The sequence below is a fragment of the Salmo salar genome, chromosome ssa05 (assembly GCF_905237065.1).
Source record: "Salmo salar chromosome ssa05, Ssal_v3.1, whole genome shotgun sequence".
NCBI classification, from domain to species: Eukaryota; Metazoa; Chordata; class Actinopteri; order Salmoniformes; family Salmonidae; genus Salmo; species Salmo salar.
The window spans coordinates 33200140-33256053 of NC_059446.1; the positions used below are offsets into that span (position 1 = coordinate 33200140).

General features: G+C 44.0%; 1 protein-coding gene across 1 annotated transcript; it reads left to right on the forward strand.

The window, feature by feature from the left end:
• The first annotated feature begins 18931 nt into the window (after window positions 1–18931).
• On the forward strand, window positions 18932–50648 carry LOC106604679 (neuronal acetylcholine receptor subunit beta-2). Its single transcript, XM_014199578.2, has 5 exons — window positions 18932–19683; window positions 40398–40543; window positions 40762–40916; window positions 47946–48954; window positions 49167–50648. The coding sequence occupies exons 1-5, from the start codon at window positions 19632–19634 to the stop codon at window positions 49320–49322; spliced, it is 1518 nt and encodes a 505-aa protein (XP_014055053.1). The 5' UTR covers window positions 18932–19631; the 3' UTR covers window positions 49323–50648.
• The last annotated feature ends 5266 nt before the right edge of the window (window positions 50649–55914 follow it).

Here is a 55914-nt window from a genome sequence, read left to right on the forward strand (position 1 = left end):
GTCCAATGACGTTGAAAACATAGGACATTCTGTTATGGTCCCCTGGTGTTTTTTGTCTAGTTCTCAGCTTGTTCCGGGGACGTCCTTAAAGATGTTTCAGACTTTTTTGTTGTTGTTGATATTTTTGTTTTACTCACCAACCCTTATTACTGTTGCTGAGCCCATCGAGGACCTGATTAATGAACCACCGATCCATTTGTCGCTCTTTGTCTGTTGGCAATGCCAGGGACTCCCACACACACTAACAGTGCTTTTAACATACAATATTTTCAACTTACATATTTGACACACTTAGACATACATCATTACATTGTTCATGTTAATGTGTACAGTAATTATTATTCAACATGTCTTCACCTGGAATTTAAACTCACGGCATTCCGATCTTCCTGCTACGCCACCGTGTCTGTGTCAGTTATCGGTCAATCTCACTATTTTCAAAATGGATTGGGTTTACTTACGCTGTATATACAAAAGTATGCGGACACCCATTCAAATGAGTGGATTCGGCTATTTCAGCCACACACGTTGCTGACAGGTGTTTAAAATCGAGCACACAGCCATGCAATCTCCATAGACAAACATTGGCAGTAGAATGGCCTTACTGAAGAGCTCAGTGACTTTCACCGTCATAGGATGCCACCTTCAACAAGTCAGTTTGTCAAAATGTCTGCCCTGCTAGAGCTACCTCAGTCAACTGTAAGTGTTGTAATTGTGAAGTAGAAATGTCTAGTAGCAACAACGCGAAGTGGTAGGCCACACAAGCTCACAGAATGGGACCGCTGAGTGTTGAAGCGTGTAACTCGTAAAAATCATCGGTCCTCGGTTGCAACACTTACTACCGAGTTCTGAACTGCCTCTGGAAGCAACATCAGCACAAGAACTGTTTGTCGGGAGCTTAATGAAAAGGGTTTGCATGGCTGAGCAGTCGCACACAAGCCTAAGATCACCATGCGCAATGCCAAGCGTCGGCTGGAGTGGTGTAAAGTTCGCCGCCAATGGACTCTGGAGCAGTGGAAAACGCGTTCTCTGGAGTGATTAATCACGCTTCACCATCTGGCAGTCAGACGAATGAATCTGGGTTTGGCAGATGCCAGGAGAACGCTACCTTCCCCAATGCATAGTGCCAACTGTAAAGTTTGGTGGAGGAGGAATAATGGTCTGGTACTGTTTTTCATGGTTTATGTTAGGCCCCTTAGTTCCAGTTTAGGGAAATCTTAACGCTACAGCATATAATGACATTCTAGACAATTCTGATCTTCCAACTTTGTGGCAACAGTTTGGGCACTTTCCTGTTTCAGCATGACAATGCCCCATGCACAAAGCAAGGTCCATATGGAAATGGTTTGTCGAGATCGGTTTGGAAGAACTTGACTGGCCTGCACAGAGCCCTGACCTCAACCCTATCGAACACCTTTGGGATGAATTGGAACGCCGACTACGAGTCAGGCCTAATCGCCCAACATCAGTGCCCGACCTCACTAATGCTCTTGTGGCTGAATAGAAGCAAGTCCCCGCAGCAATGTTCCAACATATTGTGGAAAGCCTTCCCAGAAGAGAAGAGGCTGTTATAACAGCAAAGGGGACACCAACTCAATATTAATGCCCATGATTTTAGAATGAGATGTTCGACGAGCAGGTGTCCACATACTTTTGGTCATGCAGTGTATTTCAGCTATTTTAGGGTTTTCTGTATAGTTGTCTAATGTTGATGGGCAATATTTCTCTGTTTTAATGTTACTCCTTGATCACTGTGATAAATAAAATAGTTTTTCTTGAGGGTACTTTTATCAGACATGAGATTTAATTCAAAGTGCAAAGTGTAGCAATACAGGTGAATTCAGTCATGGTTGCATAGCAGGAAGATTGTAATGCCGTGAATAAGAGGTTGTGAGTTCACATCAAATTGTATTTGTCATATTCACAGAATACAACGGGTGTAGACTTTGCCAAGAAATGCTTGCTTACGAGCCCTTCCCAACGATGCAGAGTTAAAAATAAGAAATTATGACAAATACAACACAAAAGTAACAAAGAGGAATAAAATACACAAGAATGAAGCTATATACAACCAGAACCAGATCAATGTGCAGAAGGACAAGGTATGTACATAAAGGCAAGGTAAAGTGACTAGGCATCAGAATAGATAATAATAAGAGTAAAATGAAAAACAGCATATGATGATTGTGAAAGTATGTGTGTGTATATGTGGCGTCGGTATGAAAGACTTCGGAGGCGCGCACACACCCACCGCTTCCGAGTAGATTACTCGCTAATGTCCAGTCCCTAGACTACAAAATTGACAAATCAGGGAAAGGGTTGCTTTCCAGAGAGACATCAGGGATTGTAACATACTCTGTTTCACGTAAACATGGCTCTCTTGGGATTTGCTGTCGGAGTCGGTACAGCTACCTGGATTCTCAGTGCATTGCACCGACAGGAATAAACATCTCTCCGGGAAGAAGAAGGGCAGGGGTGTATGTTTCATGATTAACTCATGGTGTAATTGTAACAACATACAGGAACTCAAGTCCTTTTGTTCACCTGACCTAGAATTCCTCACAATCAAATGCCGACCTTATTATCTCCCAAGAGAATTATCTTCGGTTGTTGTCACAGCCGTGTATTTCCCCCCTCAAGCCGATACCACGACGGCCCTCAAGGAACTTCACTGGATTTTATGCAAACTGGAAACCATATATCCTGAGGCTGCATTTATTGTAGCTGGAGATTTTAAAAAAGCAAATTTGAGAAGAAGGCTACCTAAATTCTATCAGCATATTGATTGTAGCACTCGTGCTGGTAAAACACTGGACCATTGTTACTCTAACTTCCGTGATGCATACAAGGCCCTCCCCCACCCTCCTTTCGGCAAATATGACCACGACTCCATTTTGCTCCTACCTTCCTATAGGCAGAAACTCAAACAGGAATGAGGGGACTAAGCACACACCCCTGAGGGGTCCCTGTGTTGAGGTTCAGCACGGCAGAGGTGTTGTTGCCTACCCTCACCGCCTGGGGCTAGCCCATCAGGAAGTCCAGGATCCAGTTGCATACGGAGGTTTTCAGTCCCAGGGTCTTGAGCTTTGTAATGAGATTGGAGGGGACTATGGTATTGAATGCTGAGCAGTAGTATGAACAGAATTCTCACATAGTTATGTCCCCTCTTGTCCAGGTGGGAGAGAGCAGTATGAAGTGCAATTGAGATTGTGTCATCTGTGGATCTATTGTGGCGGTATGCGAATTGGAGTGGGTCCAGGGTGTCTGGGATGATGGTGTTGATGTGTGTCATGACCAGCCTTTCAAAGCACTTCATAATTACAGAAGTGAGTGCTATGGGACAATAGTCATTTAGGCAGGCTACCTTGGAGTTACTGGCAACAGGGATAATGGTGGTCAGTTTGAAATATGTTGGGATTATAGACTGGGACAAGGAGAGATTGTCCGTGAAGACACTTGCCAGCTGGTCTGCACATGCTCTGAGAACACGCCCTGGTATTCGCGGCATTGCCAGTGTTAACCTGTTTAAAAGTTTTACTCGCTTCGGCCACAGAGAGCGAGATCACACAGTCATCCGGAACAACAGGGGCTTTCATGCAAGATTATGTGTTTTCCTCGATGTGAGCGTGCATCACTGGGCATCTCACGGCTGGGTCTCTTGTATGCGTCCACGTCCATGTGCTGTTCCTGGTAAGCCGCCTTTAGCCCAGCACAGATGCTGCCTGTAATCCATGGTTTTTGGTTTGGATACATTCATATGGCCACTGTGTGGACGACGTCGTCTATGGACTTATTGATGAAGCCGGTGACTGATGTGGTAAACTCCTCAATGTTATTGGTTGAATCCCGGAACATATGTACTAGCAAAACAGTCTTGTAGCCTCGCGCCTTCTTCATCGGACCACTTCCGTTTTGAGCTCGTCACTGGTTTTCCCTGTTTGAGATTTTGTTTGTAAACAGGAAGCAGGAGGATACAGTCATGGTAAGATTACCCAAATGGATAGCGAGGGAGGGCCTTGTATGCATTTCTGTGGGTAGAATAAACGTAGTCTCGAATTGTAGTGTCCCTTGTGGAGCAGGAGACGTGTTGGTAGAAGACGTAGAACGGGTTTAAGTCTCCCTGCGTTAAAGTCTCCACCCACAAGAAACGCTGCCTCTGGGTGTGCGGTTTCTTGTTTGTTTATGGCTCCATACAGTTCGTTGTGTGCCAAAGTGGTATTGGCTTGTGGTGGGATGTAGACAGCCGTGATAATTAAGGATGAGAACTCTTGGTAGATAAAAAGGTCTGCAGCTTACCATGAGGTATTATATATCAGGTGAGCAAAAGCTAGAGATTTCCTTCACACTGCAAGCAGCATACCAGTTGTTGTTTATGAAGAGGCATACCCCTCCCCCTTTGGACTTGTCTGAGGCAAATCCCAGGTGAGGACATGTTGAATAATAATTACTGTATAAATAAACATACACAATGTAGTGATGTGTGTCAAAATGTTCTCAAATATATAACTTGAAAACACTGTATGTTGATCGCGCTGTTTGTGTGTGTGTCCTTAAACTTGCCAACAGGCAAAGAGCTTTGAATGGATGTGTCGCGTATACTCCCTCTCCGGCGCTCTAGGTCATCAGGCTGCTCATTATTACGCACACCTGTCACCATCATTACGCGCACCAGCGCCTCATCAGACTCACCTGGACTTCATCATCTTCCTGATTACCTTCCCTATATCTGTCACTCCCTTTGGTTCCTTCCCCAGGCATTATTGTTTCTGTTTCTTGTCTGTACACTGCTCGTGTTTCTTGTTTTGTCCATGTTCATTTAGTTATTAAATACACTTCCTGAACTTACTTCCTGACTCTTAGCATTTACGTTACAGGATGAGTGGCTCACCAATCAGGACCTTGAAGTACTTGTCAATAGTAACAAGAGGTGATGTGCAATGAAACACATTACATCAGGCGACGTCCTAAAACATAGGGACATCCCAGGAAATAGCCGGTAACTAGACAAAAACCTCCCGGGGACCATGGCAGAATGTCCTATGTTTTAAACGTCCTTGGAACAGGAATATTATTAAAACATTCCAATGAAATGTGTCCAGAACATTCAAATCTTATATTCTGAGAACATGGCAACCATGTTCTGTATAAGTTCTGTTTGACATTAAGGCAATGTTCTCTTAACTCTAACCCCAAAACATGCTAAATAGGTTCTCAGGAGGTTTTTGCTAATGTACATAGAATCTTCCCCAACTAACGGAAAACTGGACCCTCGGACATCAGGGGAACATTACGGGTATCATTACAAAAATGTTCTCTCTCCCTAGCTATAACTGTTAGCCGGGTATGCCTTTATGCTCATGTTCACTAATTTGAGTGAAGAACAAATTGGCTTTATCTTTATATCCAACACCTCTCACCCTCTTTCTGGGTATTTGGAATGTTCTGCCAGTGAGGAGCAGAAGGGTATACCGTAGACAGGGGATGAAGCAAAATCAGTATGTGTGTAAGTGTGTGTGTTGGGTTAAAATGATGATTCACTGGTGTAATCGATTGTAAATGAAGAGGAAGCAGAGAAGGAAGAGGATGAAGAGGAGAGCCTATCCTTATAACGGGGCTCATCAGCACTGAGCAGATATTCATTGCATAACGACAACATCAAAATAAAGGGGATACCACTTATTGAAGTTAAATAACTTTCCACAATGTTGGGTTCCCTCATGTTTTTCCAGACCAACAATATCAATTTATAAAGCTCATCAACTTGACCTGGGGAATGGAGGCAGATTCAGAAATATTATAGTCTAGAATCCCGAATTGCATAAGGTACATACTGGAAGGATAAACTCAAAGTCTATGGAATAGCCAGTAAGCTGGCTGAGTGAGTTTATAGGAGATTTAATTGAGAAACAGAATGAATAAATAATATTGGGAGAGAGCAAGACTGCTTCACAGTGAGGATACTTCATGTAATGTTTCTGTCTCTCTCTCTACTTTTAAACCTTTATCTGTATAACTTTCCCACCATCTCTACTCTCTCCTCCTGAGAATCCCTCGTTTTTCTACCCATCTCACCCCCTCCTCTTTCATCGTTTTATCCCCTTTTCTTTTTCTTCTATTTTTTCTCTGTCTCATTGCTATTGTTTTTTGTGGCTTCGCAAGCGTCCCACCGCTGGTACACCCTATCAACAGCAGGTGAAATATCAAGAGCGCCAAAATTGAAAACAATTAAATGTCATAATTCAAATTTCTCAAACATACAACTATCTTAGACCCTTTGAAAGTTAACCTCTCTGGGCTAGGCGGGACGAAATCGTCCCACCTACGCAACAGCCAGTTGAATCCCGTGGCGCGATTTTCAAATACCTTAGAAATGCTATTACTTCAATTTCTCAAACATATGACTATTTTACAGCATTTTAAAGACAAGACTCTCGTTAATCTAACCACACTGTCCGATTTCAAAAAGGCTTTACAACGAAAGCAAAACATTAGATTATGTCAGCAGAGTACCCAGCCAGAAATAATCAGACACCCATTTTTCAAGCTAGCATATAATGTCACAAAAACCCAGAAGACAGCTAAATGCAGCACTAACCTTTGATGATCTTCATCAGATGACACACCTAGGACATTATGTTATACAATGCATGCATGTTTTGTTCAATCAAGTTCATATTTATATCAAAAACCAGCTTTTTACATTAGCATGTGACGTTCAGAACTAGCATACCCCCCGCAAACCTCCGGTGAATTTACTAAATTACTCACGATAAACGTTCACTAAAAACATAACAATTATTTAAAGAATTATAGATACAGAACTCCTTTGTGCAATCGAGGTGTCCGATTTTAAAATAGCTTTTCGGTGAAAGCACATTTTGCAATATTCTCAGTAGATAGCCCAGCCATCACGGCTAGCCATTTAGACACCCACCAAGTTTAGCCCTGACCAAACTCCGATTTACTATTACAAAAGTTTGATTACCTTTGTTGTCTTCGTCAGAATGCACTCCCAGGACTGCTACTTCAATAACAAATGTTGGTTTGGTCCAAAATAATCCATCGTTATATCCAAATAGCGGCGTTTTGTTCGTGCGTTCCAGACACTATCCGAAGTGTAAATAAGGGTCACGAGCATGGCGCAATTCGTGACAAAAAATTCTAAATATTCCATTACCGTACTTCGAAGCATGTCAACCGCTGTTTAAAATCCATTTTTATGCAATTTTTCGCGTAAAAAAGCGATAATATTCCCGACCGGGAATCTGTGTTTAGGTAAACAGAGGAAAGAAAACAAAGCATTCGGTCGACGCGGGCACGCGCCTGAGTCTCACAGTACTGTAACCAGCCACTACCCAAACGCGCTACTTTTTTTCAGCCAGAGCCTGCAAAGCCACGATTCAGCTTTTTGCCACCTTCTGAGATCCCATGGGAGCCGTAGGAAGTGTCACGTAACAGCAGAGATCCTTTGTTTTGGATAGAGATGGCAAAGAAGGCCAAGAAACGGTCAGACAGGGTACTTCCTGTACAGAATCTTCTCAGGTTTTGACCTGCCATTTGAGTTCTGTTATACTCACAGACACCATTCAAACAGTTTTAGAAACTTTGGAGTGTTTTCTATCCAAAGCCAATAATTATATGCATATTCTAGTTACTGGGCAGGAGTAGTAACCAGATTAAATCGGGTACGTTTTTTATCCAGCCGTGTCAATACTGCCCCCTAGCCCTAACAGGATAAACATCTCCTTAATCTAACCATGTTGTCCGATTTCAAAAAGGCTTTACGGCGAAAGCATAAAGTTAGATTATGTTAGGACAGTACATTGAAAATAGCTGTGTGTAATGTTTTGTCAATGCAAAGACAGGCGTCACCAAAAGCAGAAAACCAGCTAAAATTATGCACTAACCTTTGACAATCTTCATCAGATGACACTCCTAGGACATTATGTTAGACAATACATGCATTTTTTGTTCTATCAAGTTCATATTTATATCCAAAAACAGCATTTTACAATGGTGTTGATGTTGAGAAAATATTTTCCCTCCAATACCGCCAGTCAATCAGCACAACAAATTAAATAAATACTATTCGAAACCATTGGTAAAATATTATATTGTCATTCAAAGAATTATAGATTAACATCTCGTGAACGCAACTGCATTGCCAGATTTAAAAATAACTTTACTGGGAAATCACACTTTGCAATAAACGAGGTCCTGTGCTCAGAAAAATAGGCTTGGTGATACAGACTAGGCGCCATGTTGGAGAGATCTAAAATCAAAAATACTATGTAAATATTCCCTTACCTTTGATTATCTTCATCAGAAGGCACTTCCAGGAATCCCAGGTCCATAAAAAATGTAGTTTTGTTCGAAAAAGCTCATCATCTATGTCCAAAAAGCTCCGTGTTGTTAGCGCGTCCTGTAGGCTACTCAAAAACATGAACGTCGCCTGCCGGACTTGTCTTCACCAAAGAGGGATTTTTTTAAATTTACGTTCGTTCAAACATGTCAAACGTTGTATAGCATAAATCATTAGGGCCTTTTTCAATCAGAACTTCAATAATATTCAAGGCGGACGATTGCATTCTCTTTTAAAACGTATTGGAACGAGAGTACCCAAACATGCACTCGCGCGCCAGAGTCGTATAGGCCATCCGCTTATGACCAACTTTCCAAGTCTCTTGTTCGGTCAGTTTTCACAGTAGAAGACTCAAACCACTTTGTAAAGACTGGTGACATCTAGTGGATGGCGTAGGAAGTGCTCAATGATGAATAAGTCCCTGTGTGTTTCAATGGCATAGGCTTAAAAGTAATTCAACACATCAGATACCAACTTCCTGTTAGAAATTGTCTCAGGGTTTTGACTGCCATATGAGTTCTGTTATACTTACAGACACCATTCACAGTTTTAGAAAATTCAGAGTGTTTTCTATCCAAATCTGTTAATAATATGCATATCCTAGCTTCTGAGTTGGTGTAGGAGGCAGTTAAAAATGGGCACATATTTTTTTCAAAATTCTCAATACTGCCCCTCTAGCCCCAACAGGTTATAGGTACACGTCAACTAGGTACACGTCAACTATGACATACAAAATGAGAAGAAAAGAAATCCAGAAAATCACATTGTAGGATTTTTAATGAATTTATTTGCAAATTATGGTGGAAAATAAGTATTTGGTCACCTACAAACAAGCAAGATTTCTGGCTCTCACAGACCTGTAACTTCTTCTTTAAGAGGCTCCTCGGTCCTCCACTCGTTACCTATACGTTCCGCTAGCGGAACACCTGCTCCAATATCCAATGATAGGGCGTGGCGCGAATTACAAATTCCTCAAAAATACAAAAACTTCAATTTTTCAAACATATGACTATTTCACAGCATTTTAAAGATAAGACTCTCCTTTATCTAACCACACTGTCCGATTTCAAAAAGGCTTTACAACGAAAGCAAAACATTAGATTATGTCAGCAGAGTACCAAGCCAGAAATAATCAGACACCCATTTTTCAAGCTAGCATATAATGTCACAAAAACCCAGAAGACAGCTAAATGCAGCACTAACCTTTGATGATCTTCATCAGATGACAACCCTAGGACATTATGTTATACAATACATGCATGTTTTGTTCAATCAAGTTCATATTTATATCAAAAACCAGCTTTTTACATTAGCATGTGACGTTCAGAACTAGACCGCAAACTTCCGGCGAATTCACTAAGAATTTACTAAATTACTCACGATAAACGTTCACAAAAAGCATAACAATTATTTTAAGAATTATAGATACAGAACTCCTCTATGCACTCGATATGTCCGATTTTAAAATAGCTTTTTGGTGAAAGCACATTTTGCAATATTCTAAGTACATAGCCCAGGCATCACGGGCTAGCTATTTAGACACCCGGCAAGTTTAGCACTCACCAATATCAGGTTTACTATTATAAAAGTTTGATTACCTTTGTTGTCTTCGTCAGAATGCACTCCCAGGACTGCTACTTCAATAACAAATGTTGGTTTGGTCCAAAATAATCCATCGTTATATCCGAATAGCGGCGTTTTGTTCGTGCGTCCCAGACACTATCTGAAATGGTAAATCAGGGTCGCGCGCATGGCGCAATTCGTGACCAAAAAAATCTAAATATTCCATTACCGTACTTCGAAGCATGTCAACCGCTGTTTAAAATCCATTTTTATGCCATTTTTCTCGTAAAAAAACGATAATATTCCGACCGGGAATCTCCTTTTAGCTAAACAGAGGAAAGTAAACAAAGCTTTCGGTCGACGCGGGCACGAGCCTGAGTCTCACAGTACTGTAACCAGCCACTACCCAAACGCGCTACTTTTTTTCAGCCAGAGCCTGCAAAGCCACGATTCAGCTTTTTACCGCCTTCTGAGACCCTATGGCAGCCGTAGGAAGTGTCACGGGACAGCTAAGATCCTCACTCTTCAATAAACAGAGACAAGAAGAACGACACCTTGTCAGACAGGCCACTTCCTGCCTGAAACCTTGTCAGGTTTTTGCCTGCCAAATGAGTTCTGTTATACTCACAGACACCATTCAAACAGTTTTAGAAACTTTAGGGTGTTTTCTATCCATATGTAATAAGTATATGCATATTCTAGTTACTGGGTAGGAGTGGTAACCAGATTAAATCGGGTACGTTTTTTATCCAGCCGTGAAAATACTGCCCCCTAGCCATAACAGGTTAATGGCACCTGTTTGAACTTGTTATCAGTATAAAAGACACCTGTCCACAACCTCAAACAGTCACACTCCAAACTCCACTATGGCCAAGACCAAAGAGCTGTCAAAGGACACCAGAAACACAATTGTAGACCTGCACCAGGCTGGGAAGACTGAATCTGCAATAGGTAAGCAGGTTGGTTTGAAGAAATCAACTGTGGGAGCAATTATTAGGAAATGGAAGATACAAGACCACTGATAATCTCCCAAGATCTCACCCCGTGGGGTCAAAATGATCACAAGAACGGTGAGCAAAAATCCCAGAACCACACGGGGGGACCTAGTGAATGACCTGCAGAGAGCTGGGACCAAAGTAACAAAGCCTACCATCAGTAACACACTACGCCGCCAGGGACTCAAATCCTGCAGTGCCAGACGTGTCCCCCTGCTTAAGCCAGTACATGTCCAGGCCCATCTGAAGTTTGCTAGAGAGCATTTGGATGATCCAGAAGAGGATTGGGAGAATGTCATATGGTCAGATGAAACCAAAATATAACTTTTTGGTAAAAACTGAACTCGTCGTGTTTGGAGGACAAAGAATGCTGAGTTGCATCCAAAGAACACCATACCTACTGTGAAGCATGGGGGTGGAAACATCATGCTTTGGGGCTGTTTTTCTGCAAAGGGACCAGGACGACTGATCCGTGTAAAGGAAATAATGAATGGGGCCATGTATCGTGAGATTTTGAGTGAAAACCTCCTTCCATCAGCAAGGGCATTGAAGATGAAACATGGCTGGGTCTTTCAGCATGACAATGATCCCAAACACACCGCCCGGGCAACGAAGGAGTGGCTTCGTAAGAAACATTTCAAGGTCCTGGAGTGGCCTAGCCAGTCTCCAGATCTCAACCCCATAGAAAATCTTTGGAGGGAGTTGAAAGTCTGTGTTGCCCAGCGACAGCCCCAAAACATCACTGCTCTAGAGGAGATCTGCATGGAGGAATGGGCCAAAATACCAGCAACAGTGTGTGAAAACCCTGTAAAGACTTACAGAAAACGTTTGACCTGTGTCATTGCCAACAAAGGGTATATAACAAAGTATTGAGATAAACTTTTGTTATTGACCAAACACTTATTTTCCACCATAATTTGCAAATAAATGTATTAAAAATCCTACAATGTGATTTTCTGGATTTTTTTTCTCATTTTGTCTGTCATAGTTGAAGTGTACCTATGATGAAAATTACAGGCCTCTCTCATCTTTTTAAGTGGGAGAACTTGCACAATTGGTGGCTGACTAAATACTTTTTTGCCCCACTGTATAGACATAGTATTATCAGACTGGTCCAGTGGGACCAATAATAGTCAAGGTTTAAAAAACTTCAAACCTTGAGCTTTCCTTCTCAATTCAAGTCCAGCAGGGCCATCTGAGACTCTGAGCCAGATAGCCATCATTTTAACTTTAAGGGCAAATACTTGTATGAACTTATCAATTCTCTTTCACGTTTAAATGAAACTGCTTTAGCCTCCCTCCCAAGTGCTTCAATGTTGAAAGGACCAACTTTTTTGTTAGTCATTTCAAATGGTCTTAATTTTAAAAAGAGGCTTCCAGGGTCTCCCAGCAGAGGGATAGAGGAAAGGACACCACCAGAACACAAGCCTGGTGGAACAAGGACAAAGAACACACTGATTATTTTGGCCCTAATCCTATGTTTGTGTGTGTGTGTTTCTGTCTGTGTGTTTCTGTGTCTATGTGTCTGTCCGTGTGCATGTGTCTGTGTAGATAAGAGAAGGAGGCAGTTGTTGAGAGTAGAGAGGGAGGTGTTCTTGGTAGATGCAGTATGAAGAGTGACTGTGAAGGTAGGAGCAGAGAGGGAGATGTTCTTGGTAGATGCAGTAGGGTGTATGAAGAGTGACTGTGAAGGTAGGACCAGAAGAGATGTTCTTGGTAGATGCAATAGGGAGTATGAAGAGTGACTGTGAAGGTAGGAGCAGAGAGGGAGATGTTCTTGGTAGATGCAGTAGGGTGTATGAAGAGTGACTGTGAAGGTAGGAGCAGAGAGGGAGATGTTCTTGGTAGATGCAGTAGGGTGTATGAAGAGTGACTGTGAAGGTAGGAGCAGAGAGGGAGATGTTCTTGGTAGATGCAGTTGGGTGTATGAAGAGTGACTGTGAAGGTAGGAGCAGAGAGGGAGATGTTCTTGGTAGATGCAGTAGGGTGTATGAAGAGTGACTGTGAAGGTAGGAGCAGAGAGGGAGATGTTCTTGGTAGATGCAGTTGGGTGTATGAAGAGTGACTGTGAAGGTAGGAGCAGAGTCACAGGATGCAGCCTTGTTTGTCTTTTTGTCCCGTCGGCTTTGATTCGCTCTAATTGGTCAGTTTGATCCCAGCCACAGTAAACAGGCATCTGTGGACGCCAGTGGCCTGTACTGTTCATAGTCTGTTAGAGAGATAAAAACAGAAACAACAGCAAGGATGGTGGAAACATGTAAAAGACGAATGTGAGGAAAGAAAAAGCAGAAGTCTCAGAGGAGACCTCAAAAATCATGACCATCTGTGTACTCGTTTGAGAGACTCTGTAAGGACGGGTCACAGTGTGTGTGTGTGTGTGTGTGTGTGTGTGTGTGTGTGTGTGTGTGTGTGTGTGTGTGTGTGTGTGTGTGTGTGTGGGACGAAGTGTTGGCGCTGGGCCATGGTGCAGTCTGAGTCAGGTGTGTACTGTCTGGCTGGGGACACAGTACAGTACGATTCATGATGACATTATCCTGCTCCGGACACGCAGTCCTCCCTATAGGAGTCATCAACAGACACGCAGTCCTCCCTATAGGAGTCATCAACAGACACACAGTCATCCCTATAGGAGTCATCAACAGACACACAGTTCTCCCTATAGGAGTCATCAACAGACACACAGTCCTCCCTATAGGAGTCATCAACAGACACACAGTTCTCCCTATAGGAGTCATCAACAGACACACAGTCCTCCCTATAGGAGTCATCAACAGACACACAGTCATCCCTATAGGAGTCATCAACAGACACAGTCCTCCCTATAGGAGTCATCAACAGACACAGTCCTCCCTATAGGAGTCATCAACATACACACAGTCCTCCCTATAGGAGTCATCAACATACACACAGTCCTCCCTATAGGAGTCATCAACATACACACCGTCCTCCCTATAGGAGTCATCAACAGACACGCAGTCCTCCCTATAGGAGTCATCAACAGACACACAGTCCTCCCTATAGGAGTCATCAACATACACACAGTCCTCCCTATAGGAGTCATCAACATACACACCGTCCTCCCTATAGGAGTCATCAACAGACACACAGTCTTCCATATAGGAGTGAACACACAGTCCTCCCTATAGGAGTCATCAACAGACACAGTCCTCCCTATAGGAGTCATCAACATACACACCGTCCTCCCTATATCAACAGACACACAGTCCTCCCTATAGGAGTCATCAACAGACACACAGTCCTCCCTATAGGAGTCATCAACAGACACACAGTCCTCCATATAGGAGTGAACAACAGACACACAGTCCTCCCTATAGGAGTCATCAACAGACACACAGTCATCCCTATAGGAGTCATCAACAGACACACAGTCCTCCATATAGGAGTGAACAACAGACACACAGTCCTCCCTATTTGAGTCATTGATAGACACAGTCCTCCCTATGGGAGTCAACAATTGTGTTATGACTTTACTTTCATTAATCTGATGACTGTTATTTATCAAATCAACTAACTATGTTTAATTGTTACCCGATTAAATGAATCATGTAACAATTAACTCATTAGGAATTTGGGGCACCATGAAAAGGTTGTTTAAAAAGTTACCATCTCCCGAATTAAACTCTATAAGGTATATATCTATTACGTTGATAAGCAGTCATCTTATTAACTTTACCTCTTATCATATCATCATTCTAAACAGTCGTAACCTTTTGGATCTGCAAAACCCCCAGCCTTACTCATGATTCAGTACTACACAAATGGATTGAATTATTTATTTACTAGCTAACTAAATAATAACACAGAATAAACATACACACTTAAAACATGATACAAAGTTCCCTAGCAGACTGACACAACATGGCGTCTTTTTACACAACAACATGGAAAGGGAGAGAGAGAAAAATACACTTTTCTTCGATACATTTCCGAAACTATTCTCACAGTAATCATATACTTGCACACAAACCGCTACCCGTTTGGAATAATAAATCATGAATGTATTTACGTGTGAATGTCTTTGTCCATTGTGAAGTCCTGAACAGAACTACGGAGTTCACTCTGTTCCACTCGGTCCTGAAGCTGCTTATTTGAAGATAGGCTAGCCAGACGTGCCGATGGTTCCAGTGGGGTGATGAGACAAGTGTACAATGGTGATTTGACAAGAATAATAGGTTGGTTTGAAGAGTTCGCTTTTCTAGATATTTGACTCAGGACAGCTAATCAACTGTACCAGTGATTGTCTGAGAGGGGAGTTTGTTTACCCCCAGGTGTTGGTATTCAGGAGTCGGAACACTTTGGACATGAGCTGCAGCTTGCCATCTTTCTGGTCTAGTCTGGGAGGTGAGTTTATTTCTTCACCTCATGTTGAGGTTCAAAGTTCCAACCATTTCAAACATGTAGCTACGCTCCACGCTTTTCTGGTCTCATGTTAATCTCTTTACTAAGCCTTTTATGCACTCTGGCCAAAGGGGACGGCTCCGTCAGTCTGACACACTCTCTGACCTCAATCGTGGCGTGGCTACTTACTATGCACAGTTTACAGGAGATAGATTCTCTTATACCTTCTAAAATCACATTCATATCTTAACAAAAATATGTTCATCATTTTGTATATTTCATATACAACATTAAGAATGGAGACTTTATACCTGTAGTGTAAATACCTTTCAAGTTACAGTATTTCCTTCATAAGCTTTTTAATGACATCACAAAATAAAAACCAATCTAACATTAGTTTTCTATAGATCATCTCTGACCATTCCCCACGGTCTTATGTTAGAAATATTGTTCCAGTATTCGCTTTTTGAACGTGTTAGAGTTTTGGCGGGGAAAAGTCTGTTAACAAAGAAAATTCCTTGGGTTAAATACTGGAGGGGGAGAGAAAGTCCCTTTCTCCTGTAATTTATGACAGGGTGTGAACTGTCAACCGTCTGAGGGTGATAGAGGGCCTGGTTATTGTCATTCATTGCCAAGCTGATCTGACGCATTTAGATCCTCACAGGACAGTCATGACAACTGTGTGTCTGTTTTTGACACCTATAGGGAGGACTGTGTGTCTGTTGTTGACTCCTATGGGGAGGACTGTGTGTCTGTTGTTGACTCCTATGGGGAGGACTGTGTGTCTGTTGTTGACTCCTATAGGGAGGACGGTGTATCTGTTGTTGACTCCTATAGGGAGGACGGTGTGTCTGTTGTTGACTCCTATAGAGATGACTGTGTGTCTGTTGATGACTCCTATAAGGAGGACTGTGTGTCTGTTGTTCACTCCTACAGGGAGGACTGTGTGTCTATTGTTCAATCCTATAGGGAGGACTGTGTGTCTGTTGTTGACACCTATAGGGAGGACTATGTGTCTATTGTTGACTCCTATAGGGATGACTGTGTGTCTTTTGTTGACACCTATAGGGAGGACTGCGTGTCTATTGTTGACTCCTATAGGGATGTCTGTGTGTCTGTTGTTGACTCCTATAAGGATGACTGTGTGTCTGTTGTTGACTCCTATAGGGAGGACTGTGTGTCTGTTGTTGACCTCTATAGGGAGGACTGTGTCTGTTGTTGACTCCTATAGGGAGGAGGTGTAGGGAGGACTGTAGAAGAGGGCAAGGAGGAGATATGCAGAGGAGAGAGAGAGAGGGGCGAAGGGAGATGGAGAAAAGGGAGAGGAGAGATGGAGAAGAGAGAGAGAGGGAGGGAGGGAGGGAGGAGAACAATAGTAGAGGATATGTCAGGCAGGGGGGACTGACAGTATGAGGTCCCGTCCAAAGACTGAGCCATCAGGGTGAGTTGTAGTCATCAGAGTAGGACAGTGTCTGGTTGTGACAGACCACCATTCTGGAATTAGGGAAATCCCTGTCCCTGCCTATCATATGGGAGCACAAATGTCCCACAGTCATATGAACTGATTATATTACACTTTCACCAACTGAATTTCAATGGGAAATGCCTCCTGCATAATGGCATGGTTGATGAGCACTTGAAGGTAAAGAAACAGAACTCAAACCTACAAGCAAGCCAACAGTGTGACAAAGGAATGAGTAGAGAAGCGTGGGATAGAAGGGGAATGGAGTCTGGGGAGAAGAGTGATCTGAAGCGAGGAGACGTGTGTGAGTTAGGGGGTTAGGAGTGTGGCAAGAGACAGGAAGGTAGATATTGACAGGGTAGGTTGGTGGGGAATGTGTTGACGAGACTGAGGAGTTGGCGCTGGTGTTGAAATACTACTTTAGGCGGTGTGTGGATAAGTAGTTATTAAACTGTCATTGCCACACGCCGGGGATGAAAGTCATCGTTTCCATCCCGTGTAATTAATGTCGGTGTTTGGAGAGAGGAGGACAAAGTGCTATGGATATTCCGTTTTTTTTTGCTTGCTTGTTTGTTTGCTTGCCGTCGGAGGCTGCTCTTCTCAGGGCCCTGGTCTCAGTCTCTCTTGGCACAGCCGTCAGTGAGCTCTAAGTAGCTCTGATTAGATTTATGCTGTTTCCACTCTCCCTCCACCTTCCACTCTCGGCCCTCCACCTCCCTCCACCCTCCACACCACAGCTTTTACCAGCAGGCCTACTGGTCTGAGGGGTGGGTTGAGCGGGGCCGAGGGGGGGCGTGTATGGGGTGATGGATGTTAATTTGATTAGGTCATCACCAGAGATGTGGCTCTGTTATGGCATACCCATTTTAACAGGCAAGGTGGAACTGAGATATCCTGCTGTTAAGGTAACTGGATATCTATAATGTTATCCTGTGAATGTGTGTGTTATGTTGGCAAGTGTGGGGTTAGGGTTGGAGTTGATGAGAGGAGAGTGGGTAGCTGCGTCTCTTCTCTCTCATCCCTCTCCTCCTCTCTCTATTCACCCCCGTCTTTCTCTAGCCCTCTTCCTCTTCCTTCGATCCCTCCAAACCCTCCATCCCTCCCTCCTCTTCCCTTCTGTCAACTTTACAGAAGTATCCCTGGGTAGTTAGCATGGGTCTCAGAGTGTAGTGCATTGGTGGGGGGAGGGGGGGGGGACGTTAATTAAGTTCACACAGAGTTAATTGCATAATCTCCCTCTGTAATTATTACGGAGCCCATGGTTACCAGCTGAGGCCGCCATGCGAGGCTGAAGTAGTTGTGTTTATTCTCAGGTAATGAAATGAAATACCTTGCATGGTTTCAGCATTGACCTATTTCCTTATTTCCCTATCCAGCATCCAGCATACTGCATACTGCATACTCATACAGTCAGAGCCATGCATGGGCCTGAGCTTCGTGTTATAGAGGTGTTCACTACACTCATAGTTGGCTTGAGTCAAGTGGCCCTAATCTTTCTGTGTAAAATTATATATTGCATATGTATGTGTCACTGTAGGCCTATGCTCAGTGCTAAGGGCCACATTCACTTTTGGGATATACTACAATACAGACCTTGTCCAGAGTAAGGGTTGACCTTCAACCAGAGTGGGGGTTGACCTTTCAACCAGACTGGGACCAGAACACAGTGAGTCAACTTTTCAACAAGGACTCTAAATGACCCCGTTTTGGGCCCTTGAATATCCACCTCAGTGAAGCTCCCATAAACGTTTCACCTCTGGTGTAAATACTGTATATTAACCTGCTCATTTTTCTTAGATAACTATTCATTTATCAGACATCTCTGGGTTGAAGATGATTCCACACCCAAAGCCCTGCCCCATGATGCACACCTCTCCCCAACCAGCATCTCTCCTCAGGCCTTAGGGATGGGACTGCTCCATGTGGTGCACCCGGGTCTAATGTGTTGAATGCTGATAACTATGATATCAGGCATCATGGCGCTCGCATGGTTATTCTGCATGGGCAATCAATCTCTTGAGGTGTTTTTCTCTGCCATGATCATGTGTTATGGTGATGACTGCTTGTGAAGCCTGAAAAGTACACGTTTATTATTTTATTTTTGACATTAAAAGCGTTTTTTTGTTAGTTTTTTTGAGTGGCGACCCATGGGGTTTCATTTTAAACCAAAATGTGTTTTTCCAAGGATTAATCCCCATTCAATTAAAATAAGTAAATGCAGTCTATTAGAATAGCCGATCGCCTCGGGGATCTCTACTGTAATTGCTTCCTATTTGTTTTCACAAATAGCAACTGTGTTGGCTAGATCAAAACTGAGCGATAGAGACCGGAACCTTCCGCCGCCCGACGGAGAGCGCACCAGACTGGCAAGCGCAAAGTGAGGACGACCGCTTTAATATTTTATCTACAGTAGGCAATGGCTGGACAGTCTACCATCAACGGGATTACCTTATCTCCCGTAACTCGCCATCCATCTTCATAGCCGCCAGATCTTGGGGAAAATAACATTTTAATACTCAAGTGGAATTAGGGACTCAGTTTCTGCACCCCCAGTTTGCCGTGCACTGGCAGTTCCATGACTGGCGGGGATCGGACACGTAGCCCCACTCAGACGCGCTGTGACAGAAACAAGCCTCCTCATCTGGGAAGACTCAACAACCCTCGCCTCGTAACGAGATTTGAAGCCTCCCCCTTTATCAAACTAACGGGATCGTCGGATACCAACGACTTAAAATGACACCTTAAGTTACCCCTAATTACGCGCTGGTGTGTGCTGTCTCTGGTATTATTTTTGATTTGCACAGTGGGGGCGAAAGAGGGGGGAAACAGGAAACTCGTCCATCTCCAAGTTTTTCGGATCTCAGGGGCGCAGTGGAGGGAGCGAGCGGCGATGGCAGCCCGGGTGACAGCAGCGTTCGCTCTCCTGGTTCTCACCGTGGCAAGTGAGTAATCCTATACTTAAACAGGCCCATATAGCAATAGCCTACCATGGCTTCTCGATATTGTAATTCGGCCGCGACACACCCTGCATGCCCATGATGCTTACAGTTGGAGAGTAAATCATACTTTCTTGTGAATTTTAAGATCTAGAGGATACATAATGACAAATATTCTCATTCCTGTCTGGATATAGGCTATGCGTAACAGGGATTATGTGTATAATTGTTTCTATGATACTGTTGGAAGTGATTGTGATGTTGTAATTGTTGCCCTGGTTTGATAACATGATATATTTTCAACGGGACATTATAGTCCAGTGGGGAAAGTAGTTTTCAGTGCGTCAGATTGTGTTGAGCACGTGATTTTTAACATGCCTCGATTAACTAACGTGCATTATTTTACACAACTAATACACGCTGGCTGTTATGCGCTACGCATAAATGAAGTCTCCGAATTTCACACAGTAGGCCTACAGTAGGCCTAGCCAACTTTATTAGGCTAACGTTTGAAGCTTTTGGCCGAATTTATTCAATTATAAAACTGACTCACATCACGTGTCTTTGAAATCTTGTGACATTATATACATTTTATGACAGCCTTTTAACCGACAGGGAATTTCCATTTTGTGTCTAATTGAATTCACAAAATGCCAATTAAACATGCTTGATTAGGCTATTATGATTTCATTATGGCTAATTGTGCTTAATGGTTTGCGCAAAGCCCACTGCTGCTGATGATTAGGAAGGACATCAAGTTGCCATTCCATCCAGGATTTGGAACAATAGCCTCAGTTGAATTTGGCTCAAACCCAAAGAGTTTTATTTTATTTTGAGTTATCTCTACAGCATAGGTATGTACATATGTGCGTCAGTGTGTCACCTTTTTAGTTTCCTTATTGGCCCTAGTCCTTCTTTATCAAGCCCTTTCAGTCTGCATATGTCAGTCACGAGCTGGTCAGCTACTGTATAGCAACCTAGCGTTGCCAAAAGCCCTGGTCTGCTCTTGACTGACGCTATCCATGGTGCTGAATTAGGGCCCCCTTGACGACACTATCCATGATGCTGAATTATGGCCCCCTTGACTGATGCTGCCCATGCTGCTGAACTAGGGCCCCTTTGATCGACGCTGTCCATGGTGCTGAATTAGGGTCCCTTGACCATGGTGCTGAATTAGGATACATTTCAGTATAGTCACGCTCTTCAGCTCAGTCTACTCTGTGCTGTTGGTGAACATTGGGGTTGGATTGTACCAACATGGTTTAAATTAATCTAGGATTAGAGCTAATCTAGGTTTTGTAAATCTAGGTTTGTAATTAATCAGAGATGTGTTGCACCAATTAATTTTTAATCTGCATCAGTAAATCTATGACTAACGGTTTTAAACTGTGATTAGTGACATGTTACACCAATTTATGAGGTATTTCATGAGTTGAAATGAAGTAGCTAGTCTACTTGACAAATGAGGCCACAAAGTTTCTGTTCCTTCATAAAATAATAACAATTTAACGTTATAACTACTTCAACTCCATCGTGAAAGGTTCTCATGTGTTGCCTGATTTGAAATAAAATCCGTTATTTGCCAGTTACTAGACAGAAAACTAATTTATTAGCTAACATAGCTAGCTAGTTTATAAACCAAGCTAGCTAGCATACAATATTGTTTATTATTGTCGTTACTTAAAGTTATTTAGCAAATGTATTATTTGTCCGCTAGCCACCTGATCATGGCACGTCAAAGAAGTCAACATTTCTCAGTTTATGAAAAAAAATATTCTCGGGGCTGATGGAGAAATTTAGTAACGTACTGGAGGATAAAAAGACAGACAACACGACTGTCAAAAAAGAAGGAAGACACCTGGGCCATTTTATGCGACAAATGTAATAGATCGACACGGATTAAAGAGAAGAGGGACCCAAATCGGATGGGAAAAACTTAAAATCAAAAGCCAAAAAGGATGCGGCAGAGGAGAGGCGGGTGCTATTTCAGACGGGCCTCTGTTCAAGGGAATTCATCCTATCACCCAGAAGATATGCGATATGATTCTCCAGCAGTTTGCCCCTCTTCATAACCCCTATGATGACAATGGACAATTTGACCCACCAATATTTAGTAAGCATAAATAATTGGTAAATATCAATGCCTATAATGTGTTAATGCTAACGTTACTTCACTACAATGTTACCGTTATCAGGCCCGTTACAGCATGTTGCAAAATAATTGTTTTGGTCTCCCCACAGTAGATATGCTGCCATTTTATCAGTTAAACCACCTCAAGTGGCAGTTTAGAATTAATCTCCAATCTAAATTTATATATTTCTTTTAATTCATTGAGCAACAGGATTAACATTAATCTATGTTCAACGTGAAAACTAAATTTAGATTAGTGGAAGGATTTCATTTAACTAGGATTTATTTAAAACTAGGTTTAATATTTGGTGCAACAAGATGAATAGATTAACCTTGATTTAACCCAGTTTCAGAGTTAATCCATGTTGGTGCAACCCACCCTGGGGCTTTTAAAAGATACTATTTCAAATCAAATTTTATTTGATTAGTGTGTTTGGACCATGATAGTTTGTTGGTGATGTGGACATCAAGGAACTTGAAACTCTCAACCTGCTCCACTACAGCCCTGTCGATGAGAATGGGGGCGTGTTCATCCCTCCTTTTCCTGTAGTCCACAATCATCTCCTTAGTCTTGATCACGTTGAGGGAGAGGTTGTTATCCTGGCACCACACTGCCAGGTCTCTGACCCCCTCCCTATAGGCTGTCTCATTGTTGTCGGTGATCAGGCCTACTACTGTTGTGTCATCAGCAAACTTGATGATGATGTTGGAGTCGTGCCTGGCCATGCAGTCATGAGTGAACAGGGAGTACAGAAGGGGACTGAGCACGCACCACTGAGGGGCTCATGTGTTGAGGATCAGCGTGGCGGATGTGATGTTACTTACCCTTACCACCTGGGGGCAGCCCATCAGGAAGTCTAGGATCCAGTTGCAGAGGGAGGTGTTTAGTCCCAGGGTCCTTAGTTTAGTGATGAGCTTTGAGGGCACTATGGTGTTGAATGCTGAGCTGTAGTCAATGAATAGCATTCTCACATAGGTGTTCCTTTTGTCCAGGTGGTAAAGGGCAGTGTTGAGTGCAATAGAGACTGTATCTTTTGTGAATCTGTTGGGGCGGTATGCAAATTGGAGTGGATCTAGGGTTTCTGGGATAATGGTGTTGATGTGAGTCATGACCAGCCTATCAAAGCACTTCATGGCTACAGACCTGAGTGCTACGGGTTGGTAGTCATTTAGGCAGGTTACCTTAGTGTTCTTGGGCACAGGGACTATGGTGGCCTGCTTGAAACATGTTGGTATTACAGAGTCAGTCAGGGACAGGTTGAAAATATCAGTGAAGACAATTGCCAGTTGGTCAGGGCATGCTCGGAGTACACGCCCTGGTAATCCATCTGGGCCTTGTGAATGTTGACCTGTTTAAAGGTCTTACTCACTTCGACTACGAAGAGCATGATCACACATTCGTCCGGAACATCTGATGCACTCATGCATGTTTCAGTGTTACTTGCCTCGAAGCGAGCATAGAAGTAATTTAGCTCATCTGGTAGGCTCGTGTCATTGGGCAGCTCGTGGCTGGTCTTCCCTTTGTAGTCTGTAATAGTTTGCAAGCCCTGCCACATCCGACGAGCGTCGGAGCCGGTGTAGTACGATTCAGTCTTAGTCCTGTATTTATGCTTTACCTCTTTGATGGTTCGTTGTAGGGCATAGCGGGATTTCTTTTAAGCTTCCAGGTTAGAGTCCTGCTCCTTGAAGGAGGCAGCTCTACCCTTTAGCTCAGTGCGGATGTTGCCTGTAATCCATGGCTTCTGGTTGGGAAATGTATGTACGGTCACTGTGGGGGCGACATCATCAATGCGCTTATTGATGAAGCCAGTGACTGATGTGGTGTACTCCTCAATGCCATCAGAAAAATCCCTGAACATATTCCAGTCTGTGCTAGCAAAACAGTCCTGTAGCTTAGCATCTGGTTCATCTGACCACTTTCTTATTGACCGAGTCACTGGTGCTTCCTGCTTTAGTTTTTGCTTGTAAACAGGAATCAGGAGGATGTAATTATGGTCAGATTTGCCAAATGGAGGGCGATGGAGAGCTTTGTGTGTGTGGAGTAAAGGTGGTCTAGAGTTTTTTTCCCCTCTGGTTTCACATTTAACATGCTGGTAGAAATGAAATAAAACAGATTTAAGTTTCTCTGCATTAAAGTCCCCGGCCACTAGGAGCGCCGCCTCTGGATGAGCGTTTTCCTGGCCGTATACAGCTCATTGAGTGTGGTCTTAGTGCCAGCATCGGTTTGTGGTGGTAAATAGACAGCTACGAAGAATATAGATGAAATCTGTCTTGCTAAACAGCTCATCATGAGATACTCTACCTCAGGCGAGCAAAACCTCAAGACTTCTTTAGGGCTAGGCGTCCCGCCAGCGGGACACCTGTCGACAACTTCCGGTGAAATTGGAGGGCGCGCAATTCAAATAAATAATCATAAAAATTATGGATATTAAACATTTATGTACATACAAGTGTCTTATATCGATTAAAAGCTTAAAGTCTTGTTCATCTAACTGCATTGTCCAATTTACAATAGGCTTTACAGCGAAAGCATGCCATGCGATTGTTTGAGGACGGCGCCCCACATCAAAATATTTTTCAACCAGCACAGGCTTCATAAAATCACAAATAGCGATTAAATATTCACTTACTTTTTGAAAATCTTCCTCTGATTTGCAATCCAAAGGGTCCCAGCTAGAACATGCATGGTCATTTTGTTAGATAAAATCCTTCTTTATATCCCAAAAAGTCTGTTTAGTTTGCACCATCGATTTGAGTAATCCACTCGTTCAACATGCAGAGAAAGGAATTCAAAAAGCTACTGCTAAACTTTGTTATAACAAGTCAAAATACCTTCTATTTAATCCTCAGGTACCCTAAAATGTAATTAAACTATAATATTTAATATGGAAAGAAGTATGTTCAATAGAAAAGCAAAATTAGCAGGTGCATGTCCTTTTCGTCGCGAGCGCCCAGACTGATTTCCAACTCTGACTCCCAGTGCTAAAACTCAAAGTTCTTCCTCGTTTGGGAAGAAACAAGCCTGAAACCTTGAACAAAGACTGTTGACATCTAGTGGAAGCCATTGGAACTGCAATCTGGGAGCTGGAATTACATATGCCCCATAGCTTTCCATTGTAAGAACATGGGATCTCAAAAAAACAAAAATCCTGGTTGGTTTTTCTTTCGATTTTCTCCTACCATATCAATTGTGTTATAGTCTCATACATTATTTTAACATTTCTACAAACTTCAACGTTTTCTATCCAATGGTACCAATTATATGCATATCCTGGCTTCTGGACCTGAGTAACAGGCAGTTTACTTTGGGCACATCAGTCAGGCGGAAATTGAGAAAAATAGTCCCTAGCCTGAAGAAGTATCGTGCACCAGCTGTTGTTTACAAATATACATAGACCTTCACCCCTTGTCTTACCAGAGGCCGTTGTTCTATCCTGCCGATAAATCTTAAAACCAGCCAGCTGTATGTTATTCATGTCGGTGAAACATAAGATATTACAGTTTTTAATGTCCTGTTGGTAGGATATACGTGATCGTAGTTCGTCTATTTTTATTTTCCATTGATTGTACGTTGGCTAATAGGACCGATGGTAAAGGGAGATTACCCGCTCGCCATCGGATCCTTACAAGGCACCAAGACCTTCGTCCCTGATATCTCCGTCTCTTTCTCATGCGAATGACGGGGATGAGGGCCTTGTCGGACGTTTGAAGTAAATCCTTCCCGTCCGACATGTTAAAGAAAAAGTTTTTCTCCAGTATGGGGTGAGTGATCGCTGTCCTGATATCTAGAAGCTCTTTTTGGTCATAAGACACGGTGACAGAAACATTATGTACAAAATAACTTACAAATAACGCGAAAAAACACACACAATAGCACAATTGGTTAGTGGATCGTAAAACGGCAGCCATCTCCTCCGGCGCCAGATGGTCACACCAAAAGCATATGTCTAGTCTCCCAAGACTAGATACTTGGATTCTCAGGTAGGCCTAAAGAGTGGTCATCATGTCAGGTCAGGTGAGGTTGCATTGAAAAGTTGGTTTGTAACTCTTACATTCTTTTGATAAAATGACATAAACATAAACTCTCATGACACATGGCGTCATTTTAAGGTGGGATGGTAACACATGGTTGATATGAAGATGTAAAATGTCTAACTACCAGTGCAGTAGGCTGCTTAATGTGTTTTTCTAACTTGGCTTATCTTCCTGCTGCGGACGTGTAGTGAGCACCTGTAGACTAGACACTCTGCCTGTCCTCTGAGAGCTGTCTAGGAAGACAACATAGTGTGACTGTGTCACTGTCACCTCTCGTCTCACTCTGTCTGGAAACAGCTAAATCTGACAACTGCCTCACTGGAGTTTAGCTTAATGTTCTCACTGTCTGGCACTCTATCTCAGTCTTTTCTTCTGTCTAGATCTCTTGCTTTTTACCTGGCTGCTCAATGCAGGGCTGCTCAATGCTGGGCTGCTCAATGCTCGGGCTGCTCAATGCTGGGGCTGCTCAATGCTGGGGCTGCTCAATGCCGGGCTGCTCAATGCTGGGGCTGCTCAATGCTGGGCTGCTCAATGCTGGGGCTGCTCAATGCTGGGGCTGCTCAATGCTGGGGCTGCTCAATGCTGGGCTGCTCAATGCTGGGGCTGCTCAATGCTGGGCTGCTCAATGCTGGGGCTGCTCAATGCTGGGGCTGCTCAATGCTGGGGCTGCTCAATGCTGGGCTGCTCAATGCTGGGGCTGCTCAATGCTGGGGCTGCTCAATACTGGGCTGCTCAATGCTGGGCTGCTCAATGCTGGGCTGCTCAATGCTCAGCTGCTCAATGCTCAGCTGCTCAATGCTGGGGCTGCTCAATACTGGGCTGCTCAATGCTGGACTGCTCAATGCTGGGCTGCTCAATGCTGGGCTGCTCAATGCTGGACTGCTCAATGCGCAGGAGTGCAGGAAGGGCAATCACATGCTAGCAGTCTTTAGCTTGCTGCACGCATGCAAATCAAGTCACATTTTATTTGTCACATGCGCCGAATATAAAATAGTAACACAAGAGGAATAAAATAAAATACACAAAAATGGAGCTCTATGCAGGACGTACCAGTACCAGATCACTGTGCAGAGGTACAAGGTATTTGAGGTAGACATGTACTTGAAGGCAGGGTAAGGTGACTAGGCATCAGGATAGATAATAATAAGGTATTTGAGGTAGACATGTACTTGAAGGCAGGGTAAAGTGACTAGGCATCAGGATAGAAAATAAGAGTAAAATAAAGAACAGAGTAGCAGCAGCAAATTATGAGTGTAGAAGTGTGCGTCTGTGAGTGTTTGTGTTGTGTCGGTATACGTACAGTATGTGTGTTAAGTGTCTGTGTGCGTATGTAGTGTACAGTATGTGAATGTGTGTGGGTTTTGAGTGGGAGTGTCAATGTAGTGCGTAGGGTAAGCGCAAGATAGAGTCAGCAGAGATACTTTGGGTACCTTTAATTGACTATTTAGCAGTCTGCACCCCCACAACCCCCCACTCTCCCCCACATCCCTGCGGGCTATGGAAATCAGCTCTCTCTTGTGTTAAAAACATCGTTTGTGGGCCTTTGGTGCTGCATAAGGCTTTTACGTTTTGTTGTGTGTTTGTTCTATTACGTGTGGCTATTATTAGGTTAATGTTTTCCACTTGACAAAGTTTACAGTGTAGATGTGCACACTCACTGACAGGCAACGCTAGTGATTCAATGAACATTGTAGGTGTCCTACAGTATCACTTGTTTGAATGTGTTATTTTTTGATTGAGAATCGTTAATGCATCCCTGTGGTCTTAATCCTGTCCATTCCTGAGGTGATATTTGAAATATTTCAGAAACACTGTTTAGGAAAGAATAGGCAGAATACCTCAACGAATAATCTGGAGACCATATTCAGGGAGCAGAAGAAAACGCGATAGAGAGATCAAGAGGGAGAGAAAGGGGAGAAAGAGAGAGAGAGATAGAAAGTGAGAGATTATACCCTTTTCAGACGGAATATTTGGTATATTACTGGTAAGAAATATAATGCAATGTTTATATGACCCCCTTTCAAACAGTGTCACGGTTGTCGTCTGGAATGGAGGACCAAAACGCAGCAGGAATGTGGATGCTCATCTTGATATTTATTTAGACCAAGAAAACACCAAAATAACAAACAACGAAGAACGAACGATCAACAAAACAGTCTTGTAAGGCTCACACACGCAAAACAAGAAACAATCTCCCACGAACACTAAACCAAACAACTACCCATATATAGGACTCTCAATCAGAGGCAACGAGAAAGCACCTGCCTCCAATTGAGAGTCCAATCCCCCATTAACTTAAACATAGAAATACCACTAACTAGACTAAACATAGAAATACATAAACATAGAACAGTGCCCAAAAACCCCGGAATACATAAATCAAATACCCTTCTACAAAAACACCACCCCGAACCACATAAAACAAATACCCTCTGCCACGTCCTGACCAAACTACAATGACAAATAACCCTTATACTGGTCAGGACGTGACAGTACCCCCCCCCCCAAAGGTGCAGACCCTGGATGCACCTCATACATAAACAAAAACCCCAAAACCACAACAACAAAAAATCCCCCTAAACTAAAGGGAGGGAAGGGAGGGTGGCTGCCGTCACCGACAGCACTTGTGCTACACCCCCCCTCCCCAACCTATACAGGTGGTGGTTCAGCTTCCGGCCTACTGTCCTCCAGAATGCAGACCGACCTAATCCGTTTCGGGCCGTAGGCAGACTCCCCTCGTTCCGGATCGTAGGCAGACCTCTTCCATTCCACACTGTCGGCAGACTCATTTGAAACACAGTTACTTAATTTTAGTTCTAGATCATTAATAGACTTACTCAGTTCCGGGTTGCTCCTAGACTCCTTTGGTTCCGGGTCATAGGCAGACTCACCCGGTTCTGGGTCACAGGCAGACCCCTTCGGTTCCGGGTCACAGGCAGACACCCTCGGTTCCGGGTCACAGGCAGACCCCCTCGGTTCCGGGTCACAGGCAGACCCCTTTGGCAGATCCGGCGCGGCGGGCCACTCTGGCAGATCCGGCGCGGCGGGCCACTCTGGCAGATCCGGCGCGGCGGGCCACTCTGGCAGATCCGGGCAGACGGGCCACTCCGGCAGATCCGGGCAGACGGGCCACTCCGGCAGATCCGGGCAGACGGGCCACTCCGGCTGATCCGGGCAGACGGGCCACTCCGGCTGATCCGGGCAGACGGGCCACTCCGGCTGATCCGGGCAGACGGGCCGCTCCGGCATCTCCGGGCAGACGGGCCGCTCCGGCGACTCCGGGCAGACGGGTGGCTCCGGCGACTCCTGACTGGCGGGCAGCTCTGGCGACTCCTGACTGGCGGGCAGCTCTGGCGACTCCTGACTGGCGGGCAGCTCTGGCGACTCCTGACTGGCGGGCAGCTCTGGCGACTCCTGACTGGCGGGCAGCTCTGGCGACTCCTGACTGGCGGGCAGCTCTGGCGACTCCTGACTGGCGGGCAGCTCTGGCGACTCCTGACTGGCGGGCAGCTCTGGCGACTCCTGACTGGCGGGCAGCCCTGGCGACTCCTGACTGGACACTGTTGCCGGATACTCTGGACTGCACACTGTTGCCGGACTCTCAAGGCTGGGCTGACGCACTGGAAGCCTGATGCGTGGTGCTGGTACTGGAGGTATCCGCCTGGGGACACACACCTCAGGGCTAGTGCGGGGAGCGGGAACAGGCCGAGTCGGACTGGGTTGACGCACTGGAAGCCTGGTGCGTGGTGCTGGTACTGGACGTGCCAGACTGGGGTTTCGCACTTCCTGGTCCGCACGAAAGACAGGAACTGGAAACACCGGGCCATGGAGGCGCACAGGCGGTCTTGATCTCACCTCCTGCACAACCCGTCCTGGCTGGATGGAACTAGTAGCCCTGTACGAGCGGGGTGCTAGTACAGGGCGAACTGGGCTGTGCAGGGGCCTGATGGTTGCTGTGCGTAGAGCGGGCGTAGGGTAGCCTGGTCCTAGGAGGCGCACCGGTGACCAGACGCGCTGCGCAGGCATCCTCCTACCAGGCTGGATGCCCACTCTAGCACGGCATCTGCGAGGGGCTGGAATAACTCGCACTGGAATGGAGGACCAAAACGCAGCAGGAATGTGGATGCTCATCTTGATATTTATTTAGACCAAGAAAACACCAAAATAACAAACAACGAAGAAACGAACGATCAACAAAACAGTCTTGTAAGGCTCACACACGCAAAACAAGAAACAATCTCCCACGAACACTAAACCAAACACATACCCATATATAGGACTCTCAATCAGAGGCAACGAGAAAGCACCTGCCTCCAATTGAGAGTCCAACCCCCCATTAACCTAAACATAGAAATAGCACTAACTAGACTAAACATAGAAATACATAAACATAGAACAGTGCCCAAAAACCCCGGAATACATAAATCAAATACCCTTCTACAAAAACACCACCCCGAACCACATAAAACAAATACCCTCTGCCACATCCTGACCAAACTACAAGAACAAATAACCCTTATACTGGTCAGGACGTGACAAACAGCCCCTTATTTACATATCCGTGGGTAACTGGAAAATTGGGAGGGGTTGGGGGGTGTTGTTAAACCATGGGGGCTGTATACATTTAAAATGAGGGAGGTGTTAAACAACGGCAGTATTAATGAAGTTTCCTGCAAAAAAGTAGTGAACCAGTCGCACGGACCCGATACCTGTATTTTGGTTACAGGGTCTGTGAAAATCCAGGAATCATGACCAGGTCTTTAGGTGGCTTTTAATTTACAATGTTTTTTTTACCGCCAACGCCTTTCAAATACACCAAAAAGCTGGTATAAAAAAGCAGGCATGGTAAATGATTGGGATTTTGGTCAGTGTTTGAAAGGGATAGACAGAAAGATAGAAAGAGAGAAAAAGAAAGAGAGAGAGAAGTCGAGGGGTCTCTTATGTAGATGACGTTCTGTGAGAGCCAGCAGCAGGAGTTGAATCAGATGGCTTTAGAAACCAGGCTCCGCTGCCTCTCCTGCTCCAGGCCACATTGGTTGATGTGAGAATGACACACAGGGAGAAGAGAACAGGAGAAAACCAGTCTCCCTCTCCTGCCTTCGACTCCGCTCGACCTGCACTTGTAACCTGTTACTGTCGCTGGAGAGGAGAGCGGAGCAGGGGAGGGAAAGGGAAGAGGAGAGGAAGCGAGAGGAAAGAGAGGGGAGATGAGAACAAGGGAATAAAGGAGATGAGGGATGAGAGAGCAAGGGAAGAGAGGAGAGGAGAGGAGAGGAGAGGAGGGGGGGTGAGGGGAAGAGAGGAGATAAGGAGGCTGGAGGAGGGCATAGTTATGCTCAGCGTGGGAGTGTAATGTCGCCTGCAACACAAGTGCTGCTGTCACAGCTGAGACTGGGAGCAGAGCACACACACACACACACACACACCACCACCACCACCACCACCACCACCACCAACAACAACAACAACACAACCTACCACAGCCTAGGATAGCCAGCGCAGGAAATTTACAAACTGTATAGTTATGGCAATGATCCCAGTCAACACAATTATCACCTTCACAAGAATCATGGTCAGAGCAGACAAATCACACCCACAACACAAGGTTAACAGTCAGATCAGCCAAATCATAATGTTAACATTCAGAGCAGCCAAAACACACCCAAAACACAAGGTTAACGGTTAGATCAGCCAAAACACACCCACAAAACAAGGTTAACAGTCAGAGCAGCCAAATCACACACACAACACAAGGTTAACAGTCAGAGAAGACAAAACACACCCAAAACACAAGGTTAACTGTCAGAGAAGACAAAACACACCCAAAACACAAGATTAACCAACATAGACCACCATAGGCAGCTACAGCTACAGTATCTGAGCTATCATAACCAGACCCACTTACAGTACCAGTCAAAAGTTTGGACACACCTACTCATTCAAGGGTTTTTCTTAATTTTTTACTATTTTCTACATTGTAGAATAATAGTGAATCATCAAAACTATGAAATAACACATATAGAATCCTGTAGTAACCAAAAAAGTGTTAAACAAATCAAAATGTATTTTATATTTGAGATTCTTTAAAGTAGCCACCCTTTACCTTGATGGCAGCTTTGCCCACTCTTGACATTCTCTCAACCAGCTTCATAAGGTAGTCACCTGGAACGCATTTGAATTAACAGGTATGCATTGTTAAAAGTTAATTTGTGGAATTTCTTTCCTTCTTATTTCATTTGAGCCAATCAGTTGTGTTGTGACAAGGTAGGGGTGTTATACAGAACATCGCCCTATTTAGTAAAATACCAAGTCCATATTATGGCAAGAACAGCTCAAATAAGCGAAATGACAGTCCATCATTACTTTAAGACAGAAAGGTGAATCCAGAAAAGTTGCTTAAAGTGCAGTTGCAAAAACCATCAAGCGCTATGTTGAAACTGGCTCTCATGAGCACCGCCACAGGAAAGGAAGACCCAGAGTTACTTCTGCTGCAGAGGACAAGTTCATTAGAGTTAACTGCGACTCAGATTGCAGGCCAAATAAATGCTTCACAGAGTTCAAGCAACAGACACATCTCAACATCAACTGTTCAGAGGAGACTGTGTGAATCAGGCCTTCATTATCACAACTCAGGATATGACCCAGACGCAGACACAGGAGGTTGATGGTTCAGTTCACAGATAATTTATTATAACATGGGGGGCAGGCAAAGGGCAGGTCGAGGACAGGCAGAGGTTCGTAACCAGGTCAGAGTCCGACAAGTGCAGGACAACAGGCAGGCTCAGGGCAAGCTGGAAACAGGAGACAAAGGGCTGTGAGACAGAGGTTTGATCCTAGAGAAAGTGGGATGTATACGGAGGGTGTGGGGCAATAGAAGACGAACAGCAGAAGGGCTAAGAATCTTGAAGATGGGGAAAATTTACAGGACTCCACCCGGAGGGGCAGATCCCGAGTGGACAGCCGTACCCTCTGCCCAAGACTATAGCGGGGAGCGGGGGTCCGGTGGGGGCTTGCCTGTTGCCGATAACTGGAGGTGGTCTTGAGAAGTGCGGACTGGGCTCTCTTCCAGGTACGGCGACAGTGGCGGACGAACATCTGGGCCGAGGGTATGCTGACCTCTTCCTCTTGCTCAGGAAAGAGTGGTGGCTGATATCCCACGGAACACTCGAAAGGCGGAGACCAGTGGCCGAGCAGGGATGGGTGTTGCGAGCATATTCCACCCATACGAGTTGCTGGCTCCAGGTGGTGGGGTTGGCGGAAACAAGGGAGCAAAGAGCCATCGCCAAGATTGGCTCGCTCTGACTGGCCGTTTGACTGGGGTTGACGACCCAATGAGGGTGCAGAACACCTTCCAGAACCGGGACGAGAACTGAGGACCGCGATCGGAGACCATGTCTACCGGAAGACGTGCTGCACCATGAGCTGGGCCGTCTCCTTGGCTGAGGGTAACTTGGGAAGGGGAATGAAATGGGCGGCCTTGGAAAACCTATCTACCACCGTAAGGATAGTGGTGTTGCCATCTGATGGAGGGAGAGCAGTGACGAAGTCCAGGGATATATGAGACCAGGGGCGGTGAGGAACAGGGAGTAGTTGAAGGAAGGCAGCCGGAGCTTGCCGCGGGGTCAAATTCTGAGCACACACAGTGCAGGTGGCAACAAAGGCGGAGACGTCAGGAACCAGTTGAGTGCAGCCGCAAGACAAGAGATAGGGAGGATGGTCTCGGGGTCCGACGGTGTGGCAGCGGGGCTATAGAGGCGTGACAGCGCATCAGGCTTCACATTCTTGGACCCCGGGCGGTAGGAGATAGTAAAGTTGAACCGAGTGAATAGCAGGGCCCATCGAGCTTGCCTAGAGTTGAGGCGCTTGGCAGTGCAGACATTCCCGGTTCTTGTGATCAGACCACAATATGAATGGATGTTCCACCCCCTCCAACCAGCGCCTCCACTCCTCCAACGCCATCTTCACTGCGAGTAGTTCTCGATTGCCCATGTCGTAGTTCCTCTCAGCGGGGTTAAGACAATGGGAAAGGAATGCGCAGGGATGCAGCTTTTGGTCCTGGGCAGAACGCTGGGACAGGACGGACCCAACTCAGATGTCCGAGGCGTCGACTTCCACCACAAACTGACGGGACGGGTCCAGATGGATTAAGATGGGAGCTGTAGTGAACCGATGCTTGAGGTTCCAAGAATGCCCGGTCAGCTGCTGGAGACCACGGGAATGGAACCTTGGGAGAGGTGAGTGCTGAGAGGGAGGAAGCCAGGGTGCTGTAACCCCGGATGAAGTGGTGGTAGAAATTAGCAAATCCCAGGAAATGTTGAAGCTGCAACTCTGGATGTGGGTTGAGGCCAATTTACCACCGCTCTCACCTTGTCAGAGTCCATCGGAATATTTCCAGCAGCAATGACGTACCCTAGGAAGGAGATGGTGGAGCGATGGAATTCACACTTTTTTTGCTTTAACAAAAAGCTGGTTCTCCAGGAGATGTTGAATGATCTGTCGGACGTGAAGGCCATGTTCTTGAGCTGACCAGGAAAAACGAGGATGTCGTCAAGGTAGACAAACACGAACCGTTTCAACATGTCACAGACCACATCGTTGACCAGGGCCCGGAACACTGCGGGAGTGTTGGTCAGTCCAAATGGCATAACAAGGTACTCGTAGTGCCCGCTAGCCGTGTTAAAAAATGTCTTCTATTTGTCTCCTTCCCATATCCGAACCAGAGGGTAGGCGTTCCAAAGGTCCAACTTTGAGAAGATCGTCACCCCCTGGAGAGTCTCGAAAGCCAAGGAGATGAGTGGTAGAGTGCACATTTTAAAGCGGCCTTTTATTGTCCCATAGGGTGCTGCTGCAGTACATAGCTAAACCAGTTGAATGCTGGGAGATATAGGGGCAGGGCAGAGGCAGACGCAGCGGAAGTAGTTGGCCATGACAAGGCAAGGCCACCATACTGTAGATGGTGGGTCATTAAATAATTTACTGACTGGATACTTCTGCCCGTGAAGAAGTAGAATATGTGTTAGATGGTGTCTTTTCCCATAAGAAACCAAAATATGTTGCTCTGAGCATTTGTCTGAAGTCTAATCAAGTGTGTTTGTGCATTGCGGAAGAGACTGTTGTTGTTTTGCCCGGTTGGAAATAAAAGCGTCAGAGTATAACCTTTGATTGTGTTTCAGGCTTTCTGCATGTGAGATGATGCTGTTTTTATTTGAGTTCAGATTAATTATTGAAGCAGTTAGAGTGCAGTGGGTGGGAGGAAGAGGAGGAAGAGGAGGAGAGGGATATTATGCATTGGTCTGAAACAAAGTACTCATGCTCTTTGTCTGTCTCTGTTTCTGCTTTGCCACGCCTCTGCCTCTCAAAATGAAGACTTACAGTGTAAATCTTACATACTCCCACTTCTGTCAATCATTTTGTAAGCCAGTAGATCTTTGAAGTAGAGTCAAGAGCGCCCATAGGATTATAAGAATGATCAGTGTTAGAGAGCAGTGTGTCCTGTTCTGGGTTAGAGAGCAGTGTGTCCTGTTCTGGGTTACAGGGCTATGTGTCCTGTTCTGGGTTAGAGAGCTGTGTGTCCTGTTCTGGGTTAGAGAGCTGTGTGTCCTGTTCTGGGTTAGAGAGCTGTGTGTCCTGTTCTGGGTTAGAGAGCTGTGTGTCCTGTTCTGGGTTAGAGAGCTGTGTGTCCTGTTTAGAGGTAGACTACAAACCTATATGTGTGTAAGAGTCAAGGATTTGATGTGTGGTCTGGATGAGAGGTGGGCTGCATCACAAATGGCCCCTGATTGATCCCTATAGGCCCTGGTCAAAAGTAGTGCACTATATAGGGAATAGGGTGCCACTTTGGGACATAATAGTGATGCGGGTCTCAGTGAGTGGGGGTTCATCAGTGTGGCATCTGAGGTGCCTGACCTTCAGGTGACATTCTTCCTGAGAATAGCTAACCAGCCAGACAACCTACGTCACTCCTTGAACGTCTATAGTATGTATGTTACTAACCACCACCACTCACTTATCTAAATGGATAAAAGCTTAACATGTTTTTGTCCTGAATGATTTTCCTGCAAATCTACACACAATACCCCAAAATGACAAATCAAAAACAGGTTTTTAGAAGTGTTTGCAAATGTTCTTATTTAAAAAAAAAGATAATGTCACATTTACATAAGTATTCAGACCCTTTACTTTGTTGAAGCACCTTTGAAAGTGATTACAACCTCGAGCCTTCTTGGGTATGACGCTACAAGCTTGGCACACATGTATTTGGGGAGTTTCTTCCATTCTTCCAGGCAGATCTTCTCAAGCTCTGTCAGGTTGGATGGGGAGCTTCGCTGCACAGCTATTTTCAGGTCTCTCCAGAGATGATCGAGCGGGTTCAAGTCCGGGCTCTGGCTAGGCCACTCAAGGACATTCAGAGATTTATCCTGAAGCCACCTCTGCGTTGTCTTGCTTCTGTGCTTAGGGTCGTTGATCTGTTGTAAGGTGAACCTTCACCCCAGTCTGAGGTCCTGAGCCCTCTGGAGCAGGTTTTCATCAAGGATCTCTCTGTACATTGCTCCTTTCATCTTTCCCTCGATCCTGACTAGTCTCCCAGTCCCTGCCGCTGAAAAACATCCCCATAGCATGATGCTGCCACCACCATGCTTTACCGTATGGCGCTGTTTCATCAGACCAGAGAATCTTGTTTCTAATGGTCTGGGAGACTTTAGGTGCCTTTTGGCAAACTCCAAGCGGGCCGTCATGTCCCTTTTACTGAGGAGTGGCTTCTGTCTGGCCACTACCATGAAGGCCTGATTGTTGGAGTGCTGCAGAGATGGTTGTCCTTCTGGAAGGTTCTCCCATCTCCACAGAGGAACTCTGGATTTCTGTCAGAGTGACCATCGGGTTCTTGGTCACCTCCCTGACCAAGGCCCTTCTCTCCCGATTGCTCAGTTTGGCCGGGCAGCCAGCTCTAGGAAAAGTCTTGGTGGTTCCAAACATCTTCCATTTAAGAATGATGGAAGCCACTGTGTTTTTGTGGACCTTCAATGCCGCAGAAATATTCTGGTACCCTTCCCCTGATCTGTGCCTCGACACAATCCTGTCTCTGAGCTCTACGGACAATTCCTTCGACCTCATGGCTTGGTTTTTGCTCTGACACTCACTGTCAACTGTGGGACCTTATATAGAAAGGCGTGTGCCTTTCCAAACCATGTCCATCAATAGAATTTACCAAATTTGTAGAAACATCTCAAGGATGATGAATGGAAACAGGATGCACCTGAGATCAATTTCGAGTCTCATAGCAGAGGGTCTGAATACTTATGTAAATAACGTATTTCTGTTGTTAATTTAACATTTCTAAAAACCTGTTTCGCTTTGTCATTATGGGGTATTGTGTGCAGATTGATGAGGACAGTTCTTTATTTAATCCATTTTAGAATAAGGCTGTAACGTAGCAAAATGTGGAAAAAGTCAAGGGGTCTGAATACTTTCTGATAGCACTGTATAGGCTACTAACACCATTGCCTTTCTTGCACTAACACTCACACTTGTCTTTTCTTAGTAGCACTGACTTTGCTGATAGCTGCTTTATTTGAGGAATAATGTGCTTCCTATGACTGTGATGTGTTTGTCTGTAAGTCACTCTGGATAATAGTGTCTGCTACAGTGGAGGCTCTGAAAGCCATTCAGTTTACCCCTGTTGCCATCGTTTGGAGTGCATTACATGGGTGAGAACATCCTAATGGAAGGGAATGTGTGAGTGGTACAATGAGCTGATCTGAACCATGTGACTAATCCAGTTAACTGGAGATAATCATCACATCAGCTCCCTGTCATACAGTAGCCCCTGGACTGTGGGGCTTTAGACTGCGTGTGTGTGTATGTGAGTAAATGTGTACAGTGTGTGTATACAGTATATACATACAGTATGTTTAAGTGATAAAGCCCTCGAAGCCGGTGTTTGGAGGATATATTGGCACGGGTGTTGTTAATCTCGGGCCGGCAAACCATGCCAATATATCCTCCAAACACCGGTTTCGAGGGCATTATAACTTTTATACAACAGGGTTACCAACATATTCAAATAATGATTTACATGTTTTCATTTAAAACGTTATTTGCATTAATTTATTCAAACAATTTATCCTTCCGCAAGATATAGTCCCGACACAAATCTAGGGTTGCTACCCAAGCCGGCTGGTCGTTCGTTCTATCGGTTCGGTTGCCAGAGACGGCCCAGACGGCCCAGTCGGCCCAGTCGTTTGTTCTTTTTGCTCTAAATCTATGGACGCGACCCAGTCGTTGGTTCTAAATGTTCCGTTGCCATGATGGCTGCAACGTTCTCATCCCTTGCTGTTAGCTAGCCAACTTCGACTAACACAGTCCCTTCAACCAGTGCAGCCAGAATAACAGCAAAGTAGCTGCATTTGCGTTTGTTTAAGCTGGTTTTTTTCGTGATTTTTTGGGGATACATCCATAACAATGAGCTAATGATGCATGATTTCCAGGACACTGTTCAGAGGAGCTAGCCAACTACACAGCTAACACAATAACTTCAAACAGAAGCTGGAATGACAGCAAATGATTCATGATTTCGACTGGTTGAGAAAAGCTGCCAGCGTGTCTGTCTCATCCTGACTCCCCACACGTTCATTATTGGATGTCTGGAGATCAAATTTCAACATTTGAAACAATGTTGCAAATGTCGGAAAGACAGACAGCAAGGTTAATAGAAATCTCCACTGTTGAAAACCAAATGCTAGTCTAAACAAAATGGGATATAACGTCTAAATGATTTTTTTACAGTGGAGATCAAGTTTATAAATTGCCTGGCTTGGTTGATGAGACAGTGGATTGCGCGGTCAGATGGATCACTAAATAGGCATTTCAACATCATAGCCTTAGCTGGTGGTAACTTGTGGAATAACTAATCAGCCTCCAGGATTAGACCCACTCGTTGTATAAGTAAGGGATAATCAACGAGGGGCTATGCGTTCTATGGAAAATAGTGTATGACGTGTAAGGTGTGTTCTGCAACGCGTTAGCAGAGGGGAACAAACCTTCCATTAATTGCTTTATTTTCCAGAGAACACATAGAGCCATGAGTTGGTTATGCCTTTTATACCATGGCTATAACATATTTGCCACTATTTGCCAGTAGAAATGTGACAACATCCACTTTAGTAGCTACTAGCTAGAGATAGCCACAGTAGCTGCCTTGGTAACCAAACAAACAGACGTACTATCTTAGCTAACCAAACCATCATTCTAGCTTGCTATTATGAAAATCAAATTCAACAATGTCAATAATGTTGTCAATTCGACTTTTGCTTTCAAAAGCAAGCTAAAAAATAGAACATATAAGAATGAACTTCATAGCCATTGAATTATACAGTGCAATTATACTGAGCGTTACAGGGAAATAATGCACGCACTAGAATTCCCTTCAAGCCAATCAAAAATGAATATTCAACAATGCCATGATATAAGTATGTAAATACTGTATGTGTGTGTGGATGGGTGTATTGGACCGTCAGTAAAGACACAATCACATCACAACTGTTTGTCAGATCAGAGACTATATAATGTTCATACACACCCACACATACTATCTGGAGAGATGTTGCACATTGCATTCTCATTGCAGCGGCAACAGGCGATGAGAACATCCCACGACCCTGCAGTCCAAATTTGAAGGACCTTCGCTCAGCACGAGATTTAAACCTCGCTCCACTAAACACTGCCCTGTGTGTGTGTGTGTGTGTGTGTATAAATACAAGTGTGTGTGTGTGTCCACTAATCAACCTTTCAATTATGCTAATCAAGAAGCAGTTAGTTCATAATGATCCCCATTAAAAGCAATGCGCTGAGTCAGCTGTGGTCTGAAAGGTTTGATGTGCCTCACTGGCTCTGCTACATGACAGTCCTTTATAATGGATGGCTTACACACGCTCCGTTATGCTGTGTTATGTAAATATATGCACAGTGAGGATGATACCAGGGCATGATGAATACGGCCGTGGTGATATGAAATGGAAGGGTAATTGTAGAGTACAGTGTGTACTAGATAAGAGTGTTTAAAGTTCAATATAAATATAAGTGATGAGTATGAATACGAACTAGAAGGGTTCATTTTAGTTCAATATGAATATATACTGAAACGGTTATGAGACTTTAGTATGAATAGAAGGGTGATTAGTTCTATATGAATATGTACCAGAAGGGTCATATGCACAAATACCCACTGTACTGCGATGATGACATTAGGCCAGTCTGAATATGTACTATCAGGGTGTTTTTGGTTGCTCCTGTTTACGTATTTGGCTTGGAGTCCACTTTGAAAGTTCACACAGTGGTCACAGACTGGTACATTTGAATCGCTGAGGATCAAATGCGGCTGTGGGGCAACATGGCATGTTGTCTTGAAAGTTAGTTTAAAACTCCTTTTGGGGATGTTTTTTGTGTGTGTACGCCTTTTCTGCCAGTTACACAACTGTATCCCTCTCCCTCTGTGTGTGTATGTGTTTGTGCCTATGTGTGTGTGTGTGTGTGTGTGTGTGTGTGTGTGTGTGCGCAGCTGCCTTGGGCGCGGAGATAGAGGAGCGACTGGTGACCTACCTGCTGTCTCCAGAGCGCTACAACAAACTGATCAGACCTGCTGTCAACAAGAGCCAACAGGTCACCATCCATATACAGGTGTCCCTGGCCCAGCTCATTAGTGTGGTGAGTACACACACACACACACACACACACACACACACACACACACACACACACACACACACACACACACACACACACACACACACACACACACACACACACACACACACACACACACACACACACACGCACCATGCACGCACACATTCTCTCTCATGCTTCTCTCTGTCTGTCTGTCTGTCTGTCTGTCTGTCTGTCTGTCTGTCTGTCTGTTGCAGAATGAGAGAGAACAGATCATGACCACCAACTGCTGGCTGACTCAGGTGTGGAATGACTACAGGTTGATGTGGGACCCAGAGGAGTATGAGGGCATTAAGAAGGTCCGCCTCCCGTCTCAACACATCTGGCTGCCTGACATCGTCCTCTACAACAAGTGAGTGAGCTGTGTGTGTTTGTGTGTATGTGTTACGTGTAATTATAAACTGGGTGGTTCAAGCCCTGAATGCTGATTGGCTGAAAGCCGTGGTATGTATTTGTGTGTATACCACAGGTATGACAAAACATGTATTTTACTCTTCTAATTACGTTGGTAACCAGTTTTTAATAGCAATAACGCACCTCTGGGGTTTGTGGTATGTGGAAATACACGATGGCTAAGGGCTGTATCCAGGTGCTCTGTGTTGCGTCGTGCATAAGAACAGCCCTTAGCCGTGGTATATCGGCCACACACCACACACCCTCGAGCCTTATTGCCGAAATATAATCTATATTTATATATCAGACGCTATGTGTTATAAATGTATGCAGTAAAAAGTACATAATTTTCTTTAAGAATGTAGTGAAGTAAAAGTAAAATTAGCTGGCCCATCTAGCGGAAATTGCTAAGTCAAATTCTGGGTATGTGTCAATGTACTTGGCAACTAATAGTAATTCTGGTTCTAATCTGAGCCTCAGCTAACCCAAGGTCTTCACGACAGGAGGGAGGGCTAAAGTCAAGTTGTGATTACTGTAATAATTTGGAGGGAGGGGAACAGGAGACAGAGGTGAGGGCTTAGAGAGAGAGGATAGATGAGCACTATTAAATCTGCAGAGAGGAGATTTGGATTATGGAACTCCTGTGTGATGTGTGTAATCATAGGCCAGGTCAGGTGGCTGTGTGATGTGTGTAATCAGAGGCCAGGTCAGGTGGCTGTGTGTGTGTGTGGTCAGAGGCCAGGTCAGGTGGCTGTGTGATGTGTGTAATCAGAGGCCAGGTCAGGTGGCTGTGTGATGTGTGTAATCAGAGGCCAGGTCAGGTGGCTGTGTGTGTAATCAGAGGCCAGGTCAGGTGGCTGTGTGTGTGTGTAATCAGAGGCCAGGTCACGTGGTTGTGTGATGTGTGTAATCAGAGGCCAGGTCAGGTGGCTGTGTGTGTATGACAGAAAGGCTCTCGCCCTCACCTGTTTCACACTCCTGGTACTCAACACCACCACCATGGGAGTTCTGCCCTGATCTAGTCGTTCTGGACTTTAGCTTTTATAGTGGAAATAAGGCAAATGATTTTAGTTGTGAAGAATCATGTGAAATATGGAAGTGCAATAGAATTTCTATTTGATTATATTGTGTTGACTTGTCAAAGTGTGACATGGTGAGGTTGGAACCAGGTGCAGAGAAGAGACCAGATGAGGAATCAGTGGTTAAGGATTAACATAAATACTTTACTGAGAAACAGTAGCTGCAGAATCACAGTACACTGGGAAAACCAACAAACACAACGTCTCAAAAACTCACTCAGGAAATAACCGCACACGGTAAACAATTCAATCTTCTGCAAAGGACCACAGAAACCACACCTCTTTTAACAGGGACACAATAAAGAAATAATAAGACACACCTGAGTTCAATAAAAGTCTCTAGGGCGTTCTCTGCTGCCCCCTGGTGCCAGGAGGAACCATGACACAAAGTGAAAATAAATTATTTCATTTTTCATGCCTGAATGTGTTTAGTTGACAAATGTTTGATTGACTATGTATAGATGTATAGAGGTAGTTGTTTGGGTATAGAGCTATAGTTGTTTGGGTATGGAGGTAGTTGTTTGGGTATAGAGGTAGTTGTTTGGGTATAGAGCTATAGTTGTTTGTGTATAGAGCTATAGTTGTTTGGTATGGAGGTAGTTGTTTGGGTATAGAGCTATAGTTGTTTGGGTATAGAGCTATAGTTGTTTGGGTATAGAGCTATAGTTGTTTGGGTATAGAGCTATAGTTGTTTGGGTATAGAGGTAGTTGTTTGGGTATGGAGGTAGTTGTTTGTGTATAGAGCTATAGTTGTTTGGGTATAGAGCTATAGTTGTTTGTGTATAGAGCTATAGTTGTTTGGGTATAGAGCTATAGTTGTTTGGGTATAGAGCTATAGTTGTTTGGGTATAGAGCTATAGTTGTTTGGGTATAGAGCTATAGTTGTTTGTGTATAGAGCTATAGCTGTTTGGGTATGGAGGTAGTTGTTTGGGTATAAGGGTAGTTGTTTGGGTATAGAGCTATAGTTGTTTGAGTATAGAGCTATAGTTGTTTGGGTATAGAGCTATAGTTGTTTGGGTATAGAGGTAGTTGTTTGGGTATAGAGCTATAGTTGTTTGGGTATAGAGCTATAGTTGTTTGGGTATAGAGGTAGTTGTTTGGGTATAGAGCTATAGTTGTTTGGGTATAGAGCTATAGTTGTTTGGTATGGAGGTAGTTGTTTGGGTATAGAGCTATAGTTGTTTGGGTATAGACATAGTTGTTTGGGTATAGAGCTATAGCTGTTTGTGTATAGAGCTATAGTTGTTTGGGTATAGAGCTATAGTTGTTTGGGTATAGAGCTATAGTTGTTAGTGTATAGAGCTATAGTTGTTTGGGTATAGAGCTATAGTTGTTTGGGTATGGATGTAGTTGTTTGTGTATAGAGCTATAGTTGTTTGGGTATAGAGCTATAGTTGTTTGGGTATAGAGCTATAGTTGTTTGGGTATAGAGCTATAGTTGTTTGGGTAGGGAGGTAGTTGTTTGGGTATAGAGCTATAGTTGTTTGTGTACAGAGCTATAGTTGTTTGGGTATAGAGCTATAGTTGTTTGGGTATAGAGCTATAGTTGTTTGGGTATGTAGGTAGTTGTTTGGGTATAGAGCTATAGTTGTTTTGGTATGGAGGTAGTTGTTTGGGTATAGAGCTATAGTTGTTTGGGTATAGAGCTATAGTTGTTTGGGTATAGAGCTATAGTTGTTTGGGTATAGAGCTATAGTTGTTTGGGTATAGAGGTAGTTGTTTGTGTATAAAGCTATGGTTGTTTGGGTATAGAGCTATAGTTGTTTGGGTATGGAGCTATAGTTGTTTGGGTATAGAGATAGTTGTTTGGGTATAGAGCTATAGTTGTTTGGGTATAGAGCTATAGTTGTTTGGGTATAGAGCTATAGTTGTTTGGGTATAGAGCTATAGTTGTTTGGGTATAGAGCTATAGTTGTTTGGGTATAGAGGTAGTTGTTTGGGTATAGAGCTATAGTTGTTTGGGTATAGAGTTATAGTTGTTTGGGTATAGAGCTATAGTTGTTTGGGTATAGAGCTATAGTTGTTTGGGTATAGAGCTATAGTTGTTTGGGTATAGAGGTAGTTGTTTGGGTATAGAGCTATAGTTGTTTGGGTATAGAGTTATAGTTGTTTGGGTATAGAGCTATAGTTGTTTGTGTATAGAGCTATAGCTGTTTGGGTATGGAGGTAGTTGTTTGGGTATAGGGCTATAGTTGTTTGAGTATAGAGCTATAGTTGTTTGGGTATAGAGCTATAGTTGTTTGGGTATAGAGGTAGTTGTTTGGGTATAGAGCTATAGTTATTTTTGTATAGAGCTTTAGTTGTTTGGATATAGAGGTAGTTATTCGGGTATAGAGCTATATTTGTTTTGGTATAGAGCTTTCGTTGTTTGGGTATAGAGGTAGTTGTTTGGGTATAGAGCTATAGTTGTTTGGGTATAGAGCTATAGTTGTTTGGGTATAGAGGTAGTTGTTTGGGTATAGAGCTATAGTTGTTTGGGTATAGAGCTATAGTTGTTTGGGTATAGAGGTAGTTGTTTGTGTATAAAGCTATGGTTGTTTGGGTATAGAGCTATAGTTTTTTGGGTATGGAGCTATAGTTGTTTGGGTATAGAGCTGTAGTTGTTTGGGTATAGAGCTATAGTTGTTTGGGTATAGAGTTATAGTTGTTTGGGTATAGAGCTATAGTTGTTTGGGTATAGAGCTATAGTTGTTTGGGTATAGAGCTATAGTTGTTTGGGTATAGAGGTAGTTGTTTGGGTATAGAGTTATAGTTGTTTGGGTATAGAGCTATAGTTGTTTGTGTATAGAGCTATAGCTGTTTGGGTATAGAGGTAGTTGTTTGGGTATAGGGGTAGTTGTTTGGGTATAGAGCTATAGTTGTTTGAGTATAGAGCTATAGTTGTTTGGGTATAGAGCTATAGTTGTTTGGGTATAGAGGTAGTTGTTTGGGTATAGAGCTATAGTTGTTTGGGTATAGAGCTATAGTTGTTTGGGTATAGAGGTAGTTGTTTGGGTATAGAGCTATAGTTGTTTGGGTATAGAGCTATAGTTGTTTGGGTATAGAGGTAGTTGTTTGTGTATAAAGCTATGGTTGTTTGGGTATAGAGCTATAGTTGTTTGGGTATGGAGCTATAGTTGTTTGGGTATAGAGGTAGTTGTTTGGGTATAGAGCTATAGTTGTTTGGGTATAGAGCTATAGTTGTTTGGGTATAGAGCTATAGTTGTTTGGGTATAGAGCTATAGTTGTTTGGGTATAGAGGTAGTTGTTTGGGTATAGAGCTATAGTTGTTTGGGTATAGAGTTATAGTTGTTTGGGTATAGAGCTATAGTTGTTTGGGTATAGAGCTATAGTTGTTTGGGTATAGAGCTATAGTTGTTTGGGTATAGAGGTAGTTGTTTGGGTATAGAGCTATAGTTGTTTGTGTATAGAGCTATAGCTGTTTGGGTATGGAGGTAGTTGTTTGGGTATAGGGCTATAGTTGTTTGAGTATAGAGCTATAGTTGTTTGGGTATAGAGCTATAGTTGTTTGGGTATAGAGGTAGTTGTTTGGGTATAGAGCTATAGTTGTTTGGGTATAGAGCTATAGTTGTTTGGGTATAGAGGTAGTTGTTTGGGTATAGAGCTATAGTTGTTTGGGTATAGAGCTATAGTTGTTTGGGTATAGAGGTAGTTGTTTGGGTACAGAGCTATAGTTGTTTGGGTATAGAGCTATAGTTGTTTGGGTATAGAGGTAGTTGTTTGGGTATAGAGCTATAGTTGTTTGGGTATAGAGCTATAGTTGTTTGGGTATAGAGGTAGTTGTTTGTGTATAAAGCTATGGTTGTTTGGGTATAGAGCTATAGTTTTTTGGGTATGGAGCTATAGTTGTTTGGGTATAGAGGTAGTTGTTTGGGTATAGAGCTATAGTTGTTTGGGTATAGAGTTATAGTTGTTTGGGTATAGAGTTATAGTTGTTTGGGTATAGAGCTATAGTTGTTTGGGTATAGAGCTATAGTTGTTTGGGTATAGAGGTAGTTGTTTGGGTATAGAGCTATAGTTGTTTGGGTATAGAGTTATAGTTGTTTGGGTATAGAGCTATAGTTGTTTGTGTATACAGCTATAGCTGTTTGGGTATGGAGGTAGTTGTTTGGGTATAGGGGTAGTTGTTTGGGTATAGAGCTATAGTTGTTTGAGTATAGAGCTATAGTTGTTTGGGTATAGAGCTATAGTTGTTTGGGTATAGAGGTAGTTGTTTGGGTATAGAGCTATAGTTGTTTGGGTATAGAGCTATAGTTGTTTGGGTATAGAGGTAGTTGTTTGGGTATAGAGCTATAGTTGTTTGGGTATAGAGCTATAGTTGTTTGGGTATAGAGGTAGTTGTTTGTGTATAAAGCTATGGTTGTTTGGGTATAGAGCTATAGTTGTTTGGGTATGGAGCTATAGTTGTTTGGGTATAGAGGTAGTTGTTTGGGTATAGAGCTATAGTTGTTTGGGTATAAAGCTATAGTTGTTTGGGTATAGAGCTATAGTTGTTTGGGTATAGAGCTATAGTTGTTTGGGTATAGAGGTAGTTGTTTGGGTATAGAGCTATAGTTGTTTCGGTATAGAGTTATAGTTGTTTGGGTATAGAGCTATAGTTGTTTGGGTATAGAGCTATAGTTGTTTGGGTATAGAGCTATAGTTGTTTGGGTATAGAGGTAGTTGTTTGTGTATAGAGCTATAGTTGTTTGGGTATAGAGTTATAGTTGTTTGGGTATAGAGCTATAGTTGTTTGGGTATAGAGGTAGTTGTTTGGGTATAGAGCTATAGTTGTTTGGGTATAGAGGTAGTTGTTTGGGTATAGAGCTATAGTTGTTTGGGTATAGAGCTATAGTTGTTTGGGTTTAGAGCTATAGTTGTTTGGGTATAGAGCTATAGTTGTTTGGGTATAGAGCTATAGTTGTTTGGGTATAGAGGTAGTTGTTTGGGTATAGAGCTATAGTTGTTTGGGTATAGAGTTATAGTTGTTTGGGTATAGAGGTAGTTGTTTGTGTATAGAGCTATAGTTGTTTGGGTATAGAGCTATAGTTGTTTGGGTATAGAGGTAGTTGTTTGGGTATAGAGCTATAGTTGTTTGGGTATAGAGCTATAGTTGTTTGGGTATAGAGCTATAGTTGTTTGGGTATAAAGCTGTAAAGAGACTTTTAACCAGCTGCATATTTAGAACAGGAGTAGATTCATTGCGTAGAGCAGCGTGTCTGTGTGTGTTTGTGCTTAGGAGCAGAGCAGTGTGATGGCTGGATTCCTCCTGACCTGCTCTATAATTAATAACACGTTTATGTATAATGTATAACACCTGCGGCCTGGTGAGAATCTAAAATCGAAATCTCAGCAGATTCAGCCATGTCCTGTGACAGGGGTGTCTGATGTAGTTTCCCCCGTCCCTGTCCCTTGTCCCCAAGCACAACAACCCAAATGCCCAGTCAACAACACCACCTACCATATCTTCCTCTGTCTTCTCTTCACCTAATGCTAACAGCCACCTCTCACCAATTTCTCTCCCCTGTGTGTTTATTTGTATGTATTTATCTTCTTCTTCTTCTATGCATTTCTCTTCTTCTTTTATGCATTTATCTTCTTTTATGCATTTATCTTCTTCATTGTATTGATCTTCTGTGTTTATCTTCTATGTATTTATCTTCTCCTATGTATTTATCATATTCTACGTATTTATCTTCTTCTATGTATTTATCTTCTTCTTCTATGTATTTATCTTCTTCTTCTATGTATTTATCTTCTTCTATGAATTTATCTGTGTGGTATCTCTGACTCCTCCCCTCTATCTCTCTCTCCACCCATGGTGTCCTGTCTCTCAATGCCAATAGGAACTATGAGGTCTCCTTCTAATATGTATCTATCTGTGTATGTGTGCTGGTTCTGACTCCGTTCTGTCTTCTCTTCACCTCAGTGCGGATGGGAACTATGAGGTGTCATTCTACTCCAACACGGTGGTCTCCAACAATGGAGAGGTGAACTGGCTGCCCCCCGCCATCTACAAGTCGGCCTGCAAGATCGAGGTCCGCGACTTTCCCTTCGACCAGCAGAACTGCACACTCAAGTTCCGATCCTGGACCTACGACCACACTGAAATCGACCTGATCCTGCTCAGCGATTTCGCCAGCCGTGACGACTTCAAGCCCAGCGGTGAGTGGGACATCGTGTCTCTGCCGGGACGCAAGAACGAAGACCCCTCTGACATCACCTACCTGGACATCACCTATGACTTCATCATCAAGCGCAAGCCACTGTTCTACACCATCAACCTCATCATCCCCTGTGTCCTCATCACCTCTCTGGCCATCCTGGTGTTCTACCTGCCCTCTGACTGTGGAGAGAAGATGACTCTCTGTATATCAGTCCTCCTGGCCCTCACTGTGTTCCTGCTGCTGATCTCCAAGATCGTCCCACCTACGTCTCTAGCTGTCCCTCTCATAGGGAAGTATCTGATGTTTGCCATGGTGCTGGTCACCTTCTCCATCGTCACCAGTGTCTGTGTGCTCAACGTGCACCACCGCACGCCCTCCACACACACCATGCCCCCCTGGGTCAAACGTCTCTTCCTGCACCGCCTCCCCTCCTTCCTGTTCATGCGTCGGCCGAGCAGCTCCAACATCCGGGAGAGGTTCCGCCAGAAGCACCAGCGGCGCTCCTACTCCGACCTGAAGCTGAGAGACGGGGCGGTGGCCCCAGCCGCGGGGGGTATGGGGGTGGCAGGGGGGTCTGGGATAGGCAGGGCCGACACCTTCTATGTGAACGAGGAGTCGGCCAAGCGGTACGGCTGGAAGATCAGCGACCTGTCGGAGAACACAGAGTTCAGGAAGAGGATGACGGTGAAGTGTCACGCAGACGTTGAGGAGGCTGTGGACGGGGTGCGCTACGTCGCCGAGAAGATGAAGAGTGAGGACAACGATGAGGGGGTGAGTGTGTGTGTTTGTGTGTGGTGGAAGGATAGCCTTGAGATGATATGAGCAGAAACCGCATACACAACAGATACAAACTGTAAGAAACTGAAAATGTGATGTATGTCTTTTCACTCAGAGCCCTTTCAATAGTTTGGAGCCGACAGTATTGTGCTTCTATTGTCAAAATATTATTAATCGTGTATCGCTCTTTTTGTATCCTGCCACAGGTCATCGAGGACTGGAAGTATGTTGCCATGGTGATTGACCGGCTCTTCCTGTGGATATTTGTGTTTGTGTGCATTACTGGGACTTTGGGGCTGTTCATGCAGCCCCTCTTCCAGAGCTACAACACACCCACGGCAGACGACCTGGAGCAGAACTGACCCATGACCTTTGACCCAAAACCTGACCCTGACGCCTCCCAACACCCCCATGAGGAACAACCTCCGCGAGTAAAACAGCTACTTACCAACACCTTGAAACAGAACTGTGTTATTTTGACACACTCACGTACTGTACGCACACAGCACACCGGCCGCCACCACACCAACCAATACCCCTCAACCTCCCCTCTTAACATCTTCTATGGAACAGAGCAGCCCCACCAACCCCACAAAAAGGGTCTGTTGTTTTTCATTTTATTTCTGCATTTAGTTTGAAAAGGGGAACCAATCTTTTCTGCCCAGTTCCAGAATAATTTGCTGAGCCCAAAGATCCACACACACACACCCACACACACCCACACACGACGAGCCCGACCCTGGCCAGAAGACGACGACAGAGCCGCCAGTCTCTGCTACAGAGAAGGACAGCTCCTCCGTGTGTCCTCGTACCAGTGAAGGACAGACAGACACACGGACATAACTCTTGCCTTGAGACGGAGAGGGAGCGACGCATTTCTTTAGAAAGGAATGGCAGCAGGCTTGTTATTTTGCTGTGAAACGGGAAGCCTCGACTGTCTGCCCTCACGCTACAGTGTGTTGACTGAGTACTACTGTACAGTATTTGGGACTGCTTCTGGCCCCAGGTGGTCAGTCACCTGATGGTCTTTCAATGCATTAACATTAGCTTTTTAGCCTACCGGGTTATGTGTGTAAATTTTACGTTCAAAATGGTTGTTCTTATGTGTTCAAAGAGGGTGGGGACCAACGAGAAGCTAGCTGTTAAGTAAATACAAAATGACCATCTAACTGTTGTCACTCGCCTTTGCTTCTCTTAAAGGTACAGTACGCCGGCGTAAGAAGTGTTCATTCTCACAACGGTTTCCAGGTAACCAGCAGCTGTACAGAATTTTATACACACAAACCCCATAAGCAAACCGGTCAAACTGAACAGCGTTTGGCTCTGCACTAGCAATCTTCCAGGCGGTATAAACATTGCTTAGTATTTTTTTCAGAAATATTTAAACCAAGTCTATGTTCAACTTATTTATTGTCACTGTCATATATGCACTCTGTCACTGCTATAAATGCTAGCCAAGGGAAGGCATACTGTACACATTTCAAGTTAAGAGTTTTGTTCTAATCTCATGTATTTATTTTTATCAGTGTAAAGAAGGGGACATGTGTTTTTCTTCCGCTGGCCAGTTATGTGACCTGTTTTGGTTTTGTCTTCCTGGACTGATGTATTCTGGGTAGCGCTCAGAATTACAGGAAGAAACAATGCTTATGTCATGTCAAAGAAGTCAATAAAAGGAAACAACAATGGGATGAGGTTCTGGGATGTGGTCCTGTGTGGCTGAGGAGAGTGGGTTTGATTCCCACCAATACAAAAACATATGCATGCATGATTACGAGTTTGGCTAAAAGCGTCTTCTAAATGGAGGATATTATTCTGTTTTACATAATACATACTCCTGTTGATACTTTTCTCACCAGGGTTTTTTACACAACTTTGTGAATGAAGATATAGGGTTAGCGTGTTAACATGCATCGGACCCTGCATTGTACCCTCATTATAAGAGCTGACTGATCATACGACAAACCGTATCCTCGAGCTCTTTCTTTTTCCCGAAATGAACCTCACAGATTGTTCAGTACGCTTTGTTTCCGGATAATGATGACTCACAGAATGAAGCAGATTCTCCTAGCGGTTGGAGTCTTAGTTACCGTCGGACGGAAGGCAAGGCGTTTCTGGAATGCGTAGCTGTGGGCGGTTTGTGTCTCATCTGAATTGTCTGTCGCTCAGGCTAAATGTTAGTCCGCTGATGAAGAGTTCATTAGAAAGTGCTCTGAAGTCAGAACCCTTCATGTTCGGTTAAGATGGCAGAGATGAGACGCTCTGCCTAGCTCATGCTGACACACACACACTTACGTACACGTGCGTGCCCACAAAACGAAACTGCACACACACTTGTCTGGAAGTTGCAACATGAGGAGAGGCAGCTGGTATAACATCAGCCTTTATCAATTTGCATCTGTCTATGTTTATCTGTTCTGGAGAGGAAGTCTTAAATCATAACTTATTCAGTGTTTAACATTATAGAGGACATTTGTATGTGGGCCTGTACATGTCTCTGTATGAAGTTTGTCTGGTACCATCAACATAAGACTTTAGGGTTGGGTTATGTGGATAAACAGACTGTTTGAGATCCCCCACTCCTCCCCATATGCATATTGGTATGCTCCATAAATTAAATATAGTGACTTCTACATCAATTTCCATTAACAGGGTGGGTTTGGGGGGGGGCATTTGGGGGAGGGGGGGAGCAACGGCTACGAGAGGCAGCCTATTGATTACATATTTTTATATATCGTTCTCAAAATATTTTTATCAGTTATTTTGTGCATTAGCTTACAGTAAGTCTGCCATTTTAAACCTGAACCTATTCAAAACTATATATACAGTATATCAGAATTTGATTAATCAATTCAGTTCCTCGTTATCTAGTTATTTAGTGCTAGCAAAAGGATGGGTTACACACACACACACACACACACACACACACACACACACGCATGCACGCAGACACACGCACACACACACACTTTATGGCCTCGAGCCTAGAGATGAGCAGACAGTGTGACGGCTGAGATGAGAGGAGTCATATAGAGTCAGATATGAATGATGAATCTCAGTCATAAAGACTAGACGCCCTTGGCCCACTGCATCTCCAACTAACCTGACTCACTGAACTTCACAGGCCATTTCACTCTGCTCAGAGATCAATAGCCCACATCTCTAGTTTCATAAACACACATGCACACACTTTATCAGGCACACTCTTATTCTATGGTACAGTATTTATTTGGTTCTGTCCGTTCTATTTGTGCAGACAGAGTTCTCTTATTTTGTAGCCAAAGTGCCCTGTCTTGAACTCTGTAAAGAGTAAGTCAGAGCCACCATGATGAGCCCCCATAACCCCAGTTGCACTCCGCATCCTCTGCTAGACATGGTTGGAGAATTTATATCCGCCATTCTGTCTCTCCAGTCGATATTTATGAAGTACATTACTGCATGTGTAACTGCTGAGTGGCTGGGACCATAGCGCATCACTCTACCTCTGCCTTCTTGCCTCCTCCCATCACAGTCAGACCTGGGGAGAGAGGGAGAGAGTGATGGACCCATGGCCTCAGACCCAAAGACCTTTTTATTGCTGGTAAGGCTTGTTCTATTAAATCATACAGCGCTCATAAAATATATATAGGGTGCTCTTTGATTTTGTGTGAGATTGAACATCTACTACTGCCAACTAGTGGTCACATCAGTCATGACATGATCAAGGAGGTGAGACTGGAGGACACTAAGAGGACACACAACACACCATGACAGAAGGAGGGGGAGAGAAGGGAAGAGCCATGAAGGGACAGGTAAACACAGGCTGGAGGAGATGTGGTCCTGTGTGGCTCAGTTGGTAGAAAAAGTGAGAGGCAACCCGAAAGAGGAAGCAGAAAGGAGAAAGGAGCGAGGGAAGTGCAGGAGGGTTGTGTGTGAGAAAGGAGAGAAAAACGCAGTTTAATTAGCAGTGATGGCTTTAATCAGATAACTCTGGTTTGAGCAGCCAGGGACTTTAATTGGTTGCTGGCGGCAACAGGCAGGCCACACGGCAGCATGACTAAGCTTCAAAAGCATTATAACAGGGGAGTAAACATTGGTCTCTGGTCTGCATGTGAGTGACAGGCTGGCTGGGCTGTGGGGTGGCAGGGGAGGCAAGGAGAGGAGGAGGAGGAGAAGGTGGAGGAGGGGGAGAGTGGCTAGGGGAGGTTAAGAAGGTTCTGGAGAAAAGCTGTGTGTGATTGAACCAATATCCATACTATCTTACTACACAATACAAAAATATAAAGAGGAAAATTGCACCATTCGAGAGTTAGCAGTGAGTTATGTGAAGGTTGATACGGTGCAGCCTCTCTTTTAGTCTATTCAGAGAGTAATGTTGTGTGAGGGTTGTTGACTGCGACAAACTGTGCCCCCAAACTGTCCCACTGCCCACAAACATGGGAATGCGCTGTCCTTTCAGCACCGCGGAGTGACTACCACCGTGTACCTGTCAGACTAACGCCGTCCATTCAGTGGTGCTGATGGTTCCTTATGAACACACGCGCTAGAACATCATCTGTACTTCCTCATTTTGCCATTGTTTGGTCGGTTTGCTTTGTTTGCGATGCGTCCTTGTTGAATGTAACCAACACCATACCTGATTTATGCCTTCTATTTCAATGCGTTCTGTTGATTTATCTGTCATCGCTTGCACTTACTGGTCAGCTGTTTAGTGAACCGATTGCTTTCATTTTGAAGTCGGCCTTGTAGTAACAGGATGGCCAGGATACTGTGCAGGATAGTTTACTGTCTTAAATACATGTACACATATGTAGAGTCTTTGGAGTGTAATTAGAGCAGACGCTAGCTGGATCCCAGCAGCACTAGGGTGTGATATTAGCAATGTCCTAGCAGGCTGTAGATAGTTACAACGCTCCAGAGATGGAGGGGTGTTTTTGGAGAGAAGCGACCTGGAAACGTATCTCCGGGCAACTAGCTTTCCCCCTGGTTACCGCCTCATTTAGGGATGAGTCTAAGTTTAGCCGACACTGGGCTTGGAGGTGAGGCAGGACCAGAAGGAAAGTGTGTGTGTATTTGGATGTGCAACTGGAAATAGAAAATAATACCCTTTCAAGATTATAGGAAAACGTTTGAACATTTCAGCTGCAGTGGAATGCTACTCACCTTTCTTCTTACCGTCATCTATCGCTAACATCTTCTCATTTGTATTCTCTGCTCTCCTTCTTTCTATTCTTGTTTGCTCCACTCATCCATCTCTTTGTTGTCCTCTTATTGTGTATATTAAAGTAATGAGTTTTGAGGTTCCCTGTTGTCTCCTTCTGTTTTCTACTTCTAGGGTCGTGACCCCTAGTAGGGTCACGGGGGAACTGCAGTGGGGTCGCCAAAATGTATTTTATATATATACTGTATATACAAAAATGAAGAGTACACATTCATTTATGGGACAATATTCAACGTTTTAGAGAAAGATAATTAGAAATATAAAATGTTATTGAGTAAATGTATTTATTGTTTTGTTTTCATTTTGATAAGAGATGAAAATGTAATGAATTGAAGGTTATTTGTTGTTGTAAAAATCTATATTTACCGATTTTTAGGTTGTGTCGTTAGATTTGTGGTGGGATTGCAAGAAATTCTTGGGGGAAAAAATGTGGGTCCCCAGAAATTGTGACAGAAAAAATACTGGCTGAAAAAATGTGAATAGCACTGTCCTAGAGGATAAACATGGAGACTATTTTCCTGTGTAGGACAGGGATGTCCCAAAACCCCAGACAGAGAGAGGGATAGAGACAAAGAGAGAGAGGGGGATACGAAAAAGCATTCAAATATATGCACTTATTGCTGTGGATAAGAGCGTATGCTAAATGACGAAAATGTAAATGTAAAAAACAGAGAGCCGAGAGAGAGAAAGAGAGAGAACGAAAGAAAGGAGACACAATAGAGAAAGAATAGAGAAAGCAGCACAGAGAGAAGCAAAGAGAGAAAGTAGGGTAGGTAGAGAGAGCGAGACAAAGCTTGTGGAGTGTGCTGCTGATGTGTTTCAGGAAGCAAAGTCCTGTCTGAGTCCCCTTGCTCTAAATGCCATTGCCCTTTTCCTCTCCCTCCGTCTCTGCCTACTCTCGCCCTCGGGGTCCATCTGCTGTGTCTGAGCTGTCTAAGTGGATGCCTGCTGTTTTTAAATAGCAGTGGAGTCTGGGCGCCGGCTGTGTGTGCGAAGGGAGATATGGAGAGTGTGTTTTTCCAGGAGAGTGTTCCCGGCTACACTGTATAAATAATAACAGCATGGGGATGTCCCCTCGCATTGCACAGTGTCCTGGCACCACCTGACCCACATGGACACTGCACTGTAGAAACATACATTCTCTATGGAAGGTCTCACTCCTGCTCTGCTAACCTAACTAACCCATGTCCCTTCATGTGTACTTTTCCAACTCACTAAACTCTCTTTCCTGATCTCTGTGTGTGTCTGTCTCTTTCGCCTGGTCGGAGAGCTGAGTTGTACTTTAGCTGAAGGTTAAACACAGGCTGTCCCTTACCTTAGAAAGACAGAGCAATCTGATGTTGGCACGCAAACACACACACATTTATTCTGTTCATCGCCAATGACCATAAGTTCACGAGGCATTTGGTGGTCAGTGATGCGAGAGGACATTTCTATGTTTGATCAACCCATAATGGAAATTAAACGGTTATAATTCATTAAGCAGAACATGATAGAACAGATTCAGGTCTCAACCTCACCAGACTGGAATACAGGCCCTAAAACCTTAATGTTGGGTTCTAATTGACTGAAATACAGGCCCTAAAACCTTAATGTTGGGTTCTAATTGAGTGAAATACAGGCCCTAAAACCTTAATGTTGGGTTCTAATTGACTGAAATACAGGCCCTAAAACCTTAATGTTTGGTTCTAATTGACTGGAATACAGGCCCTAAAACCTTAATGTTGGGTTCTAATTGACTGAAATACAGGCCCTAA

Coding starts and splice junctions, on each gene's coding strand:
- LOC106604679 (XM_014199578.2), top strand. CDS start 19,632: ATGGCAGCCCGGGTGACAGCAGCGTTCGCTCTCCTGGTTCTCACCGTG. Junction 19,684..40,397: donor CCTGGTTCTCACCGTGGCAA/GTGAGTAATCCT, acceptor GTGTGTGCGCAG/CTGCCTTGGGCGCGGAGATA. Junction 48,955..49,166: donor GTGAGGACAACGATGAGGGG/GTGAGTGTGTGT, acceptor ATCCTGCCACAG/GTCATCGAGGACTGGAAGTA.